Source organism: Rhinolophus sinicus, chromosome 5, assembly GCF_057876585.1.
Source record: "Rhinolophus sinicus isolate RSI-liver-muscle chromosome 5, RSI-T2T, whole genome shotgun sequence".
Taxonomy (NCBI): domain Eukaryota; kingdom Metazoa; phylum Chordata; class Mammalia; order Chiroptera; family Rhinolophidae; genus Rhinolophus; species Rhinolophus sinicus.
The window spans coordinates 71,485,856-71,556,847 of NC_142505.1; the positions used below are offsets into that span (position 1 = coordinate 71,485,856).

The following is a 70,992-nucleotide window of genomic DNA, read 5'->3' on the forward strand; positions in this document are numbered from 1 at the left end:
CCCAGGTCTTACTCACTTCTCTATCCCCAGAACCAAACACACCGTCTGGCATTTTGGAACCAGTACAAAAGAATTTGTTGAATAAATCCTCCCAAGAACCCAATGAGGTGGATATTATCATCCTCATTTTATAGATGAGCAAACTAAATTTCTGAGAGGGACAGAAATGTGCCTGAGGAACATATGAAGAGGTGGCAGAGCCAGACTAGAATCCAGCTTTTCATACTCCTAGGCCGGTGACCTCATCACCACATCACAAAGCCTTTAAAACCTAAATGTCTTAGTCGTATCTCTCATCTCTCCTCTTCTCAAAGTCCTTCCAAGGCTCCCCACTGCCTGCAGAATGAAATCTGAGACATCTTAGCTCGGGAGATGAAGACCCAGCCCCTGAGTCTCCTGCTGCCTGGAGCCAACTTCTTCATTAGTCTCCATGAGGGTCACCTGCTAAACCTTCCTGCCCCAGTCCCACAAGCCGGCTCATCCCCAGCGAGTTCTACCTCTGAGCGGCTCTGTTTATCTGTGCCATTCATCACAAGGTGCTTTCTGCTATTTGGGGTTTCAGAAACATACTTTTGTCTTCTCAACGAGGTAATCAACTTTGTTCCCCAAACAAGTATCATAGGCACTCAGAAGCTTGTATGGGTGAGCAAAGTTTTAGGATTCTGTGCCGTTTGCTTTCTACAAACACACCAGAAACTGTTGATTACTTCAATTTAGAACGGGCCTGACTAAATAAAATCCCAATGCATCCAAAGAGGACTGAGTTTAAGATTAGGGACAAAAACACAGCATCAAAAACAAAGTTCTCACAAGTTCCATTTTCTCACAGATCTTTTAGGGGGGGAACGTGTTACATGTGGTGCAGGCATACTCATAGAACCTACCTCTTTGCTCTTTGTGACACCTTCTTCTGTCCATTCCACTGAAACACAGGCTGTCTCCAAGTTCACAGTCCTCACACTGGCACTGTGAATTAAGCCTATAGTATGAAAAGTCCAGAATTACTGTGGGGACAGAGCCCCAGAAAGTAGTTTACAGGCTCTCGGCCTCACGTGGAGGAGTGCTGGCTCGGGTAGTAGATGGCCGTCAGCTGTGGCTGATTGGCCGTCAGCTGTAGCCAGTTAGCCAATTAGCCGCTAATATAACTGCTGCGGCTACGGAGGAGAGTGGAGGAGAGTGAAAGAGAGTCGTCGGTGGGTTGCAGACAAAAGGGACAGCAGGTCGCACGTCCAGTGAACCCAGCCTCCAGTGAGACCGTAGTGGTATGACTCCCCTACCTATGGCTCCGTGGGTGTTCCTTTTTGGCCTCACCATATCCTGCGTTCTTGTATGGGGAGCGGGAGCAGAGACCCCGCAGGCCGCCCCGCACGACAAATGGCGCAGCGAGCAGGGTATGGTACCGGCTGAAACTCACCGAAGGATGGTTGAGCAGTTTATGCATACAAAAGTCGAGCTTCGGGAGGCCCGCAAAGAGCTACGCCGGGAGCGGGAGGCATGGTCTGCCTGGGAGACTCGAGCCTCCAGATGGCACAGCTTCCTCTTGGCCATGGAGGGCGTTGTCCTCCTTTTCTTGATCTGCTTCGGCTGTTGGGTCCGAGGATTGTGGATATTATACACGGAGGCCTCCACCCACTCAGACACCTGGCACGGTGAGCAAGATTCCGACCAGGTAGGAATGGAGTCTGACTCTGGGCAGGAGGATGTATGGCCCCCACACAGTGTATGGTGTTTGGTGGCCACTGTTCTCAAGGGTTGGACCCCCAAGGAGGGGTGGGAGGACATGGACGGCTCTCTGGCCAGCATGGAGAGGGCCCTGCAGGCTCTGGCTGAGCAGTTGCCGGAGGAGGAGAAGGCTACAGCCGGCCGTGTGGGCTGGATGTTCCTCAAGGCCTTGAGTCTCAACACGGAAAATGTGCTTAATGAAGTGGCCCGGGTGCCTGACCAGGTGTCCCGGTTGGAAGCGCTGGAAGCCCGGGTCCGCCTGTTAGAACAGGGGCTCCACAGTGGAGACTCTGAGGCAGAGGCGGAGGAAGCAAGTGGAGACAATGTAGCTCCCAACACCCAAGCCCGGCCAATCTTGAAGCAAAAGGTAAAACGTGAGCAACCTTTGGGCCCCGGGGGCGTTGCTGCCGGCAACCCAGCTGTGACTGAGTTCACTACCTACACCCCATACACTCCCACTGAGTTGCAGGAGCTGGGAAGGTGGTACAGACAGCGCCCTGGAGAGTCAGTCTCAGCTTGGCTACTACGTTTATGGGATGAGGGAGCAGACAACATTCTCTGCTCCCCAGGCGAGATGGAAAAGCTAGCCTTCGTGACAGTGCATCCATCCCTGCGACAAAGGTTACAAAACTGCCATAGGTTGGCCAACAACAAGGGCAACCATTCTCTAATGGCGTGGCTCACGGCTGCGGTACGCACTGTATGGGAACAGGCTGGCGAGCTGCCAGACACTGTGAGTCAATGGCAGTCATATACGGAACTTACGCAAATAATCTGTGAAATGGGTATGAGACATGCTATTTTTAACCTCAACATGCAGGGCCCAGATGACGAGCTTTTTACTGCCAGCATGAGAGATCTGGTTTTGGATACTGCACCTGCGAGTGCTTTTGGATCCTTGGTTGCTATTCTTACACCGTATGTAGGGCGACGGATCCATGAAGTTACAACTGCCATGGCCACCCTAGGGGATGTTGAAAGCCGGAGGTGAAGGAAGTTAAGACAGGAGGTCCGCACCGTTGAGACCTGGAAGCCCAAACCAAAGGTAAAGGGGCAAGGTCGCGGGCCTCAGAGTAACACGCGCACAGATGTGGCGTGATCTCGTGGCAGCAGGGGTCGATAGGAAGAAAATAGACCAGCAACCCAACGCACTCCTGCTGGAACTTTGGAAACAGTTGCGTCCGGAACAACAATTCCGGAGAAGCATAAAGGAGTCTGGGAAAGCGCGACCTGTGTCCCTCCAGGACTTCATGCAGCCGCTTGAGGCTGACTCCTTTCAGCTTGATTAGGGGTGGGGCCAAGGTACCCGGTCAGAGGGGTCGAGCAGGGACCGGAGGCCCCACGTGGAACTGTCCATACATTGGTCCCCTTCGAATGTACAGAGGGTTTTGGCTCTAGTTGACACTGGTGCTGACTGCAGTCTCGTTTACGGGAACCCAGAACTGTTCCCTGGACCAGCAATCTGCATTGATGGCTACGGGGGAAAAACTGTGACTGCGAAAGCCGTTTCCTTACCACTGGGTATAGGAAGGCTTCCTCCTCGTACCTACAAGGTTTATGTCTCCCCCGTTCCGGAGTACATTCTAGGGGTGGACGTGCTACATGGCCTCAGCTTACAGACGTCGGTAGGAGAGTTCCGTCTCCGGATCCGGGTGGTGAAAGCGGTGACACGCGGGCATGCTCACCACCCTCCTCAAGTGTTGCCACAGCCCTGGCGTGTGGTTACAGTGCGACAGTACCGCCTGCCAGGAGGACAGGAGGAGATTGGTCGTACAATATTGGAATTGGAGAAGGCACATATTGTGAGGCCAACGCACAGTCCCTTTAACTCCCCAGTGTGGCCTGTCAAGAAGCCAGATGGGACCTGGCGAATGACTGTGGACTATAGGGAGTTAAATAAGGTGACGCCACCCTTGCACACTGCAGTGCCTTCAATTCATGATTTAATGGATCGTCTGACTGTCCGCCTGGGGACATATCACTATGTAGTGGACTTGGCCAATGCTTTTTTCTCCATTGACATTGCACCCGAGTGTCAAGAGCAGTTTGCTTTTACGTGGAATGGGACGTCCTGAGAGTCCTGAATGAGAGACCACGGAAGGGAGGGCCCGCACCAGTAGAAGCTCTGCTACATCGAACGGCCGCTCCCATTCAATTACAAGCCAGGCTACGGCAGAAATGGGAACATTTTGCTGCCAGCACCCACATGCTTGAAAGCAGGGGAACGGCAGCAATGGACTTGGCCCTGGCAGGTCAAAAGCCCCCACTGTTGGTGGTTGGGTCTGATAGCCCCATCGGGGGCCGGTTTGACTCATGATTTGCAAGTGACGCCAGGGGTGGTGGCTGAGTGGCCACCACAAGTGACTGTAGTATACAGAGGTCCCGATACCGGGATGATTTTGCGAGGGAACTATGTGCTCTCACTATGGCCTATTATGGGGTCCCCTGTTCTGTTACATGTTGAAACTATGCAAGGGACCCCAGGTACTGCCATAAAGGTCTGGTACCACAAACCGGGAAAGGTGCCAGTGGCAGCAACCCTCCTTTCCCAGGACAAGAAGCTAGCATGTATCCTCCCAGATGGGAGGGATTTGCCATTGTTGGTTCCTAAGACTACCATTTCTTTTCGTCCGTAGGTGTCAGTAGGCTAATATGGCACAGGGACCCTCGCGGAAGACGCTTGTCACCTAGATTGTGAGGCGAGAACCTGTAGGGGTGGAGTGTGGGGACAGAGCCCCAGAAAGTAGTTTACAGGCTCTCGGCCTCACGTGGAGGAGTGCTGGCTCGGGTAGTAGATGGCCGTCAGCTGTGGCTGATTGGCCGTCAGCTGTAGTCAGTTAGCCAATTAGCCGCTAATATAACTGCTGCGGCTACGGAGGAGAGTGGAGGAGAGTGAAAGAGAGTCGTCGGTGGGTTGCAGACAAAAGGGACAGCAGGTCGCACGTCCAGTGAACCCAGCCTCCAGTGAGACCGTAGTGGTATGACTCCCCTACCTATGGCTCCGTGGGTGTTCCTTTTTGGCCTCACCATATCCTGCGTTCTTGTATGGGGAGCGGGAGCAGAGACCCCGCAGGCCGCCCCGTGCGACCATTACCCATCTTTTTCACTTTTAGGATCCCACAGACTCTCAATGTGGAGTTGACCTGACTTTTTTTTTTCTTTTTAACACTAGGAGATAAACAACCTCCTGGTACTTCACCCTTCGGACATCCTGTAGTGAGGTAGGCAGGGAACAAGTCTTAAAACTGAGTTGCAGGGGATAAGGATTCAGCCCCACAGAAAAGAGAGTCTACAGTGGGGTGAAGGTATATTTGGGAAGGGGAGTGTCATGCGGGAGACCCTGCTCGCTGCACCATTTGTCAGGCGGGACGGCCTGCGGGGTCTCTGCTCCCACTCCCCATACAAGAACGCAGGATATGGTGAGGCCAAAAAGGAACACCCACGGAGCCATAGGTAGGGGAGTCATACCACTATATTCTCTCTAGCGGCGGCACTATACTCTCACTGGAGGCTGGATCCACACTGTCCGCAAACCGCCATCCACGCTTGCCAGCCCAGCCGCCATATTCTTGCTAGCCCCATTCTCTTTTCCCCTTCTTTCCTCTCTCTCCTCCGCAGCTGCAGCAGCTACACTAGCAGCCAATTGGCTAACTGGCCACAGCCGACGGCCAATCAGCCACAGCTGACGGCCATCTACTACCCGAGCCAGCACTCCTCCACGTGAGGCCGAGAGCCTGTAAACCACCTTCTGGGGCTCTGCCCCCACACTCCACTCCTACAGGCTCTCGCCGCACAATCTACGCGACAAGCGTCTTCCGCGAGGGGCCCTGTGCGAGGAGCCTGGAGGTGAATGCAATATCCTGGACACAGCCAGGCTCTCTGGGCACAGCCAGGGTTTCTCAGGGCACCACCAGTACTTCTGGGCACGGCCAGACTTCCTGGACTTCTTAGGGTACCATCTGTCTTCCCGGACACAGCCAGGGTTTCTCAGGGCACCACCAGTGCTTCTGGGCACGGCCAGACTTCCTGGACTTCTTAGGGTACCACCTGTCTTCCCGGACACAGCCAGGGTTTCTCAGGGCACCACCAGTACTTCTGGGCACGGCCAGACTTCCTGGACTTCTTAGGGTACCACTAGTTTCCCCGGGCACAGCTAGGATTTCTCAGGGCACTGCCACTCTCTGTGGGCACAGCCACACTTCCTGGACACAGCCAGGGCTCTCAGGGCACTGCCACTCTCTGTGGGCACAGCCACACTTCCTGGACTCAGCCAGGGCTCTCAGGGCACTGCCACTCTCTCTGGGAACAGCCCGACTTCCTGGGCACAGCCAGGGTATCTTCAGGGCTCAGCCAGACTTCCTGGACTCAGCCAGGGCTCTCAGGGCACTGCCACTCTCTCTGTGCCTCTCAGGGTACCCTGCTGGAACAACAGCGACTCACAATCAAGGTGCTTACATATTCTCAATGGCGGCCAGTTAAGAGACAAAAGCAAATATCCCCCAGTTCCACTAACAACAGTTCCCAAACAAACAGTCAAGCGGTCCATTAAATTAGGGATGGAAGGCAATTCCCCATAGTCCACAGTCATTCACCAGGGCTGTCCTGGGGGTGAGGGATGACCTTGACTTCACCCTCATCTCCCACGGAGGACTCAGCAAGCGTTACCTCCTGGGACTACAAGTCCTGCATCCGGGCTGCCTGAGCAGGAACTTCCCAGCCCACAGGGCCGCAACGACCTTCGCTTTCTCCGGCCTGTGCTGGTTGGGGAACCGTCCACATCTTTCCACCTCTCCGCGGGGCTCCATCTCTCCAGCAGCTGCATGGCTTTTCCTGTGCTGGTGGGAGAAACGTCCACGTCCTCCCACCCCTCCACGGGGGTCCAGCTCTCCAGCAGCTGCTTCTCCTGGTCTTCCTGACACTGAGTGTTCATATACACAAACTGCTCCACCGTCCTTTGGAGAGCTTTGGCCGGCACCATACCCTGCTCGCTTGTCGGAGCCTGCCGACGAGACGAACGGTTCCTGAAGTGGGGAGTGAGGATTGAGAAAAAAATAGACAAGAGACAAAGATGGGATCGGGAGGGCGAGCAGTTCTAATTAGACTGCAGCGCCTACTTTATTTTTCAGCTTTCTTTTATACACACAGAAACAAGAAGGTTACATAAAGCGGCTGAGGCAGCAAGTACAGATTAGTTATGTTTTCTCAAAGTTTGGCCCTGACTGTTCTTAGACCTTCTGATATTTTCCCATTCCCAGGGCAGCAGGTGTCTGTTTGTTCTTTATGCTTATCGGAGTTCCCCTTAGCGATCCTCCCAAACTCTGCTTGAAGTTACATTTTCTTAACCCTTAATGCTCCGGCTCCCTACACTCGCTGCGCCATTTGTCATGCGGGAGACCCTGCTCGCTGCACCATTTGTCAGGCGGGACGGCCTGCGGGGTCTCTGCTCCCACTCCCCATACAAGAACGCAGGATATGGTGAGGCCAAAAAGGAACACCCACGGAGCCATAGGTAGGGGAGTCATACCACTATATTCTCTCTAGCGGCGGCACTATACTCTCACTGGAGGCTGGATCCACACTGTCCGCAAACCGCCATCCACGCTTGCCAGCCCAGCCGCCATATTCTTGCTAGCCCTATTCTCTTTTCCCCTTCTTTCCTCTCTCTCCTCCGCAGCTGCAGCAGCTACACTAGCGGCCAATTGGCTAACTGGCCACAGCCGACGGCCAATCAGCCACAGCTGACGGCCATCTACTACCCGAGCCAGCACTCCTCCACGTGAGGCCGAGAGCCTGGAAACCACCTTCTGGGGCTCTGCCCCCACAGGGAGTCACTCTAGTCCTTAGGTGAACTGTCCCTCAACGCAGCACTGAGGCTATAGCGCCCTAGGGTTTCCCTACTTCACTCTGCATGGTTATGTCTGACCATTCTCCTAATGACACTGGTATTAGACCTGAGAGAGCTACGGTGGCTATTAACCATGAAAGAGACATTGTAGCTTCTGAAGAGCAGGGATCTGGTGTTGGAAAGGGAGTCACGCAGGGTCTCTGGTCCCGCTCCCGCATAAGAACACAGGAGGCCAAAAAAGAACACCCACGGAGCCATAGAAGGGGGAGTCTTACCACTATATTCTCGCTGGCAGCATCTGCCTCTCTGCAATCCGCTCTTGCTAGCTCAGCCACCATCTTCTTGCTAGCCCCCATTGTTTGCTAGCATAGCCACAGCAGTTATATTAGTGCCCAATGGCTCACTGGTTACAGCTGATGGCCATCCAGTCACAGTTGATGACCATTTACTAGCTGAGCCAGCACCTTTCCACGTGAGGCCGAGAGCCTGGAAACTGCACTCCTGGCTCTGTCCCCACATCTGGTCTGTTTCATTACCCTGAATCCCGGTGCCTGAAATACTGCAGGTGCGCAGTATTTATGAAAGTAGAGGAGCCAGAAGCCGACATTTCTGCAAAAGCAGGGCAGTTTCAGGGGAGAACTTTTTGGGGGTTAAGCTAATCTAGGAACCGTAACTTCCCTGGAAGGTCCATGACGTGGAGGAGCCCCGCCTAATCCCGGAGGACAGAGAGGGGACCCACCGCCAGTACAGAGACCCCTGGCCTTGCACAGGGACGACCGATCGCCGGTGCAGAGACTCAGACCTGGAATGTGGGGGAAATACCCCAAAGTGTCAGGGTTCTGATGTCGCAGAGGGGCAGCAATTTCAGTCGTCTCACAGCCCACGGGTTCCCCTGGCCTCAGCACTCCTTGCTGAAACTGAGGAGTAGCTAAAGTGCCTTTTACTACTTATCATTTCCAGATCTTGATGTCATGTATGCTTTGTCTGCCATAGTCCTTTTCTCCCAAATGGCAGTTCTAATGTTTAAAAAAGCCTGCTGACCCTGCTACCTGCGTGCCAAGAACTGGGAGAAGTCTGGGTCCTATCAATTAATCGCTGATGTTAAGACTACATTTAATAAGCTTCCGGCTAGGTGAGGCTGTTCTTTCACTGAACACTTCTGAACACCTTGCCAGGCACTGGCTGTAGGGCCTAAGTGAGGCTGGAATGGCATGTCTGGATGTGACCGGTTTCCCTGAGTCTAGACCAGTGGTTCTCAACGCTCCCTCCCCTGACATCTGACAGGTCTGGAGACATTTGTTGTCACAACTGGTGGGTGCTACTTCGATCTAGTGGGTGGAGACCAGGGATGCTGCTAAGTACCTGTCATTCAGGGTGTCATGCGGGGTCTCAGCTCCCGCTCCCCACACAAGGAGGCCAAAAAGGAACACCCACAGAGTCATAGATAGGGTAGCCACACCACTACACTCTCGCTGGCGGCTGGGTTAGAGACACAGGAAGCAGGAGCCACACTATCCGCAACCTGCCGGCCACTTCTCTGTCACCAACCTCACTTGCTAACTAAAGCGTGAGGTCCAGGCTCAGTGGGAGAGGAAGGAAGACTAACAAGTATCTGACCAATTGGGAAGGAAAACAATTAGGAGTTGACGGAACAGTGACCTCCATACAGCTAAAGGGCAGGTACAAGTGGAGTGTGCTTAACTGCATCAGGGGCTAAGAGCGCAGGTCATAGTGCAGTTGGAGTTGAGGATTTCAGGTATGTAGCAAGTCTGTGTGAAGATGAGGTCCCAGGTACAGCCAGCCACAGAATAGAGAGGAGCAAGGTTAAGTTTAAACAGCCTGACTTATAGTAAAGATAGGCTAGAAAGACACAGGTGAGACAGCCTATGCTCTCAGTTACGCTTGTGATTCCACCCTGATATGAGAGCTTCCACCCCTCGAAGGGGTGACCACCCTCAAGGGAGCACATAATCTTGTTAACTATCCTGTTCCTTGCTTTCTCCCACCTTCGTGTAATCTTCCATATGGCCCCTCCTTAATTCAAATGTGTCATTCTCCAGAGCATCTGAGATCTTGCTTTTCTGTAATGTCATCAGTTTGGCTCAAATAAATTCTTATAAAAATTCTCTACAGGTTGGACATTCTTACTTTGTTTTAGTAAGTCAGGTAGTCAGGTGGGCAGAGAAGGCACTGAGGCACTTCTCAGCAGGAGAAGGCACTGAGGTGCAAAAGACAAGGGTTTGCTGATAGATATCCAGGACACATGTAGGCAGGATGATCCTCACCCTCAGGCAGTTCCTAAACCAAGTAGCCAATGAGGCCACTTGGAAGAGTGAAGTGACTCTACATTTGGTGGTAGGTGAGCGGGGCCCTGCTGCTGTCCTGTAGGGGCCACGGTGGCACTGTACCAGTCCATGGCCTAGTGGCCCTTTTCCCTCATCTGGAGAGATGGTCCTATAATCCTGCAGCCCTAGAGGTAAATATTCAGGGCCCCGGACATGGAGAAGTGCAGATCTGGACAGGAGCTTCCAGCCCATTCTGCCCAGGGCTCACCCTTACAGAGCCAGCCGGTCTGCTGACTCCCTGAGCTTATAAGCCCCTGCATTGAAGCCATGCAAGACGCCGGTCTAAGTTCTGTGCTTGCCTGGGCAGGACCAAAGCTGGGGGATGGGTCTGGGGGTCCGTGGAGAAACCCGAAGTCTTGGGTGGATGGGGGACAGAAAGGCAACACGGCTGTACCAATTCAAAGTGACACTGGTTGGCCAGGAGCCTCCTCCAGTCTGCTCCCCAAGCACACTCGGCCCCCACCCTTCCCCAGGGAAGAAGGTTCAACCTCAGCTTGGGAGGCACTAAATGCATCTGGGGCTGAGGGAGCCCTGAGGGCCCACCCAGGCACTTGCACCTCCATCGGTGGAGGTCGGATGCACCTCGCACCCCAACTCATCCTACCATGCAGCCAGACAACTGTAAAGAAAATACATATGTTTCTTACCATAAAACTTTATTAACACAGGTCCACTATCCCTTACGCAAAACCCTTGGGGCCAGATGTTTCAGAATTTAGTATTCTTTGGACTTTAGAAAGGGACCCAGGTGGGGATGCTGAATGAATATTGCATAACACTCTCACGGGTCTGGGGTGATAACTTATAATCAAATACATCAGCATTTATATGGACAATTGTGAAAAGGCACACTAGAGGAAGTAAATAGAGTACAAACGCCAAAGTAGAAAGAAACTTCTAGCTTGTGGAGGTGTTTTGGTTTTCAAAATTGCAGGTAAGAGATTGCAGACCTGTACTTACTTGCCCCTTTACAGAATGGCATGGTTGTCACTGAGGTGCAGTGTCATTTGGGTGCAGTGGAGAAGTGTCCACACTGCCTGGCTTCATGTCCCGGCTCTGGCATGAACCAGCTGTGGACCCTGGACCTCAGTTTCCTCACCTGGACACAGGCGTGTCATGAGGATTAAATAGCTTAGTACACGTAAAGCGCTTAGAACCCTGCTTTGTACAGGATCCCATGTATGGAACGTGATGGCATCCCTGAGACAGACATACATTTAGGACACAGCGTCAGCACAATGTGGTAGTTACGAGCTCAGTACTGAGGCGTTGCAGGCCACACGGCTGGTGGGATCTTTTTTTAGCATCACGTCTTCCACACCCTGGACTTGGCTTCCCAGGGCTGCAGAAATGGAGGTTTCAGAAGTCCCCACATGATGCTCTGTCGGGCCTTGCGGTCAGCTGAAGGAGAGGCACAGGGTGACCTGGTGAATTGAGGGCAACCAAGTCCAGTGCTCATGCTGCCTGCGCCATTCAGCCAATAGACCAACACAGGAGTTGTGCTATAGGATAAGGATTTATTGTCAGAGCACCAGTGGTCTGAGAAGGTAGCAGGACAACACCTTTAAAAACTGCCTAATATTCTCAGACCAGCTTAGCGTTATATAAGGGAAAATCTGGGTATTTCCCCAGAGCCTATGTGACGGTTCTGCATGCAGCCTTCCCTCTGTCAATGCGGTTCTCTGGTGGAGTCAACAACCCAGGCACAATGATGGGAGCAGCCTGGAAAGAATGCCGGACCGTAGAGATCATGATCAATAAGCCTAAGGGTACTAACCATAAGTTTCAGGGTAATTTTCTAAAACCGGGAACTGGGCCAGGAGACATTCTGGACTCAAGATGCAGGGGATGATCTATTGTTAAGCTATAGGTCAGGACGGGTGAGACTGGGGATGGTGTGAGGCCTCTGCTGCAGGGGTCCCAACCGGGCCCTGCTCCAATGCTCTCCTGTCTTTTATTTGTTTTATTTCTATAAAATTAGTGTGGTTGCAAGGGCAGGGACGGTGTCCGTTCTTAGCTGCTTCCTGCGGAGACTGGGCATCGTCCCTGCCTATGGCACTGGAGTTTCTTGCTAATCTATCATAGTGGGGAGGGGGCTGTTTATGGCATATCCAGCGGTCAGAGAGGCCTTTGCCCCGGCTCTTACGTTAGACCCCAGGTGGGGCACAAGTAAAGAAGAAAACTAGATCCAAAGTAAGGCCCAAGAGAAAGGCAATAACGAGCAGCTCCAGCAGTTATCAGTCTGTTTGAAGAGGAGCTTAAGGTCTTCCATTGGCTCATTGGAACGGGACTGACAGTCTTCCTTCTGGGGGAGTCCTGTGGAGACTTAAATGAAACAGGTTTCATTCAAGGGAAGTGGACCCAGCCACTGAATCTCTGAAGCCTGACAACAGTTGGGGGTATCTGGAAGAACTGCACAGGGTCCCTTCCGTTTAGGAGCTAACTGGTCTGTCAGGGACGCCTCCCTCTAGGCTTCCAATACTTAGTCCCCTGACTCTACGGGGCTGCAATGTGTACGGGGGTCAGCCTGGGGGAGTTGCCAGTCCCCATATTTCCTGAGTGCCTGCTGAACCTCTCCCAAGTTAATAACATAGGAAATAACAGAATTGAGATCAGAATTTACAAGCATAAAGCAATGGGCAGCAATTAGAGCCTGGGCTTGGGGTTCTGACAAAGCTTCTCCCGTGTCCTTTTAAAAAGTCTAGTGCCCTTTTAGTTTGCCCAGAGGGCACAGCTGCTTTGCAGGATTAGGACACTCCTCACTTCAATGGTGTGGGCTTCCACATCCAAAGCAGACTCCTGTAACTGGTGTTCCTGTTCTGGGGTTGCCAGGGTGGTTCTGAGGTGGCTCTGGCATTGACCTGTCTATAACTGCAGCCAACAGTCTGGCTTGTCTCTGGTCTTGCTGTTCCTTGCTTTCTTCATTTTCCCTGTCTTGGTTGTTAAAGATGAGGTAACAAATTCCCTGGCCTTCTCTAGGGTCTGAGCCTTCTTATCAGGATGTAACAGTAAGTCTGAATTACTATAATGTCTTGATAGGTTAGGGAAAACGTCAGGCCAAGCTTCCTTACACTGGTCTATGTCTGACACCAAGGAGGGCAGATGAACTCTAGCAGTCCCAAAATACAGAAGTTCATATAATTACTGTGGCACCTCGGTTTTTGAATGTAATCCGTTCCAGAAGACTGTTCGAGTTCGGAAATGTTCGAAAACCAAGGTGCAGTTTCCCCATAGAAAGTAATGCAAAATGGATTAATCCATTCCAGACATTTAAAATCAACCCCTAAAACAGCAATTTAGCATGAATTTTACTATCTAATGATACTATAGATCCATAAAATTTATGGCGTTCGTAAACCGAAATGTTCGTCTATGGAGACGTTCGAAAACCAAGGTGCTACTGTTTTAGCAAAGGTACTTCTTAGATTCAGTTTTCTTGAGTAACTAAAAACCTAATCAAGATAATATAAAATATAGAAATTATTCTGATGACACATATAATCTTTGCTTTATATGCAAATAGCAGAAAACTTTTTTATAATATCAGTCTCAGACTAATAGTCTAAGAAACTTTGTCTTACACTGCAGATAGAAGAAACTTAAGTCTAATTTTGCATCAGATTTTGATATGTAAATTTACTTAATTAATCACATTTAGCTTAACCATACATAAAATTCTCTTAAGATTTTTTTCTTTACAAACCTTCTACAAATTTCCAGTCCCTCTTAGTTTTTCTCCTCTCACTTATTCAGAAATAACCAACCTTAGGACAAACTATTTTCTTGCAGTTCCTTCCAAAAAGGAATTTCCATACCTTATACCTTCCTTGAAAACACATCATTTCCTTTCATGTTAATTAGAATCCATGACCTTCAGAACCTTAATTTTTATGGAAAACTAAAAGCAAGTAACTAGCACTTCCATTGGCAAATCTAGGAACATATTTTGCAAACTTCAAAAGCATAGGCTTTTGTAATAAAATATAAGATATATTTATTCACAGACCTTAATTTATATTTTAACGTTCTGGTGACAAGAAGCCAGAAATAGATGAACTCAGACCTATCTAATAATTAATATTTCAGCATTTCCCTATTTTGAAATACCTAGATATTCAATCATTTTTATTATTTAACACAACTTAGTAACACTGAAATCTTAAGTTACCAACAGATGCTGGGAAACCACGTCCAAGCATCCACTTCATATAATTATTACTGAATAGTTTCATCTAAAACCTTATTTTAGTCACTTCTTATTAGTTCTTAACTCCATAAGACTTTAAAGTTAATCATTGCCCAAGCTATTTTCTTGACAAATTTTGTAACAGAGATAACATGAATGTTCTTTTGTAAACTCTGGTAAAACAAAAGATACCATATTTAATGTTAATAACCTTAAAAGACATGTCTATTTAACCACACGTTAAACCATCCTTAGTATCAAATATATTTTTAGATCACGTGATCCTGAAAGATACTTGGGTCAGTTTTTATTTTTTATTTCTAATTTATATAAGCACTTAATCTTTTTTCTTTAAGCCAATCAAATAGTACAATCTGATAATACCATCTGGAGGCAAAGACATAACATTACATATAAAACATAAATAAACACAGATATCAGAGATCATATATATAAACAGAACTACCAACAATTGCATAGGGGACAGTTCAAGGAGGCTGAAAAAAGGTTGAGGTCTGGCTTGAGAGACTAGTCACTTGTTTTTTAAAAACGCCTTTTTTCCCTTCAGTTACCTTAGCCTCAGGCAGTAGTGGCTGTGTTTACACTTTAGGTATCTGCAAGAGCTTGAAAGTTGCTGAGAGTTGGAAAAAATCTTTCAAGACTTTTCTTTTTCCAAGTTTTTTAATATAGAGTTGGTGTCCAATTATAAGTGGATTAGGAGACAGGTGGATTCCCCTTTTCTCTGAACTATCAGTTTAGTTCCCTTCTTTTTAGAGTCTATTATAAAGGCTTATACATAAGAAATTTCATCCTATTTTCTAGATCTCTGACAGAACAGTGCCAGTTGCAAAATAGTATAATAATTCAACGAACTATTGAATAAGACGATGTCGCACTCTCCAGCACTCGCCAGAATCTAATATATACATTAGCCAAGAGGTATTGCAATAGAACTTTAATTACTTGTCAACAGCTCGTAGCCATAGTTCTGCCAATGGTCTAATATTTTCCCCAGCGGGCTCCCAGCTGGGATTGAACCTTAGATCCCATGATTGAGATGGAACAAATGTGGCCACACGCACCGCAGACTTAAACAGAAAGACACAGCCACGTATTTCCTGGATCAGACAGAAACACCAGATTGGATTCAATCAACAGATACAGACACCAGACCTAGCTAGACAGATTTGGATGCGACATCGTCTTACTCCATACACGTGGTCCCTCAACCATCAGAAAATCAGCCAGTGGGCTAAAACCAAACACCAGATGTGGCCCTAAGACCACCAGATGCACAACGGCCAAAATCAGGCATGGTGGCTTTTACAGTGTGGCAGATGGGCCCCCCCTCCCTGGGAAAAATGTAGCTAACCACAAGGGCGCTTCCAGAATAAGAGCAACCTTGCAACCAGAGCCCCTTTTTGGTGGGCTATCATGCCTTCCCAGATATTGCAGCCTCACCTATTGGCATCAATGGGTCAGAATGACCCCCAGATGACCCTCCAGGAGGAACCCCAGATAGTGAGTGCAAAATGCTCTGGCTGCACACGCCACAGTGACCCCACTTTCCGAACCAGTAAGTAGGGGCAAGAAAACAGCAAACGCTCATTCTATCCCAATTGAGCAGAATGGCATCCATGACAGGTGGGCCTTGGTGCAGATCCCACGTCAGCGAGCAAAATCTCTCAGCAGCTGCTTCCACAGGTCAGTCCTGCACCAAGGAATCCGCCCGGTCCCAGGCAGCCCCAAAGACACTCCACAAAACGAAAGCCTTACCAGAGGAACCCCGAGGCCATCCCACCACAGAGTCTCCAGAAGCTGAAACCAGAGGGCAATCACATCTGGGGCTTGTGCTGGGCTGAACAGCCAATAGACTGACACAGGAGGTGGGCTATTTAGAATAAGCGTTTAATCAAAGAAGTACTGACGCTGCAGATTAACTTTCAAAAACTGCCTTGACATTCTCAGTCTGGCTTGGGGTAATTAGGGGTAAATCTGGGTATTCCTCCAGAAGCTAGTGATGGTTGGGGTCTGCGTGGAGCCTTTCCTCTGGCAACGTGGTGCTCCAATGACATCAGCAACCCGGGCATGATGGGAGTAGCCTGGAAAGATTGCAAGACCACAGAGATTGTGATCAATAAGCCTAAGGGTATTAATCATAACTTTCAGGGCAATTTTCTAAAACAGGGACCTGGGACCAGGACATTCCGAACTCAAGCCTCAGGGGATGATCTGTTGTTAAGCTATTGGTCAAGGGAAAGTGAAGCCAGGGAGGTTGGGAGGACTCACTACGAGATCCCAACCCGGCCCTGCTTCACTGGGAGGGGCCCGGCCTTGTGTCCTTTGACAGTGGAGGCTCCCTGACCCTGTCCCAGCCCCTGGCACATCACGGCCATGGGATTGGAACTGTTTGCTGAGTAAACAAAGACAGGTGGTCCCAGGAAGATTCTTGTTCACAAGGGTTTCTGCTCTGTTGACGTTGTGAGGTGAGGCTGGGCCTTCCCAGACACACCCTTGACCAGCATTCCCACAGAGAAAATGGTCTTTCCTTTATAGTAAAAGTAACTTGTGCTTACTGTAATAATTCAAACCATTCAAAAGGACAGGAAGGAAAATATGGACCGTTGTTTCCCATTTATAGCTGCCCAGGGCTAACTAACAGGTCCCTGAGCCCGAGTCCCTCTGAGCTCCTCCTGAGACACAAGAACACCCACACTTTTCTCACTCACACCACACCCACCCACACACCCACTCTCACCCTCATACCACACCCACCCACACAATAAACACACCTCCACCTTCACACCACACCCTCACACACACACCCTCACACAACCACCCAAAGCTACACCACACACACCAATTTCAACCACACCCACTCTCATCCTCACACCACATGCCCACACACCACACACCTACATCTTCACACCTCACCCTCACACCACCACCCAGTATCTACTCTCACCCTCACACTAAACCCTCATATTTTCACACCACACTGCACACCTGCACCCATACACACTCACAACACATACCCGCTCTCACCCTCACACGCACCCACACACCCCCTGGCACTCACCCATAGTCACACCACACTCCCCCACATACCACACACCCCTTCGCTGTCACACATCCTCACACCACACACACCCACAACCACACTCACAATTACCTCACACTTCTCCAACACTCTCATCTTCTTTACAAAAGGGTCACGTACATATAAGAACATACTCGTACAGAGAGGTAGGCATTCAGCCATTTCTCCCCGATGCTAGCAGATGGATGCAGGATGCTGCCCCCATAACTCCTGCACTGTTGTCCTGGTTCTCCCACTGCCTGGAGCCTCGGATCCCATGTTGGGAAAGTGGGGGTGAGAATTACATTGCCAAACTCACAGAGTGCCTGAGAGGCTCAGGTGGGATTTACAGTGAACATGAAACCATTCTGCTAACTGTTAAGTGTGAACGATCTGAGGAATTATTACTGACCCCTCCCCACCCGCCAAACAGGAAAGAATTACATTTTTTAAAGGACTTCAGGAAGATGACAAAACCATCTTAGTGGCACAGACCACTTGTGACGAGGCTGGTGGGGGTGAAAGGGCTCAGTTTGGGTGTGGGATGGCCCATCACGGTCAGGCCACACCTGCCAGCCAGCTAGTGCAGGGAGCTGGCAGCCCCCCAAAACCCCACAGAACACCTCCTTGGTCTCTGAAGGTGAACTTCTGTCGCAGAGGAGCTGAGCAGCCCCTGCTTTTGCTGAGCGTTGGGAATTTTGGGGGCTCCTCTCCACCTATAGGCAGAAAGGTGGAAGGTGACCCCTGTCCACTCCTGGCCCCCACAGAACCTGGTGTGGTTCCCAGGTAAGTACCCCACCCCTACCCCCAGTACCCCATCCACCTGGCTTCAGGACTGAGGGATGGGGCAGAGGCGGAAGTCAGGCTGAGACAGGGAAAGCACCGGGCCCAGTACCCCGCCTCCATCTTCTGTTTTGGGCACCTGGGGCTTCTGCTCCCAACCCACCCATCCCTCAATCACCTGGGGCTTTTCCTTCCATGGAGAAAAGACAGAAAACAAGAGATGAGGTGGGTGTGGGCACAGGTGGGACCCTGGGTCCCACCTTCTCTTTTCTCTCCCTCTCTGGGCCTTTTTCCTTGCTCTGGGGTAGCAGGGCCCAAGGACAGTGTGCAGCTGTGAGGCAGGGCCTCAGCAGTAGCTGCTGCTCCCCAGAAGGGAACAGCTGTAATGGAGGGGATGAGAGCAGAATGTTCCTCCCTGTAGGGCTGGACCAGCCGCTGGATCTCCCACTGTTTCTTCCCCACCTACCTTGACGGAACTTTTTGGTGAAAATCACAACTCCAGTTCCAACCACCAGCAAAAGCAGGACGAGGAGGAGAACCACGGCAATGAGTACATGATGAGAGGGCGGTCCTAAGGCCGGCAGAGAAAAGAGGGCACCCCCAGACCATAGGACTCTCTGTGGGGGCCTTGGACCCCCTCCCTCTTCAACCCCTCCCCGCCAAGCCCAGCTCCTCACCCCAGGCCACGGTGAGCATGTGGTTCAGCCCAGAGTGCTGTACGTGGCAGGTGTACTGGGCCTCCTTCCCAGCAGGCACCCGTACAGCTGCCCACGTCTGGTAGGTGCCGTCCCCGCTGGGGCGAGTCTCCACGTGCTCAGTCTCCAGGACCAGCTCCTCCTCGCCCAGCCACCAGCTCAGCGAGATCTCCCGTGGGTAGAAACCCAGGGCCCAGCACCTCAGCATGACGCCCCCATCCTGGGTGGACTGCCTTGTCACCTGTACCTTGGGGGGCTCTGCAGAGAGAGGTGGAGGGAGGAAGCCTGGCAGTGGCTGTTCTCTGCCCATCCCCCACGCTTGATCCTGGGCTCCTCCAGCATCTTCCTTGGAGGTCAGGGAGGAGATGGGGACCTACCCTCTCCAGGGAGGCACTCAACCAACACTGGAGGCAGGGACCACCTTTTGTCAACTGTTCCAAAGGGTCAAGGTACTGGGAATTCCTATGGGGGAGAGGAGATGTGACTCTCCTCCCCCCACCAACTCAAAGGAGAGTCCTGGGTGGGGCTATTGGTATTATATTGAAAACCCCCCTTCACGGAGACCCTAGGGTTTTCTCAGACTGCACATACGTCCCCTGTAACTTCCTGCACACAGCAGGTGTCTAATAAGAGGCTGGTAATGAAGGCACGAACAATGTCCATTCCATCACCTTGAATGAGCATGGTGACGAGTGTGGGCTCTGGAGCTGGACAACCGGGGTTTGAAGCCCAGCCTGACTCCTCTCCCCAACCCTCTGTCTGTCTGGGCCTAATGAGGATCCATCATTCCCTCCTCTCAGAGGTGTTGTGAATGACATAATCCAGGTGTGATGGTTCATTTTATGTGCCACCTTGACTGGGCCATGGGGTGTCCAGGCATCTGGTCAGTTTCCTGTGTGTGTGTGGGGTGTGTGTGTGTGTGTGTGTGTGTGTGTGTGTGGGTGCACGCCCTTCTGGGTGAGATTCACATTTGAATCAGGGGACTGAGGAAAGCAGATTGGCCTCCCCATGGTGGGTGGGCCTCATCCAGTCAGTGGAAAATCTGAATAAGACCAACAGGCCGATAAGAGGGAACTCCTCCTGCCTCACTGCCTTGACCCGGGTCCTCAGTCTTTTCCTGTCTTCAGACTCAAACTGAAACATTGATTCTTCTTGGGTCTCAAGCCTGCCAACATTCATACTGGAACAGTTGTCAGCTCTCTTGGGGTCTCTAGCTTGCTGACTACCAGTCATGGAACTTCTAAGCCTCCATAATCACATGAGCCAAATCCTTATTCTCTCTCTCTCTCTCCATATGTATATATGTATATATATATATATATATATATATATATATATATATATATATATGTATATACATATATATGCATACATATATATATACACCCTGTTGGTTCTGTTTCTATGGAGAACCTGACTAATCTACCAGGGGAAGGAGGTAGGATAACAACACCTGGTACTGAATGAGAGTTCAATACTACTCATTTAACACGTGCCAATGTGGTGCTATAGGGAAGAATAGGCTATTATTACCAACCTCATGATACTGATGAGAAACTGAGGCACAGAGAGGGCAAGTAACTTGCCCAAGGTCACACAGCCAGCAAGTCGTGGACCCCGGATGTGGCTCTGGAGGCTGGGCTCCAGTGCCTGAGCTCTGAACCACCACTCAGCTCTCATAATCACATCTTCTCTTCCCAACATCATTTGTCCTGTCCTTTCCCTTTGAGGAATATCTCCCCATTACCTCAGCTGACACACTCCACCACTCAATTAGCAGACATCCATAGTGTGCTGGGTGCTCTGACCAGTCCCATCCCCCAGCAGCCTGTGCGGCCTCCACCCTAGGCACCCCGAAGCACCCACTTTCCTTAGTGTCCATCCCAGCCCTCGTATCTCCAGCCCTGCTGGCCAGGTTCAGCAGCTTAGGGTGCACCTGGAGTTTGGGGAGCACACTTAGCATGACGGCTGTGTGGAGCAGCAGGGCAGGGCGAAGGGCCTCAGTTTCACCAGAAGTCCCCAGGGGTCCAAGCAGTGGTGGGGGAAGCGGTCCCCTGGGGCTCGGGGTCATTTCCCAAGGAGCAGAACCACAGGTCATTAACCTCCACGAGGACTTTATGAGCCACCAAGTTTACCCCACTTGCTCTACAGATGACGAAAGTCAGACTGAGTTAGGGTTCCCGCCCAGACCACACTGGAAATGGGGGGCTCCAGGAGTCCTCTCTCCACCTCACCTGGAGTCAGGGGGTGAGGTCTGGGCTCCCTTCCTGCTCTGCTGGTTGGCCGTCATTCTGAGCCCCACAGGGCTTATCCGAGCCAGGGGTTCACAGCCTGCTGACCCCCTGCCCCTCCTGGGGATTCTCTGTCACATGGGACAGTCTTGAGAATGAGAGCATGGGGCCACTCTCTGCATTGCCACGGGCTGGGCCTTACCTCTGCGGGTGAGGTGCTGGCCTCCCAGGTCCAGATACCTGCGCAGAGAGGTGAGGCAGAGACTTTCCAGGTAGACCTTGTCGTACTCCGCGTAGCAGGGCTCCGACTCCCACCAGGGCTTGCTCCGCAGAGCCATGGGCACGGCTGACACCCAGCTCAGAGTCTCCAGGTCCAGGATCAGGTGGTCCTGCCCATCAAAGCCAAACTGCCAGAAGCTGCCGGAGCGGCCGTCCTCCTGGACATCACAGCCGAACATGCGCTGAGTGCTGTGTGTGCCTGTGCACGTGGGCAAGAGGCTATGGTTAGTGGGGTCACGGCGCTGTGAAACACACCGCCCACAGGGCCCACCAAAGGGTGGGGGGCAATGCTCCCCAAGTAATTTGTATGAGCAGCCAGGGCTGAGAAACTATTGGGCCCCTCATGTGGGAAGAACACTGGAGTTCAAATTTAGACACACAGTTACTTTCTATGCTACTGATGAAAAAATTCAGTTATTTATGGGTATAAGATGACCTCGTGGATGGTAGGCCCAATTTCACAGATGTGAACAGGTGAAATCTGGTGCAGCGGCTGTGACCACTAACACTGGGGGCTGGTCATGCTTGTCCTGGGGTCCTGGGCTGAGGCACAGCCCCCCACTCTCAGTCATTTACCTCTAGTCCCTCAGGGTCTATGAGAACCCGAGGCTTTTAGTCATTTTGGAGTCTGCGCACACAGCAGGAAGGTGCTGTAAGCAACTCTGCCCCACACATCACTTCGCTCAGTGTCAGCAGCAGCCAGGCAGTGGCGTGTGCTCGCCCTGCTGAGGTGAGGAGTTTGAGGCTGAGAGAAAGGCTCCTGTCTCCCTCGCTGACATTGGGCAGAACAGGGGTCCTCACCTGGGTTCCGTCTCCCTTCCTGAACTGTCTGCCTCGTTCAAGTTCATCAGGCCTCCCTCCCCTGCCTGGCACAGATGGTGTCTGAGGGCCTGGAGTGGAGGAGGCGTGATTTGAAGGATTTGGGGAGAGTGAGGGGTGAGGTGGGGAATGGCTTCTCCAGGTCTGCTGACGTCTGGAACCCTGGTTGGCTAGGGGAGGCATCGTGGGCCCCCATTTCCTGTGGATTCTTGTTGCACTGGCCCATGGGCTGCCTGCTGAAGCCACAACTGATTCTGAAGGCCCTTGTAGCCCCTGCTTGTGGCCATCAGGGAAGGAGCTTGGGAAGAGCCATGTCACAGGAGCGTGCCTGACGCACTGACAGGATAGGAGGAGCAGCCCCTCTCCCCTAGTGGACAGGCATGGCTGCTGGAACTCAGCGTGCAGGCAGGGGGCTTGCCAGACATACCACCGCTCTGGTTGTAGTAGCTCATCAGTCTCCACGTCTCCGTCTCATGCACCTCTACCCAGGACCTGTGCTTCTGGGTCTCCTTCTCCCAGTACTGGGTGTCCACGGGCGCCATCCACAGGGCCTGCGGCTCAGCCCTGCCCACACGACTGTCATACCGGATGAAGGGCTGGTCGTCCACATAGCCCACAGCCAGAAAATGGGGGAGGCCGGGGCCTGGCTCTGACAGGGCCAGGTAGTGGTAGTAGAGGGAGTGCGTCCCTGCGGGAAGAAGGGCAGTGTCAGGCTCACATGCACTGCTAGGACCTGCACCAGGGTCGGGTGAAAACGTACCCAGAACACTTGCTAGCTTGAGCAAGAACTGGTAATTTCAGTTACAAAAACAGGGCATCCAAATGGTTTAAATAAAGAATCCGTCAAATATCGAGGCCTAAATGTTCATGCGCTGAGGCTTGTGACTTTACTCCTACACAGTTCCTCACTCAGGGCCTATTTACTCATACTTTACACTCATCTCTAGTAAGTGTGATCATCTGCTTTCCCATCGCAATTAACAAGGGTGTGATTTAAAAACTGTTTGTTTGGAAGCTTAATTTATGTGGAATTATTCCCCAGAGAAGCCAATAAAGGCCGGTCATCATTCTCAGCTTGAAACAGGGCTGCCAGGCTGGTGGCACCTTGACTGCACTCCCCACTCCCTCCTGTCCCACAGCACACATGCGAGTTGACCTCTTTTAAGTCCAAATGCTTCCTCAAGGTTATTCTCTACCGTGTTTCCAGAAGCACCAACTCATCATTTCAACTTGGGGCTGGAGACAAAATCAATTCAGCAGCCAGTCATGACTCAAGCTAGTAAAATAAATGCTGTATCTTTAAAAACTCTGCCCACCCTTTTCAGAGATAGACATGGCACTCTCCCTTACATAACTTTTAAGAGAAGTTTTGCTCAAATGCCACCTTCTCAGCAAGGCCTTCCTAGCTCCAACCCCCCAAACCCTGCCCCCCAGCACTCCCCTTTGAGTTACTGTTCTCTAGAGCACCGCCACCTCCAAGACAATATGAACTTGACTAATTTATCTTGTCACTGGACTGTCTGCCAAGGGCAGGGATTCCTGCATGGGTTGTTCTCTTGTTTTCCCAGCTCCTAGAACAGTTTCCCTCTGGCACACACTAGGTGCTCAGTGTTTGAATATTGAAACGTGAAAGGAGTCAAACAGAGCACACACAGCTCTTGTTTATGCTAACTAGGGCCCTCAGCACCCCAGGTTCCTTCTGCCAGAGGCCCTCCTCTCCTTGCTTCTCCCCCCCAATATCTCCTCATCATCCAGCAAGCCCTCCCCATTCCACCCTGAAATCCCAGAGGCGTCTCTGCACGCCCTGTGAATGAGTCTGGGCTCCATGAGGATGGGCAATGCAGCTGGCTGTGTCACTACGATTTCCACAGGCCTTGGGGATACATCATGCTTGGCGCTTACTTCCTGTATTGTTGAAATGGACGACAAACAAGAGCATGAATGGCAGTGAAAATAATCAGATACCATTTTTGGAATGACCACTGTGTGTACTGCACTGTTCTAACTGCTTTTCATTCACTGTCTCAATTGAACTTGAAGATAAACCTAAGAAGTTGGTGTGAATGGCCCCATTTTGCAGATGAGGGAACTGAGGCCCAGGGGAGGCAAGCATAGAACCCAAAATCATTCATTAGAAATGTGGGAGCCCCACATCTCTCCCAGAGGCTGCTGGCTTCTTCTAAGCTGAGTAGAAGGGAGCAGTTGTCTCACAGCTGGAGCAACCTTATGGGGGCAAGAGAGTCAATGCTGAGTGTTTGAGTGAAGGGTTGACATCTGGCCTTGCTGGCCCCGGCCTCCTGGGAAATGACTAAATGACGGGAATCTCTGACAGGGTGTAGTTTCCTTACTAACCACCAGTTAAGATCAGTGGGGTGCTTCTGGGCTGGGAGCTGAGAACAGATACACAGGCCTTGTGAGGAACAGAGGCTGCCGCTTCTCTGTCAAGGTGCCCTCCGCTCCTTGGCTGTGACATGCAGCAGCTGTGCCTGCCCTGGGTGTGAGGGAGGGCAAAGAGCCTGTGTCCTTGGGTAGCTGCTGGGCCTCCAGGCGGTGGGGACAGTGTGCACACTGGGTTTCCTGTCCTGTCTCCTTCTCCACAGGAAGCCGGGTGTGGTGGGCTGAATAACGGCCCCTCCCATGTCCCTGGAGCATGTGCAGGTTACTTCTATGGTAACGGACTTTGCAGATGTGATGAAATAAAGGATCTGGAGATGGGCCGATTGATTATCCTGGATTGCCTGGGCAGGCCCTAAATGCGTCCTTATAAAAGGGAGGCAGAGGGAGATTCCATGACTGTCAGAGGACACGGTGATGTGAAGATGGAGCACCGAAAGACGCAGGAAGGTGCCATGAGCCAAGGAATGCAGCTCTAGAAGGCAGGGAAACGCATTCCTCCTTCCAGCCTCTGCAGGGAGCTGGCCCTGCTGACACCTTGGTTTCAGCCCGGTGAAGCCCATTTTGGAGTCTGACCTCCAGAACTGTAAGAGACTTAATGTATTTTGTCTCAAGACACCAAATTGTGGTCATCTGTTACAGCAGCTACAGGAAATGAATACACATGGTATTAGACTGAAGCCTGTTGCATCCTGAAAGTTTAGTGGCCAGTTCAAACCCGTGAACCCTGAAGGTCATGGCTGCTGCCCTGACACACAGAGGAGGATGCACAGTCTGGGAGGAAGGGCGTCCTCTGAAAGCTGCAGTGAGTCCAGAGTCTCTGAGCCACCGCCAAGACCGAGGCCCAAGTACAAGGAGTGGGGGTGCAAGGATCCTGGCATTCCCACCACGGAGCAAAGAGACTGCAAAGGTGCTTACTTGCTCTTCACCAGGTGTGGGAAGGTGACAAGGAACAGGTAATCCCAAGGCTGGGTTTGCTGGGAAAGGGAGCAACACACACCTCGTTGTTCTGTCAGGGCAGGTGCACAATCTGCTTACTAGGTAATGTTACTACAGTCATTCCCCCTTATCTGTGGCTGCACTTCCAGAGTTCCAGTTACCTTTGTCCACAATGGCCCAAAAATATTAAAGGGAAAATTCCAGAAATAAACAATTTATGAGTTTTAATTTGCACACCGTTCTGAGTAGTGCGAAAAATCTTGAGCCGTGCCACTGCATCCTGCCTAGGACGTGAATCATCCCTTTGTCCACGTTGTATAAGCTCCCGGCCTATTGGTCCCTCAGTAGCCATCTCGGGTATCAGACTGACTGTCGTGGTATCACAGCGCTTGTGTTCTAGTCACCCTTATTTTACTTAATGGCCCCAAAGCACAAGTGTAGTGATGCTGGTAGTTCGGATATGCCAAAGAGAACCTGGAAAGTGCTTCCTTTAAATGAAAAGGTGAAAGTTCTCAAGTTAATAAGGAAAGAAAAAATATCATATGCTGAAGTTGCTAATATCTACTGTAAAATCGAACCTTCCATTGTGAAATTGCCTCATTTATAAATTAAACTTTATTATAGGTAGTGTGTATAGGAAACACATAGTAAATACAGGTTTTGGTACTATGCCTGCTTTCAGGCATCCACGAGGGGTCTTGGAATGTATCCCCATGGCAAGGGGGTACTACTGAATTTATTAATGCTAGCTTCCTTAATGGGCAATTATTTTTGGTTAATAAGGAGGGGAAGGCTATCAGTGTATTATTTTTTCCATTTCTTTTTTTGTTTTTCTGGTTTTTTTCCTTCATTTTTCAGTTTTTTCTTTTTTTTTCTGTTTTTTTTTTTTTGTTTAATGTATTATTTTTTTTTTAGTTTACAAAACACTTAGGTGCTGGATCCTGTCCCAAATACTTGACAAATTTAGGCTCAGTTCACTCTCCTAACAACTTATCAGGTACATAGTATTGTACCTATCTTTGACAGATGAAGAAACTGGGCCACAGAGAAGCAAAGTCACCTACCAAGCTCACCATAGCGAAAAGCCAGGCCAGACTGTACACATAGACTCTGGAGGTGGCCCCTGGCCCACACCCTCCCTTTAGTGAACACACTTCTGGCTGAAGCTCTGCCTACCCTGGCAGCCCAGTGGGGTCGTCCCCCGCCCCACTCAACAAGGACTTTCTGATACCTACTGTTTGCCTGGCCCTCTCCAAGGCCCTGGCAATGCTGCCATAAGCAGAATAGCCCCAAATGCCTGCTGTCAGAAAGCTTACATGAATGCAGGATGAGCAAGATAAATGAATACAATGTACGATAGGCAGGAGAGCAGTAAGTATTGAGGGGAAAAAAAGTAGATATGAAATGTTAGGGGAGTGGTTTAAAATTTTAGATAGAATTATCAGGGAAGGTATTCCAAAAAAGGAAACTTGAATACAGAGCTGAAAGAGCGAGCCATGTAAAGAGCTGGGAGCAAGCATTCCAGGAGGGAAAAGCCAGTGCAAAGGTCCTGAGGCAGGGGTGTGCTTGGGGTGTTCAGAGACAGCTGCAATAACAGGGGGATAATAAAGTGGCATGACTCAGGGCAGTAGTAGTAGGGGTGAAAGAAGGGGTTGAATGCCGACTCCTTCCCAGACTTGTCCAGATGGTGTCTGGAATGGTCTGGATATAGCCTCTCATCCCCCTGACATGGCGGCTCTGGTTCTTGGCCTTGACTTCTGTTACATTCTGGGCTGCTTCACCCATGGCTTACACCCTAGCACTTCATGCCCATCCCAGGAGTCAGAGACCTGTTTTGAGGACAAGCTCATGAGTGTAGCCCTTCACTCAGCTGACTCCCGGGTACTGCCTCGCATATACCCAGTCAGAGCCTGCCATCCCTCCTGCCCTGAAAATCCCACTGCTGTCTGCTCCACCTGCCTGATGGCTCTGGTAGCCCAGCCTGCTCTCTGCACACTGCCCACACCCCTCTTCTGCCCCAGGAAGACAGTCTAAGCTGGGATTAGACTCCCTCTTGCTCAGTGGACGTAGGAGGGCTCATCATGCCTCAGGCTCCAGCCCAGAGTGGGGCCAAATCAGTGGAGGGAGCAAACATCAGGTCACCGCCCTGGCTTTACAGATGCCAGGTGCCACCCAAGCCAGGAACTGTGGGACCATTGCAGGAGGGCCACATGGCAGCTGTGCAACGGAATCTGCTCCTGCTGTGACATGGCCTTAGGAAGTGGCCACATGCCTACTGCTGCCTCAGATCTTGTCCGTGTCATCAGCCCCCCATTGTCCCTTCCTGGTTACTGAGCCTCGTGGCCAGACCCTCAATGAGTCATCCTGTCCCCCTTAAAAACAGTCTCCACCTTCCTCTGACTGTGGTAGGGGAGGGAGGTGCCTGGCCCCTTTATTGCCCCCCCCACCCCCGGCAGGAGACTTTTTTTGCCTCTGCCCCATGTCCCCACAATCCATGTGCCACTGCCACTCTCTAGCTGTGTGGCCTTGAGACAGGCCCTGCTTTCCTCCGCTGTAAGTGGGAACCTCCACAGCAGTGAGACACTGAACCTGAGGCACAGGCACAAGAGTGGAGGAAGGGCCCTGCAGAAATCATTTTCCCGGTCTCCCCGTCCTGTCCCGAGGGGAGAAGCAGGCCTGGAAAGGAGAGAGCTGGGTGTGGGAGCTGCTTGAGCCAGGGGCCAGTCCCTTGAGGTGCTAGCCTGTCTCCCACCCTGGCAGAGTCCCCACTGCTGAGGTAGCCCACCAGATTCGCCCTCCTGCAGGCTGTGGGCTCCTGACCTGTGCCACCCAGTCCCTCCAGCAGGCAGGTGGGCCTTACCTCCAGGCCATGGCTTGTTTTCTAACTTCAGGCTGGCCAGGTCTGCCATCAGAACCTTTGCTAAGGAAGCTGGGCTGTTGGAAACTGGGCTATCAGAAGCTGGGCTTTCAGGCACCAAGGGCAGCCCCCAGGGACTCTCTGCAAAGGGGAAATGGAAAAAGGAAGTCTGAATCTCCAGGCATAAATATCTTTCACATCCTCATTTGCACTAAGAGGGTATGGAATGACAATGAGGCACTTGGAAGGGAAGAAAGACGTGGGGGCCTGGCCTCAGAACTGATGGGAAACTTTCCCAGCATGCAGGTGCAAAGCCAAAAGGCAGGTTCTGGGCTTCAGTGCCAGACATGCTTCCTGTGCTTTACAAGGATTGATTCATGGCATTTTCACTGTGAAAATGTGAGGTGGGCCCTGGCGGTTCCCACTTAGAGAGGAGGGAAGCCTGGGCTGGGTGGACCCACTTCTACCAGCGGTTCTCCACCAGGCTGCCCCAGCACCACCCAGCAGCTCTGATAATCCTGCCTTGATATGGATTTAGTTGTTCTGAGGGACTGGACACTGGCAGGGGTTGGAAGCTCCCAGGTGACGCTCACGTGGTGCAAGATGGCGAGCCCACCGCTCCTGGCTCAGCACACTCACTTGCTCAGCTGTGCCAGCCCTGACCTCTCCCCTTGCAGTATTACTCATTTGACAAATGTCTACTGAGCACCTACCACCAGCCAGGCACTGAGCCAGGTTGGGGTGTGGGGTGTGGGGACAGAGAGGAACTGAGGCAGACATGGCCCAGAAGGAACTCAGGTCTGGCAGGGAGCAGGACCACTGACCAATTAAACAAGCAGGTACAGAAAGGTGAGTGGGGGCTGGTGAGTGTGGGGTGCAGGAGGTACCAGGTGCTGGGAGCACCCTGGCGCAGGAAGATGCTGGGCTCATGGGTCTTGTAGGCTGAAACCCGGCGGAAACCTCACCAGCTGTGGTTTCCAGGCAGTGGGGTAGTTGAGGAGGGAAGAACATTCTCAGCTGGGGGGGTCTTCAGGTGTAATCCCTGGACCAGCTGCATCAGTGTCACCTGGGAGCTTGTTAGAAATGCACATTCTCAGGCCCAGCCCTACTGAATCAGAAACGTGAGGGTGGGATCCGGCTTTCTGTAGTTCTACCAGTGTTCCAGGTGATTCTGAGGTGATTTTAAAGTTTGAGAACAACTGCTCTTGGCAAAAGAACTAGCAAAGCAGGAATGCCTGGAGTGAGAACTACTGTAGTGTATCCAGGAAAACCAAGGTCAAGGGCAGACTGAAATGCAAGAGATTGAAATGTGTGGGGAGCAGAGAAAGGGCTGGATGGCCTCTCCATGCCTTAGTTTCCCCATCAGAAAGTGGGGATAATAGGACTGTTGTGAGGGTTTACTAAGTTGATATTGTAAAGTGCCTAGAAAGTGCCTGACGTGAGGGGGTGCTGTTGGAAACATTTGTCAAATCAGTCCACGGGCGGGAGAAGCCAATCAGTGCAGGTCCTAAGGGCAGGAGTTCAAGGGAAAAGTCTGGGCCAGAGAAAGGACATGGCTGTGGTTGGCATGGAGGGACCCTGTCTTCCTGGGCTGAGAGGAGTGTGCCATGGAGGGCAGACCTGTGAGGAGGGGCAGAGTGAGAAAGGTCTGCAGATGTACCTGAGGAGGACAGAAGAGAGGGTAGAGGGAGACCAGAGGCCAGGGCTCACAGCCGTTGAAGTCCCACAGGAGCATGTCCTTCAGTGCCCCACATAGGTCTCTGTGGTCCCTCCCCAGCCTGCCCTTGCAATGCTCCCATCTCAGTGCCACAGCACACCCAGCTAGGTGATTCAGGTCAGAGACCCCAGTTTTCCCGTAGTAACCAGCTTTGTAATGACCGATCTTCATTCATCTGTATCTAGTGAACTTGGTCCCAAGGACTACTGATTAGTTCTGCCGTCTCGCCTCTCACCTGGTCAGGACTCCCTGCCTTGGCTCTTGCCCAAGGCAACGCGGGCTCCAGAGCCAGCCTGCTGGGGTCCACATCCTAGCCAGCTGGGGAACGTTGTGTGAACCTGGGCAGCCAGTTAACCTCTCTGAGCCTCAGTTTTCCTATGTTTACCATAGAATGCACTCGAATTATTGTCATAGCATGTTTATAAAGGCCAGCTCCTTGCTGCTGTACTCATGACATCTGTTCCCTGCAAGCCACTTCCTCACACCCTGCCTCCTGAAGGGAAGGCCAGCATCCAGGAGCATTGTGAGGGGCCTGTCGGGAAACTCTGGCTCGGTCCCCTCCATGGGCCATCTGCCTTCTACAGCTTGGCATACGCCTGGGGTTACCCCTCCCTCCCTCCCTTCCTCCTTGGCTTGGGGTCCCATCCCCCACAAGGCTACAGGGCCTGTGCCCACACTCCCATGACCATGCCTGCCATACACAACTGTAATCACTCAAGTATCACACCCGGGAAGGGCACTAACAGGGGCATGGGTTCTCACCCTGGGGCCCACAAATTCCCCCAGGGCTGCATGAATGTTAAAACTTGACTTTGGGGGCCTCAACTTAGAGGGAGAAAGTGACCTTTTTATTTTCACTACGCTCTAGGTGACATTTAGCCTTTGCTCTCAAGATGGATGGAGGCAACACAGCCCAGCAGGGTGAGCGGGACCTGACCTTTGGTCCCATACAAGCCATGCTGGTTTTTGAGTCACATGACACTTTTTGCAGACACCTGGAAACATGCTTTCCCTTCCTCACAACTTCCAAATTCTGGGCGTTGTTAGCCCTGTTGTTATGTATTATTCAGTGTAACGCAGAAGCATGTATATTACATATCAAAAACATAGTTATAATTTAAAAACATTTAATAGCTCTATAGAAACATAATTGGGTTCCTCTGTAATCCTATGTATTTCATTTTATGTATTTAAAACATTCTGAAACTGAGTCCAAGGCACAGAAAGGTTTAAGAACTCCGACTCGAGGTCCCAGTCTGCCACCTAGTGTCCTCTCTGGGCCCTATTTTAGATTTGTGGATTGTAAATCGAGGAAACTCAGACAAGCAGAAATGACTTCTTGTAAGTGAAGCACTAAGAACAGAGGCAGGCACAAAGGACGCCAGCTGTTATTACTGCCATGATGGTGGACACCTCCCTCCGCCTGTGCAAATAAACCTTCGGGCATCCGTGTGCCCAGTGGGCGGTGCCCTTGGGAGCAGTGGGGATTCAGGATGAGCTCAGGCCCAACTTGTTGTGCACGCAAAACTGAAACTGGGAAAGAATTGAAATTCCGAGACACTTTGCCCCTCCTCACCCTCCATCGACCCCCCCCCCCCCTCGGGGCCGCCCAGGCTTCCCCAGAGAGCTGCCTGAAGAGACCAGCGAGCCCTTAGCGATCGTCGGGCGCCTGGCCGAGGTAGTGAGAAGGGGGCCGGCGGCCGCCCTCAGATCCCTGCCCCGAAGGAGTTTGCCCAGGGCCTTCCTGGAGGACACGGCGAGCGGCTTCCTTCGGAGCGGCCCATGGGGACCCCAGGAAGCTGTGGCGTCGGTTATGTCCCGGACCGAGGGCTCGCCGCCAGTCCCCCGTGCTCTGTCAGCCTCCCGCTGACTGCACCCACTGCCGGCTTCTCCAATCCGAGGGCCGCTGAGGGAGGCAGCAAACAGGCACCCTGCCTAGCCCGGGGCTCAGCGCCCCTCCACCCCCAACCCCACCCCCAGATCCTGGGTCAGCTCTAACTCACCAAACCCCCAAACCTGGAGGCGGCCTCCGCAGTCTCAGCCAATCTTTCCTTCGTCTCCCCACCACCAGCTGCATACAGGTGGGGGACGACCCGCTGCCCGCCCCACGACTCCCGCCCCTCCGCTCCCACTTACCTGCCACGCTCTCTAGCACCAGCTTCAACAGCAGCAGGAGGAGCAGCGGCGGCGGGCACCGGGGCCTCCGCAGGCTCCCGGCCTCCAGTGTCAGAAGCAGCCCCAGTGCGCTGAGCAGGCTAAGACGGTCTTCGGCTGTGGGTCCCTTGGCATTGCACCTCCGCGGTGGCCACACATTAGAGGATTTCTTTGTGGGGTCAAAGGAATTTAAGGCTCAGCTACGCCAGAGGGGCGGGGCTGCTGCGAGGCCCTGCCCTCCCCGGGCCCGGCCCCGCCCAGATTCGCTCTAGGTCCGCAGGGCCCCTGGTGCCCGCCGGTCCTTGAATGGCCCCTGTGCTGGTCTTCAGAAGGCGAAAACCAAGAAAGATATAAAAGAAAACCAATCGTGTTGATAATTATGAAATATAGCTTATTTCGCTTCTTCTCTACCTCATAAAACGGGACCCGGCATTGGAACTAAATAACCTTAGTCATTTGCAAAGTAGGGCAGGTGTCTGCCACAACTGTCATGTGACTCAAAACACCCCTCGTTTCTGTTGGGGACACAGGCCCATGTCCTACTAATCCTGCTACGCTTCGCTACCCCCAGTCACCAAGGGAAGAATGGCTAAATTTCAGCTAGAGCTTAGTGAAAATCAAGGTTATTTTTCCCATCCAGGTTCACAGTCCTCCTGAATTCTGACCGGGGACCCCAATGTTCAGGACAACAGTTTTCAGCTGGGCGGTTTCTCGTATTTGAAACTTCATAAGGAGGGCTCTGGTGGTCCTTAGTGGGGTGTGTGGGTGGAGCTCCAACGTCGGAGGGCGGAGCCAGGCAGGCCGGAGGTCCAGCCCTTCCTTGTCTGGAAGTCACCCTGCAGATGGTGTCCGTCAGGCCTTCAGGAGGGGAGAGGCTGAATTGTAAGGATCCGAGTCTAGAACACATTTGTCGAGTTTTAGTGCTGTCAAAGGAACACATAGAGAGGATTGTGACGTATCTGCAGACGTTATAATTGCAAAAATCGAAGAGTTATTTTTCAAGGCAATCAGGTTTATATTTGGGGGCCAAATCAGATAGAGCGACTCAGTTCGTTTTGGTTTGTTTCAAGGTGTAAAGGAGGGAGATCAACAGGTTCCGGTTTTAGCACTGAAAGTTCCCATCCTGGGAGCCCCCTCAGTCCCTGCAAAGCAGGACAGTTGGCTGTGGGACACAATGGGCCTAGTCAGAAGGAAGCAGGCAAACATTTTTGCTTGCACAGTATACACGGCGGATGGAAGGGTGGTGGTACTTTGTGTTGTGGGGTCCTTTACCCAGAGTGACTCACCTGCAGCGCTGTGTCACCGACACAGAGGGATTGGAAGATTGGCTGGCCCATAGGCACACTCCATCTGTCCTATTTATAGGTATTTTGCATATATATGAAAATGCCTATTTAATCACTGTTTTATGATAGTCAAGCTAAACATTTACATATTGATGTGTATGGTACTATTTTACTTTATTGAATTTTAAATACTTTTTTTATGTAACTGCAGCATTATATTAATTTTAGTTTTTTATTCTATGGATATGTAGATAAAATTGATTTCCTTTCACTGGAAAGGATGTTACAAAACCTTTGTAGTACAGAGAGCTTTTCTGATGCGACTCTGACATGCACCTACACCTATGACAGGTGAAACTAGGACGCTGAGCAGAAAGAGGGACCAGGCAGAGCCTCCCCAGGTGGTGCCTGCCCTTTGCAACAACATGGGTGCACCTAGAGGGTATTAAGCTAAGTGACATAAGTCAGAGAAATACAAATACCACATGATTTCACTTATGTGTGGAATTAAAAAATCAAAACAAATGAACAAACAAAACAAAAACAGACTCACAGAAACATAGAACAAACTGGTGGTTGTCAGAAGATAGGGGTTTGGAGGGATGGGTGAAAAAGGTGGAGGGAATATAGTTAATAATAGTGTGAGAACTTTGCACGGTAACTGGTGGTTATTAGACTTTGTGTGGTGATCACATTGTAAAATATGTGAATGTCGAAACACTGTACTATAACCTGAAAATAATATTGTATTACAGCTATACTTTAATTAAAAAATCTATTATGTTTCTAAAATATCTTCATTCACTCTCAAAAATCGTCACAACCACTTTGTGACGTGAATGTAATTACAATGCACAAACTCTTTAATTCCCTCTTTCCTTGTTTTCAAATAGAAAATGATGAAGAGTAAAGAAGGGAACAGATCCAGTAACCCCTGAGAGGCAGGTGGGCAAATGAATGTCTATAATCCACAAGTTTTACAAGTTAGCAATTACAATTTAGATCAAGTTTTTAACACCCACCCCCACCCCTATAGAGAAAAGAATTAACTCATCAAATCTGGATTGTCCATTCCAAAGAAGGATTTGGACCTTGCCCTGCTCCTGGGAGGTAACCTCAGCCCTTGGAGATAAGAATGATGCTGTTTACTCAGGGACCTTGAGTCACATCGGACAGGCTAGGCTAGCATGTGATTTATAATGGGACTTGAACTACCGTGTTTCCCTGAAAATAAGACCTAGCCGGACAATTAGCTCTAATGCGTCTTTTGGAGCAAAAATTAATATAAGATCCAGTCTTATTTTACTATAATATATGACCGGGTCTTTAATATAATATAATATAATATAATATAATATAATATAATATAATATAATATATACTGGGTCTTGTATTAATTTTTGCTCCAAAAGACACATTAGAGCTGATTGTCTGGCTAGGTCTTATTTTTGGGGAAACAGGGTAGGAGGTATCACCTTGACGACCAGAGAGGCAGGAGACCAAAAGTTAGTCACATGGGTGGCAAGCTAGACCTATGTGATCAATGTCCAAATGAAATCCCTGGACACTAAGTCTCAGGTGAGTATCTCTGGTTGGCAGTGCACGTTGTCACACATCATTGCTGGAGAATGAAGCACTGTCTATACAACAACACTAAGGAAAGACATCTGGAAGTTTGTACCTGGCGTCTCTGGCACAGTGCCCAATGGGTCTTTTTCCATTGCTGATGTTAATCTGTATCCCGTTGCTATAATAAACTGTTACAATAAATATCATGGCTACTCAGTTCTGTGAGTCCTTCTAGTGAATCGTTGAACGTGAGGGTGGTGCTGGGGACCTCTAGGCACCTGCTGCACCCTCAGTCATATCTCATCTCCACAAGCTGTATTTAGGACTCTTCCATTCTTATTTAGGAACAAGACAGACAGAAACGAGATGTGTGCATAGATGGGTGGCTGACAGGCCCAATTACAAATCATATTCCCCCACAACTCCACCAAGAGTGTGGAAAATTAGCTTCCAGAATGATTTAAATGCTGTGACTGTAGGGAGGAAGGGGAACTTCAAGACATCAAAGATAGAAACTTCAAGGGAACAAACCCTTCACTTCCTATTCAGTAAGGACTAAAGTCATGTTCTCTTTTTGGAGACATTACCAGCTACCAAAGTTTGTTATAATGGTGAAAAGCTTGATGAGAACCAGATATAGTAAAACAAACAAATGTCAAAAACGGTACCATGAAAAGTTCCAGATTGTGTGAAAAGGCAACCAATGAGGGGAAGCTTACATTTCTGATTTAACTATATTTTAGGGTGGCCAATGAAAAGTAGAGATTGACAATATGAGATGTGCATATACAGAATTCTAACCTGTACATGAAACTTTATTAATTTCCATTATGTAACAAAATCAGACTGGAGTTAATTGGATTGCCAGTTACAAGGCAGTTTGGAGAATTTCTTCTCAAAGCAGATGGCTGTGATCCATATTACCCCCATTGTGTCTCCTGAGGCTTCCCAGCAGCTGTGTACTGCAAGGAGAGGGCTTTAGCCCTGGTGGCCACTCCACTTGCCAAAGAGGAAATATAGTCTGGAGCCCTGTGTGGGGACAGAGCCAGGAGTGCAGTTTCCAGGCTCTCGCCCTCACATGGAAAGGTGCTCACTTGGGTAGTAAATGGCGATCAACTGTGATTGGATGGCCATCTCATTGGTGGCTGGGTTGGAGACACAGCTGTGGCTAGTTGGCCGTCAGCTGTAACCAGTGAGGCACTGGCCACTAATATAACTGCCATGGCTATCCTAGCAGCAAATCGGGGCTAGCAAGAAGATGGTGGATGAGCTAGCAAGAGCAATTGCAGAGAGGCAGATAGCAGTTAGCAAGTGAGATTGGTTGGCAGAGAAGAGGATGGCGGGTTGTGGATAGTGTGGCTCCTGCTTCCTGTGTCTCCAACCCAACCGCCAGTGAGAATATAGTGGTATGACTCCCCTATCTATGGTTCCGTGGGTGTTCCTTTTTGTCCTCGCCATATCCTGCATTCTTATGTGGGAAGCGGGACCAGAGACCCCGCATGACACCCTGCATGACACCCTGCATGACACCCTGCATGACACCCTGGATTGGGGGCCCTTAGCTCACTGGGCCTTGCCTTCCACAGGAGGGGCCTCTTCAGCACCCCTCTCCCTCAGCACCTTGGACCTGAGGTCAGTAACATTGGACTCCCAAGGTTGGAGTAGGGGGAAGCCCAGTCTGGGGGAGTGGAGATCTAGGAGTGAGAGAGAGGGGTGTGGGCCCAGGGCTACACCAGGAGTTGGTAGCTGCTGGGAATCCTGGCACTTTGGAGCATCACCATACTGTCTCAAGGCCCAGGAAGCAGCTCCATACACTTCTGGGGAGAAGAGTGGGGTAAGGCTACCACCTGGAGACTGGTCCTCACTATGTCCCACTGAGGACTAGGCAGCGAGGATTAGCCATGTGGTGTCCAGTGCCACTCTCAGGACACGTGGCCTGGTGGTGGTCATGACTCACTGAGGATGCCAAGCAGTGACCAACTCTCATAGTCCCCAAGAAGGCCAGCCAGTTGGGATGGAGTGGAAAAGGTGAGGTGCGTACCTGGGTCCCTTTCATGTGATCCACCCCACCCAACAAGTTATGGGGTAGACACACCACAGGTGGCCTGCAGTCCCTCCTTTCTGCCCCACCCCCAGATCTAGAAGCAAGGAAGGCTTTCTGAGATCTGAACACAGGGAGTAAATCCCTTACCATAGGCAGCTGCCTCCAGGAGTAGGAGGGGCAACCTAACCGGGGCCAAGTCCCCTCTCCAGGCCCAGTGAGGCGGTTCCCAGTCCCTAGGGACAGGGAGTCGGGGCACTGCCTTCATTCCCCTGCTGGACCAGATGTCTCAGGCCCAATGTCTGCTCAAGGACTACTTTCCTCCTTTCATGGCATCACTGCCTACTTCCCAAGATACTCTGTACCCAAGGGGAATGGGTCCCAGAAAGAGACAAGGTAATATGAAGGAGGAACAGAGGGAGGCAAAGGCGATTTACAGCCACCCCACACTCCTGCCTGGTTTAGGACTTGTGGCTACTAAGCAGGACTGAGCCAAGGTCAAGCAAGGTTAAAGCATAAATGTGGGAGAGAACAGGGAGGGGGCAGAGTGAACCTGGGGAAAAGGAGGGAGAAGGACAAGTGCAGAAAACAATGAGGATGCAAGGAGAGACGCCCTCTCACAGGCCTGAGGTTAGGAGGCCAAGGTGGATGGACACGCCACAAGTCTTTGGAGTACGTTCTGCCAACTGCCAGAGGCAGCAGTCACTTATCTTCTCGAGGGAAAATAAAGATTTGCCTTGGGCACCTAACCAGCAAAGTGGGGTACTTAGGCACACATCTGGGCTCGGGTCTGTACAGATACCCGGACTGTGCCGAGAGCCCAGGGTAACGGGCACAGTCAAAAAACGCAGGATCTGCTCTTCCTGCAGCTTCGTCCCCCACAGGGCACGGGGCTTCCCTGAACAGGGTGTTGGAGGTATGAGGGGGCCCCCACACTCCACTTTTCACAGAGCAGCAGTTACCCGCACCCATGCCCCTGCCCTGGGTCAACGGGATCTCCGCAGCAAGTGTCCACGGAGATTAGGCGCAGTCCCCCGCAGGGAAAGCAGGACGTGATTTCCACCTCCCAGGCACTGGGGTCCGGTGACGGGTGGCTTGGTCTTCCGGAGTCCCGGCAGGATTGCGAAGACCTCCGCTTACCTAGATGTGGACTCCATGGGTGCTGCATCGCCCTGCCAAATGGAGCATGGATCCCTGTCTGTAGCCTCTCAGTCCTTAGGGACGATGCCCAAGTGCCTGCGGGGGCTCGGAGAGGAGGTGGTTAGGGAAGGGAGTGCCCCTGGGCTTGCAGTCGGCCCTGGGGCAAATTTGCATTTTTGGACACTGAGTTCCTGACCGGAGAGGAATTTCGCAAGAAACTTTTCTGTTTTATTTGGTTTGCTTTGGTTAATGAGGTAAGGGGTGCTTAACAGGAAACATACAGATCAACCAAGCCACTTTCTCCTTCCGGACTGGACATGGTTGGGTCGCGCCCCTCGCAGACCCTCAGGAACCTGGCCAGCCGCACCACCACCCCCTTCCCGGTGCTGGACCTCTGTCGTGCAGGAGACCCTGCTCGCTTCGCCTTTTGTCGTGCAGGAGACCCTGCTTGCTCCGCCATTTGTCGTGCAGGGCGGCCTGCGGGGTCTCTGGTCCCGCTCCCCACATAAGAATGCAGGATATGGTGAGGCCAAAAAGGAACACCCACGGAGCCATAGGTAGGGGAGTCATACCACTATGATCTCACTGGAGGCTGGGCCCACCGGACGCACGACCTGCCGTCAGCCTTTCCGCCAACCGACCGATGACTCTCCTCCACTCTCCTCGGCTCTGTTCCTCTCCTCTCTTCCGCTCTCCTCGGCTCTCCTCTTCTGCTCTCCTCAGCTCTGTGCGGCTCCTCGGCTCTCCTTGGCAGTCCTCGGCTCTCCTCCGTAGCCGCAGCAGTTATACCAGCGGCCAATCGGCTAACAGGCCACAGCCGACGGCCAATCAGTCACAGCCGATGGCCATCCACCACCCGAGCCAGCACCCTTCCACGTGAGGCTGAGAGCCTGTAAACTACTCTCTGGGGCTCTGTCCCCACACTCCACCCCTACAGGGTCTCGCCTCACAATCTACGCGACAAGCATCTTCCGCGAGGGTCCTTGTGCCGTATTAGCCTACTGACACATGCAGACGAAAAGAAACAGTAGTCTTAGGAACCAACAATGGCAAATCCCTTCCATCTGGGAGGATACATGCTAGCTTTTTGTCCTGGGAAAGGAGGGTCGCTGCCACTGGCACCTTTCCCGGTTTGTGGTACCAGACCTTTATGGCAGTACCTGGGGTCCCTTGCATAGTTTCAACATGTAACAGAACAGTGCACCCCATAATAGGCCATAGTGAGAGCACATAGTTTCCTCGCAAAATCATCCCGGTATCGGGGCCTCTGTATACTACAGTCACTTGTGGTGGCCACTCAGCCACCACCCCTGGCGTCACTTGCAAATCATGAGTCAAATCGGCCCCCCCATGGGGCTATCAGACCCAACCACCAACAGTGGGGGCTTTTGACCTGCCAGGGCCAAGTCCATTGCTGCCGTTCCCCTGCTTTCAAGCATGTGGGTGCTGGCAGCAAAATGTTCCCATTTCTGCCGTAGCCTGGCTTTAACAGAGTCTCACTGGTGGTAACTTGTAATTGAATGGGAGCGGCCGTTCGATGTAGCAGAGCTTCTACTGGTGCGGGCCCTCCCTTCCATGGTCTCTCATTCAGGACTCTCAGGACGTCCCATAGACACGAGGCCCAGTCACGCATCGTGGGAGGGTGTTTTGACACCCGGAGACCTTGCTTCAAAAGGCCATTATAGCGTTCAATCATGCCAGCTGCTTGTGGATTGTACGGGGTGTGAAACAACCATTGCACGTCCACCCTGGCAGCCCAGCGCTGCACTTCTTGCCCCGTAAAATGGGTACCCCTGTCACTTTCAATGACTTGGGGGCGCTCATAGAGGGCGCACAGCCATGTAAGGGCGACCACTGTATGCCGCTGATCCGCAGCCGGACAGGGCCAAGCAAACATCAACCCTGTAGCAGTGTCCACTGCTGTAAACGCATATATCGCATTGTGGGCCTTAGGCAGGGGTCCAATGTAATCCACTTGCCAGCGAGTGAGGGGCACCCTCCCTCGCGTAATCTGCTGTGTCTCCCAGGGGAGCCTCCGCCTTTGGGGGCTGTCCTGGGCACAGACGGCACAGTCATAGCAGGCATCTGCTATCTCCTGCCATTTTAAAGGCAGGCCCCAGCATCTGCTCACCTGCCACATGGTTCGGCTTCCGGTGTGCTGCAATTTCCTATGCAGCCAATGGGCCACATCAGTGGCAGGAGCCAATTCTAACCATCGTACCCGTGCTAGGGCATCTGCTTCATCATTACCTGGGGACACTAAGGGGGAGTGACCTGTGACATGCATTAAGGTCACCTCCTTTCTCTGCCCTAGGTCCCAGAGGTCCTGCCACATGGCTTGACCCCACAGTGGACGGTGTCCCACCAACCAGTTTTGGTGTTTCCATGTAGGGAGCCACAACGTTAGGCCCCGGAACACCGCCCAGCTGTCAGTGCAAATAACTAGGGGCCCAGGCTCGTGGCTGATTACCATCCACACAGCCCGTAATTCAGCCCACTGGCTACTCTGGCCCGTCCCTGTATCAAACCAAATGGTGTCTGCTTTGGGCTGCACACCAATAGCCGTCCAAACAGCTGCAGCCCCTCGGCTAGAACCATCAGTAAACCAGGCATCCTCAGGTACTGGGGACTGTGCTTCTTTGTAGGGCGAGGGCTCCAAGTCCTCCCCTCTAGGCAGAGCACTTGATTCAGCCTGGGCTACAAGCTCCACAGGCCCCAGGACCTGTTGTAGCTCTGTGCTCAAAGGGCTTGAACTAAGGGTGCTATGTTGCTCCAAGTAGGCACCCCACTTGGCGAGGGTGGTGGTCTGTGCCACCCCCGTTTTGGGTCCCTGGGTCCATGTACGGACCCACCCCTGGACAGGATACGTTGTTCGAACCAACACGCATGCCAATCCTGTGATGGCTTCTGTGGCCAATAGGGCTGCGTACACAGCAGCCAGCTGTTTCTCTATTAGAGAGTAGCGGACCTCCGCTCCTTTCCATAATTGGGACCAAAATCCCACTGGCAACCGGAGACGCTCCTGACGTTGCCAGAGGCCCCATCCGCACCCTTCTTGGGTTACGTGAACATCAAGTTCAAATGGACAGCCGGGGTCCACTACTTGCAGAGCCTGTGCCTGCTGCACTGCCCATTTCATGGCAACGAAGGCTTGCTCTATAGCCTCAGTCCAATCCCATGAGGCCCCCTTTTTTATCATATTGTACAAGGGCCTTGCCATTTGTGCTAAATGGGGTACAAACACCCGCCAATATCCTAGCAGACCCAAATACATCTGCAGTTGAGAGACCTTGGTCTGCCGGGGAAAGGCTTGTATCTTATCAATGATTGCCTCAGGCATAACCTTTGTCTTACCCGACCACACAACACCCAAAAACTTGACAGATAAGCCAGGGCCTTGGACCTTTTCCTCATTCACCGCCCAGCCGTGTGACTTCAGGTGGCGGAGAAGAGAGGGAGCTGCTTGCTCTAAATCAGAAAGAGAATCTGAGGTTAACAGAATGTCATCAACATAATGAAACAAGGCCACAGAGGATGGGTGATCCCACTGTGCCAAATCCTGGGCCACGAGCCCATGGCAGATAGTGGGGCTGTGCAAGTATCCTTGCGGAAGGACTTGAAAAGTCCACTGCCGCCCGTCCCACATAAAAGCAAACTGCTCTTGACACTCGGGTGCAATGTCAATGGAGAAAAAAGCATTGGCCAAGTCCACTACATAGTGATATGTCCCCAGGCGGACAGTCAGACGATCCATTAAATCATGAATTGAAGGCACTGCAGTGTGCAAGGGTGGCGTCACCTTATTTAACTCCCTATAGTCCACAGTCATTCGCCAGGTCCCATCTGGCTTCTTGACAGGCCATACTGGGGAGTTAAAGGGACTGTGCGTTGGCCTCACAATATGTGCCTTTTCCAATTCCAATATTGTACGACCAATCTCCTCCTGTCCTCCTGGCAGGCGGTACTGTCGCACTGTAATCACGCGCCAGGGCTGTGGCAACACTTGAGGAGGGTGGTGAGCATGCCCGCGTGTCACCGCTTTCACCACCCGGATCCGGAGACGGAACTCTCCTACCGACGTCTGTAAGCTGAGGCCATGTAGCACGTCCACCCCTAGAATGTACTCCGGAACGGGGGAGACATAAACCTTGTAGGTACGAGGAGGAAGCCTTCCTATACCCAGTGGTAAGGAAACAGCTTTTACAGTCACAGTTTTTCCCCCGTAGCCATCAATGCAGACTGCTGGTCCAGGGAACAGTTCTGGATTCCCATAAACGAGACTGCAGTCGGCGCCAGTGTCAACTAGAGCCAAATCCCTCTGTACATTCGAAGGGGACCAATGTATGGACAGTTCCACGTGGGGTCTCCGGTCCCTGCTTGTCCCCTCTGACCGGGTACCTTGGCCCCACCCCTAATCAAGCTGCAAGGGTCAGCCTCAAGTGGCTGCATGAAGTCCTGGAGGGACATGGGTCACGCTTTGCCAGACTCCTCCTTTATGCTTCTCCAGAATTGTTGTTCCGGACACAACTGTTTCCAAAGTTCCAGCAGGAGTGCGTTGGGTTGCTGGTCTATTTTCTTCCTATCGACCCCTGCTGCCACGAGATCACGCCACATCTGTGCGCGTGTTACTCTCTGAGGCCCGCGACCTCGCCCCTTTACCTTTGGTTTGGGCTTCCAGGTCTCAACGGTGCGGACCTCCTGTCTTAACTTCCTTTGCCTCCGGCTTTCAACATCCCCTAGGGTGGCCATGGCAGTTTTAACTTCGTGGATCCGTCGCCCTACATACGGTGTAAGAATAGCAACCAAGGATCCAAAAGCACTCGCAGGTGCAGTATCCAAAACCAGATCTCTCATGCTGGCAGTAAAAAGCTCGTCATCTGGGCCCTGCATGTTGAGGTTAAAAACAGCATGTCTCATACCCATTTCACGGATTATTTGCGTAAGTTCTGTATATGACTGCCATTGACTCACAGTGTCTGGCAGCTCGCCAGCCTGTTCCCATACAGTGCGTACTGCAGCCGTGAGCCACGCCATTAGAGAATGGTTGCCCTGGTTGTTGGCCAACCTATGGCAGTTTTGTAACCTTTGTCGCAGGGATGGATGCACTGTCACGAAGGCTAGCTTTTCCATCTCACCTGGGGAGCAGAGAATGCTGTCTGCTCCCTCATCCCATAAACGTAATAGCCAAGCCAAGATTGGCTCTCCAGGGCGCTGTCTGTACCGCCTCCCTAGCTCCTGCAACTCAGTGGGAGTGTATGGGGTGTAGGTCGTGAACTCAGTCACACCTGGGTTGCTGGCAGCAACGCCCCCGGGGCCCAAAGGTTGCTCATGTTTTACCCTTTGCTTCAAGATTGGCCGGGCTTGGGGGTTGGGAGCTACATTGTCTCCACTCGCTTCCTCCGCCTCTGCCTCAGAGTCTCCACCTTGGGGCCCCTGTTCTAATAGGCGGACCCGGGCTTCCAGCGCTTCCAACCAGGACACCTGGTCAGGCAGCAGGTGTCCTTTCATTAAGCGCATTTTCCGTGTTGAGACTCAAGGCCGTGAGGAACATCCAGCCCACGCCGCCGGCTGTAGCCTTCTCCTCCTCCGGCAACCGCTCAGCCAGAGCATGCAGGGCCCTCTCCACACTGGCCGGAGAGCCGTCCATGTCCTCCCACCTTTCCTTGGGGGTCCAACTCCTGAGAACAGTGGCCACCGGACACCATACACTGTGTGGGGGCCACATGTCCTCCTGCCCAGAGTCAAACGCCATTCCTACCTGGTCAGAATCTTGCTCACCGTGCCAGTTGTCTGAGTGGGTGGAGGCCTCCTTGTAAGATGTCCACCACCCTAGGAGCTTAAGGCCGCAGCAGATCACCAAAAGGAGGACAACACCTTCTATGGCCAAGAAGGTGGTGTGCCAGCTGGAGGCTTGCGTCTCCCAGGCAGAACGCGCCTCCCGTTCCCGGTGTCGCTCCTCATGGGCGTTCCGAAGCTGGGCTCTCACATGAACAAACCGCTCCACCATGCTTTGGTAGGTTTTGGCCGGCACCGTATCCTGCTTGCTGCGCCATTTGTCGTGCGGGAGACCCTGCTCACTCTGCCATTTGTCGTGCGGGGCGGCCTGCGGGGTCTCTGGTCCCGCTCCCCACACAAGAACGCAGGATATGGATATGGTGAGGCCAAAAAGGAACACCCACGGAGCCATAGGTAGGGGAGTCATACCACTATGGTCTCACTGGAGGCTGGGCCCACCGGACGCGCGACCTGCCTTCAGCCTTTCCGCCAACTGACCGATGACTCTCCTCCACTCTCCTCGGCTCTGTTCCTCTCCTCTCTTCCGCTCTCCTCGGCCCTCCTCTTCCACTCTCCTCGAGTCTGCTCGGCTCCTTGGCAATCCTCAGCAGTCCTCGGCAGTCCTTGGCTCTCCTCCGTAGCCACAACAGTTATACCAGCGGCCAATCGGCTAACCGGCCACAGCCGACAGCCATCCACCACCCGAGCCAGCACCCATCCACGTGAGGCCCAGAGCCTGTAAACTACTCTCTGGGGCTCTGTCCCCACAAGCCTCCCCTGCGCAAAGACTTCTTATTTCCAACGGGGTCCCTGGAGGTCAGGAAGGGGTGCCTGGGACCCCCTGCACGGCCTCCAAGGAAGCAGCAGCGGGGAGGCTCCTTGAATGATAGACTTGCGGAGGCGGGACTGCTGGTGGCGCCCAGAGCCCCACAGCCCACTGCCGAGGAGGTGCTGCTGCCCAGTAGCTTCTCACGCGCGTCCCCTGCTGACACCACCTGCCACGGGGTTGGGCTAGTGAGGCGGGCACGGGGCACTAGGTGAGCCAGGAAGATGCCTGGGAAGCCCGCGAAGATTAGGTCTTCAGAGTCGCCACCGGGGGAGATGAGCACGCGACGGTCCCCGCCCAGGCGGCAGGTGTACACCCAGAGGTTCCGGTCCAGAGTGGCTGAGTTCCAAGGGCTTTGGCGACAGGCTTCTGAGGGTGCCTGTCCTGAGCTGGGGTCGCCGCGACTCTCACGTTCTTTCCTCTCCTCAGCTCCCTCCACTCCCTCTGCCCCCTCCACCCCAAAAACCAGGGACAGTGCCTGCGGGTGCGCTGAGAAGTTCAGGACAGCGGGAACAAGGTTTCTGAAGTGTGTGTGTGGGGGGGTGAGGGGTGAGAATCCCCTCTCAGCCTTCTTTCCTTCCTCTGTCTGTCAGAGGCTGGCTTCACATGGTCCTCCTTTCCTGGTATGTCCCAGGGCCTGGCAGGAATTTCTTGGATTCAAGATGAATCTCCGGCCTCTCCCACCTTGGCATTATGTAGGTGGCCAATAAATGTCTGCACAGAATTCTAGCTTCCATATCTGAGGAGTCTAACAAGAAAGCAGAAGTGTTTTAACAGTGGAAGGGGAAATGGGAGCGGGCGTCCTGGGGACTGAGCAGTTTGCCCTTCCCCCAGCTGCTGGGGCAGGTGGCTTAGTCAGGGGTCAGTTCTATTCTCTGGAGATGGGCAAGAGGACCTGACTTCTTCATTATCTCTGTGCCCAGCAATCCTGTATGGTGGAGAGGCAACTGTCTACATCCCTGCTACCCCCTCACTTGGGCCCCATACGCGATTTCCTGAGGGGTTTGTGTCCTCCTCACCCTGGGGCACATGAGTCCATCTCACCCTAGAAAATGCCAGCATCTCGATAGGTGTTCTAGCTGCTAGTTGAGACACCCTACATCAGCTCCCCAGGTCCCATTTGCTGGTACAGGAATGCCAGGGCTCACATGGACCCACGAGTCCTGTAATCAAATTGATGGGGCACACAGTTTGAGTACCTGGAGCCCCAAAGCCTTCCCCATGTGGCTTCCCAGGCCTATGCAGACACTATAGCCCCAACACACACACACACACACACACACACACACAGTGAATTACCTGTGGGGCTGACCACTACCCCATCCAGCCTTGGGCTTCTTAGTTGGGTGCCAGGAGAGCAGTAAGGGACCCCTAGGCATTTAGTGTTGGGGGGAGAGAATCTGAGGGCAGGTCCGAGAGAGTGGAGGAGCGACCTCAGTGGAGCAAGAACTTGGAAAACACTGAAGCTAATTGCCCAAATTCAAGAGGCAGTGTCTCAAAGTTCCTGTTCAGCTTTGGCTTCTAGCTGGGAAGAGAGTGGACATTTTACTTCCCGGGGAATTTACTAAAACCTGGAAAATAGCAGGAGGATTGGTTGGGATGAGCCCCTGCAGAGAAAACCCTCCTAGTAAACTCTTTGAGCCTGGCACAGAGACCCTGCTCCGGCCCAGCGCTTTCAGAAGCCTCTCTAGTCCTCTTCCAGCAGTGCCCATGTCCACCAGGTGCGACGTTCTCAGGGTCCAGCGTACTTACCACTCAGAGCCCTGGCCCCTTCTTCAGCTTAGGTCTCAGACCTAGGCCCCCATACCATTAGATAGCACAGTATTTTGCAGATGCAGCTGTAAAAAGGATGAGCTTGACAAAACCCAACTGATAAGAGTAGTCAGTTACAAAAGAAGAAATCAATAGGAAATTAACCAAATAGTGTGTATAAGCAATGACTAATCCTCCCTTCCAGGAGACAGAGTTTTGGATGTGAATTCCATTTACTTTACTTGCTGCAAGTAAATGAAACTACCTAAGGACAACTACTACCCCTTTTTGAATACAAGACCTCCAGCGGGGAACCCCTTGACTTTGGTCACAATCCTCTGCTGGAATGGCACTGATACCAGTTCCACCCTCAAAGGGCAGGCTGAGCCTGAGTCCACAAGGAGCCAGGGGAGGGTGCCTGGCTTTAGAGTCCTTTACTCGCAGAAACAGAAACTGGAGCAATCTCTCTATAGAGGAAGTAGGGACTGGGTAGAAATGCCAGGCAAGCTTGGTCCTGGGTGTTCACGTGTCCTCTTGTCAATCTCTGGAATAAGGAGCCCTGGCTCTAAAGGAAAAACCAAAGATTGGCAGGGAAGGACTCTTCTAAGACCCAGAGTTCAGGCGCAATGCGTAGTCCAGATTGCAGGATGGGGAGCTCAGACTCTGGAGAGCTCCTCCCGCGAAGGAGAAGGTCCCTTTGCATCCTGAAGGTGCAGTTAGCACTGGGCAGACAGCCCACGGGCTGGGCCGGAGATGACGAGAACTGTCCGAAGCACTACAGTCCAATTCCCAGGAAAGTGAGGATGGTAGAACCAGAAGCACCCCCATCTCGAGTCCCCAGGTGTTCCGGAGGAGGCCCTGCGGGTTCCAACAGGTCCCTTCATAGAATGTTTCCAGCAATCCAGATTTCTCACAGAAACTGAGTGTTTTAAAACCTCAGCTTTTTAAGGCATGGTGCTATATTTTGTCCCTCAAGGTGATGGCCCAGGCCTACGTTTTGCAGAAACTCAGCTGCAGCCAGTAGGGCCCATGCTGGTCCGCGCATACACGCCCCACGTGCTCCTGGACTGGACCACAAGGGTCCCACCACCACTCCTCCCTACCCTCCCTTGGAGCCCGTTGACTCTGCGGTCCAGCCCCTGGGTCTTCAGTAGTGACCGACCCCCCTACTTCACTCCATCACCGAGAGCCAGGCCACCCCAGGGATCCTGCCCACTACATCCCACACACCCATTTTGGGCTCCAAATCTTCATTTTCTGAACTCGGATTTGGATCCTCCCAGGAAAGGATCTTCCTGAAAGACCAGGGATTTTGATTTCCCAATGCAAAGACAATTCATGACTTCTTTACCCTCACGTGGCTGCATTTCCCCTTTGGTTGGTGGGGATGAGAAGGATGTCACAGTTTGAAGGACAGTTCTTTTTCTTTTTGAAATCCCAGTTGGAGCAAAGACTCCAACCCCTGACAGTTTTATCTCTGAGAGTATCTCTACTCCCCAGAAGTAAGAACAGGGGAACCTATATGAATTTAATTTATGATATACGATAAAGATAGCAACTGGATTCGATGTGAGAAAGGTAGTTAGTTCATTTAACATTTGACTGTTGATCTAGAAGAATCTGAGTCTCCCGATTGTCAGCATATACAAAAATAGGTTCCATATTCATTACAGATTTTTAGAAAGTGAAAACCATTCAAGAAATATTAGAGGGAAGTTTCTCTAGTCTTAAACTAAAAAACAAAACAAAACAAACAAACAAACAAATAAAACAGGACTTCATCCTAAACTACACATTTTGGTAAATGAATCAGGCAGTACCGCTCACAATTTTAAATGCACATAACCCTTAATACAGCAGCCCTAACCTTGGAACAGCTATCCTACAGAAGTAAAAGCACCTGAACAGGAAGAAACTAGGGGACAAAATGTCATTCAGTGAAAATCATGCATTGTTTGGGCCCCTCCATTCCAGGTTTTTGACTTTGATTCTAGGTAGGCTGAGGCTTTCTTTGCGTTGGAGCTAATTTACAATTTCGTAAATTGTAGATAACTGATAGTAGTGCAACTACATTCTTATGTATAGCCGTGTACATAAATCTTGACCCCTGGAGGGTCAATTGATTTCCCTCCCCAACAGTGAAGGAAGCCAATTTTGCCTCCATGTATACATTTGTTTCACTATTCCTTACCCATAAATGTGTCTGTTCTTTAATGGTCCTTTGAAGTGGTTTTGACATCTTTATCGTTGCCTCATTAACAATGAGTTAAATGAAATCTTTAGGACATGGTTATACTTCAGAAGTCACGGTTTTATCTTTTTATTTTTTATTTTTTTAAGAATTATTCTTTTACAAAACAACTACAGTGGCCTTTGTGGTGGCAAAGCCAAGTACCAAACAACAACTCTGACTCTTGAATGATAAGGGAACGGTTGAGTGGCACATGAAACTGCCACTTAATGAAAACAGTAAAAGCTATATGATCCACTTGAAAAGTGTTCATAGGTTATTAATTCTAAAAAGGCATTAAGAAATATTTATGAGAAGAAAAAAAAATTGTGTAATGACGTCACAGAAATGGTCGAACGAGCAGTGATTCTTGAAATCACCCTTCGAAGTACCACCTGAGACTCGCATTGTAAGTCAGGTGAAGATGGGCATATCAGGTGAGTGGGGAGGAGGGGTGGAGGAAATGTAAAGATGTGGGCCTCGGGCCTCAGGGTCTCAAGACGCAGAAGGGTGCCATCTGCGGCTTGGGAGCGGGAAGAATTCAGGCTCCAGGCACACTCCTGAGACACACAGTCCTGCCTGAGGGATCGGCATACAAAGTGGCTGAATCCAGCTTTAGAGACAGAGAGCTCAGGTGAGAAGTGATTTAAGCCCTCAAGGCCGGACAGAAATCAGAAAACAAAGACATAGAGCCTGGCTGCTTTCCTCCACCCTCACAGAGCTCATCTCACCCCCACCCTTCCCAGAGTTAGAAGTGGGCTTCAGAGGAAACAGGTAGCAGAGTCAGATTAAAGAACAAAATATCAACAAGCTTGAGAACTGTACCAACAGTCCCATGCACTCCTGCTGACAGGGAAACAGCTGAGGCTGGGGGTGGGGGTGGGGAACAAGGAAGCTCTGGGCTGGTCGGAGCCACAAGCACAAGCTGCCTTCCCACAGCCCACCCCACCCCCACCTTTCTGGGTGGATCTCTGTCGGGTAATCAGAGCGGGATAGCATCAGGCTGCAGAAGAAGCTTTGAGATTTCAGAAGCTCTGGCTGTGGTGTTCTCAGAGGGTTTTCCCTGCTGGGGCAGAAACTGCACTGACTCTGTAGAAACAACTGACCACACCCCACAGCACACTGGAAGCCTGCCCTGCCCACCCAGAGCTGCACTGCCCAGGGTACTCTGGACTCCTGGTGGCCGCCCTCTCTCTGCAAGCTGTGCAAAGGAGGTTTTTTACTGAGCAGGACAGCCAGCAACATCCTGGGGAGACTGCTAGAGGGCGTTAATTCAAGACCTGCTCTACAACATAGACAGGTGGTGATTGGATTTAGTGAACTCTTCTTTTCTTTCTCTTTCTCTTCTTCTCTTTCTTTCTCTTTCCTTATCTTATTTTTTTTCTATTCTTTTTGTTGTTCTTTTCTTTTGTTTTTTTGGGGGGTGTTTTTTAGTTTTTACTCCTTTTTGTTTGCTTGTTTGTTTTGCTTTTGTTTTCCTGTTTTGTTTGTTTTGTTTTTTTGTATTTTTGTTTCTTTTAATTGTTGTGTGTGGTTTTTGAGTGTGCGCATATTTGTTTTTTTGTTGTTGTTGTTTTGTTTTGTTGGATGGTCTCGGGCCCAGTACCAGTCCAGGAGCCGAGACTACACCAAATTTGTAGAAACCACTGACCACACCCTGTAGTCCCTGTAACCCTACACTGCCCACCTACAGCTGCTTTGCCAAGGGCACACTGGGCACCTGGGTGACTGTCCCTGCCCCCACAAAATGAAGAGGAGGTTTTTTTAGAGCAGCAAAAAATCCACAACTGCCTGGAGAGATTTTGGTGGTGAACAGTGACCCAAAAACTGCACTGCAACCACTCGGGAGCAGCTCTCGGAATTTGTGAGCATGTAGTGGAGGTTGGCAGTGTCCTCGGAGCGCGATACAAGGTGGTCACAGGCCAGGTACAGGTGTAAGATCTGAATCTGAATTAACGTTATAAAAACCACCAGTCACATTTTGAACTCCACCCCCACCCGCCACCCCAGCTAATGCTGCATTGCTGAGGGCACTCTCAACATCAGGTCAACCAGCCAGACACATGCTCCTAAGGTGTCTCTTTCAACAGTTGGGCTTTACGGGCAACTGACAGGTGGCAACAGGCATAGGGAGCTCTGGGCCTTTTGCTAAGCTGCCTCAAGCCCAATATTGGGGGCAGCCAGCCTCAGTTCGCCGAGAGGCCACCCCCACATGACTCCAGGTCCAGCAGGGGCAGCAGCCAACCACATACAGCTTTGAGGCACCTACCAGGTAGCCATGGGCCTGTAACAGGCAGGGCTCAAAATGTCCTGCATAAGAGCCCTGCCCAAGAGACACCAGAAACAACATGCCCAGAAGCCAGCTTCAGACCACACCAGAACACTACCTGGTTAGATTCACAAATGGCATACCAAAACGGTGTTCTCAACAGGCACAAGAGCCCGCATGGATGAAACCTCTGCTGAGGTGTTAGCTCCCACACAGCAGCTCATGCACTGCGGGCATTGCCAATCCTCATACCTAGTTGGCCTGGGAGTCAATCCCACCCACTGACACACCAAAAGCAATCAAGGCTCAACTACAATAGGAGAACAGTCACAACACAAGGGACACCTCTGGAACACATGCACAGGAGGTTAGGGAGATTGAGCCATTCAATTACAAAGGATACCTACTACATAAGGTCACCCAGCAAAGACTGAGAGACATAAGTGATCTACCTAATACATAGAAGCAAACAAAGAGTGACAACCAGAATGAGGAAACAAACAAGCATACCCCAGATAAGAGAACAGAAGAAACCTCCAGAAATGGAAATAAATGAAATGGAGGCATTCAACCTACCAAATACAGAGATTAAAATACTGATGATAAAAATAGTGAAGGAACCTAGTGAGAATGTCAACAAAGACAAAGCAAGCATAAAGAAGGATATAGAAACCATGAAAAAGAACAAATCAGAAGTAAAAAATACAATAACTGAGTAAAGAATACACTAGTAGGAATCACCAGCAGATTAGATGAAGCAGAGGATCAAATCAGTGATTTAGAAGACAAAGTAGTAGAATTCACCCAATCAGAACTACAAAAAGAAAAAAGAATAAAAACCAATGAAATAGTTTAAGAAACCTGTGGGACAACATCAAGTGCAACAGCATTCGCATCATAGAAATACCAGAAGGAGAAGAGAGGGAAGAATGGATAGAGAAGATACTTGAAGAAACAATGGAGATTATGTCACAAAAATGGCGGCATGACCTGAGCCCCTGGAAATCTCCCCTGGAATTTACAACAAATTGAACAATTATAATTCCACAAAGGACTCCCTGCGTAGCAGACAGGCAAGACTAAGAGGTGCACAACTGAAATCATCTAAAGGTGGGCAAGTTGGGCAGGTGTCAGGGAGGCAGGAAGGGGGAAGTGCAGAGACCCAGGCCACACAGGCGCAGGACCAGACAAGAGCTCAGAGCTCCAAGCTCCCTGCATCTGGAGCTACCACAGTCGCGAGAGAGAAAATAATTTGGACTGCTACTGTTCTGTTTATGGCCCACAGTCCCGCCTGAAGGACCAGCATATAACACAGCTGAACCCAACGCTCACGGCAGAGACCTTGAAGCAAAGACTGAGGGAAGAAGGGTGAAAACAGCTGTTTAAGCCCTCACTGCTAAGCAGAGGATGGAAGCCTTAGGCACGGAGTCTAGCCAGCCCTTCCCCACACTCACAGAGCTCGCCTCACCCACACCCTCCCAGTGCTAGAAGCAGAAAGGTAGCAGTGTCAGATCCAAAGAACAGAATATTTGCAGTTCACAGAACTGTGGCCTGCGCCACGGACTTGCAGCCCAACTAGTTCTGGTGAAGGGAAGAAAGTCTTGGGTGCAGGACTGACTGTGCTGGTGGTCGCTGCTATTGCTCTGGGCCATGTCTCACAACCCATCCTGCCCCTGTCCCCACCTATCTGGGCAGATCCCTGCAGGAGTAAACAGAGCCACTGAAACACACAGGCTCTGAAACTGCTGCAGGAAGAGCTTTGGAACCTCAGAAGCTCTCCACAGCCCCCCATGGAGGCAGTGGCCTGTGACCCAGGCAACCTGTTCACAGAGAAGAAACCCGCCTTCCAGGGAACCTCCCCCCCCCCCCCCATTGTGTAAGAAGCCGGAATAGTTCAGAGAAAATATTACACTACAGTGTGAGAGAGAATAAAAGGCTACAGTCAGAGAGAAAATAAAACATTCTACCAACACCTACTGGAAAACAAAAGAAAGACCTCTTCCTATCAACCTGTTGCAGAACCCACTCTTGTAGATGCCTAGGAAGAGAAATAATAATTCATTAATTACCATGACTAACCAAAGTAACAAGACAGCTCAGAAAGAAAATGTAAAGTCTCCAGAAAATGAACTTAAAGACATGGAAATATGTGACTTAAATGACAGAGAATTCAAGATTGCAGTTCTGAAAAAACTCAACGAGATGCAAGAAAACACAGAAAGGCAGTTTAATGAACTCAGAAACACAATCAGAGAACAAAATGAACATTTTACCAAAGAGATTGAAATTTTTAAAAAGAACCAAATAGAATTTCTGGATATTAAGAACTCAATAAAAGAAATGAAGAATGAAATAACTAGCTTAGGTAATGGAGTTGACCAGATGGAGGAAAGAATCGGTGACATCAAAGACAGAAATCTGGAAATGACACAGATGGAAGAAGAGAGAGACTTGAGACTTAAAAGAAATGAAAGAACTCTACAAGAACTTTCTGACTCCATCAGAAATAGCAATATATGAATAATGAGCATACCAGAAGCAGAAGAAAGGGAGAAAGCAATAGAGAGTATATTCAAACAAATAGTTGATGAGAACTTCCAGAATTTGTGGACAGAACTCGATCCTCGAATCCAAGAAGCAAATAGAACACCTAACTACCTCAATCCCGACAGGCTTTCTCCAAGGTACACTGTATTGAAGCTGTCAAAAATTAATGACAAAGAAAGAATCCTCAAGGCAGCCAGGGAAAAGAAGATGGTAACCTACAAAGGAAAGCCCATTAGATTATCATCAGATTTTTCAGCAGAAACTCTACAAGCCAAGAGGGAGTGGAATTAAACATTCAAACTATTGAAAGAGAGAAATTATGAGCCAAGAATACTATATCCAGCAAAGATATCCTTTAGATATGAAGGAGGAATAAAGACCTTTCTAGACATACAGAAGTGGAGGGAATTTTCTAACACAAGACCTGTACTACATGAAATACTGAAGGGTGCTATTCGACCTGAAACAAAAAAGCAAAAGAATGCAAAACCATGAGTAGTATTAAAAACAGACAGAAGCAGGAAATGACAACACCTACACCAAATAGGACATTATACAATTAAACATAACATACAGGGTAAAGTAGAAAAAAAAAAACACACTTAAAAAAGAGGAAAGACAACTTACTACTGAAGTGCAGAAATCAACTCACAGCAAAAATAAGGATAATTCGTGACAACAAAAACATAAGAGGCGGAGGGTATAGGTCTGAACCGGCACAAGGGAATGGAGAAAGTAAGCATACTGAAGAAAATGAAATACTCTAAACATGAACATTTCTTTTAAATAAATTTAATGGTAACCACTCAAAAAAATCCAGAACTAAAATATATAACATAAAAAAAGAAGAAACAGTGGGAAAAATCATAGAATACCATCACATTGAAATAATGTACAGCAGCAAAAAGTCAAAGAAACAAGGAAGACACCATCCTACCAGAAAACCAGAGATAGAATGATAGGAAATTCTCAGATATTAATAATCACCCTAAATGTAAATGGACTGAACTCACCAATAAAAAGGCACAGAGTAGCAGATTGGATTAAAAAAACCCTAAACCCAACCATATGCTGCCTCCAAGAAAAACATCTCAGCTACAATAACAAATATAGACTCAAAGTGAAAGGGTGTAAACTGACCTTCAAGCAAATGGTTTTCAGAGAAAAGCAGGTATAGTCATACTGATATCAGATGAAATAGACTTCAGGTAAAAAACGTTACAAGAGACAAAGATGGACATTTCATAATGCTAATGGGGACTATACAACAAGAAGACATAGCAGTCATCAGTATTTATGCCCCCAATCAGGGAGCACCGAAATATTCTAAGCAGCTACTAACAGAACTAAAGGGAGAAATGGACCAAAAGACAATTATAGTAAGGGACTAAATACATCGTTGACAGCTATGGATAGATCATCCAAACAGAAAATAAATAATGAAATAGCAGCCCTAAATGACACATTAGATGAAATGGATATAATTGACATTTATGGAGCACTTCATCCTAGAACATCAGACTGTACATTCTTTCCTAGTGTACATAGAACATTCTCAAGGATAGACCATATATTGGGACATAAAACTAGCCTCAGCAAATTTAAGAAGATTGAAATCATACAAGCATATTCTACGATCACAAGGCTTTGAAATTGGATATCAACTGCAAAAAGAAAGCAGGAAAAAACACAAATATGTGGAGATTAAACAACGTACTTTTAAAGAACGACTGGGTCAAAGAACAAATAAGGGGAGAGAGCAAAAGATACATAGAAAAAAATGAGAATGAAAATACATTCTACCAAAATTTTGGGGATGCAGTGAAAGCAGTTTTAAGAGGGAAATGTATATCATTACAGGTCTATCTCAAGAAAAAAGAAAAATCCCAGATAAATAACCTCATGTTACACCTTAAAGACTAGAAAAAGAAGAACAAATGAAACTCAAAGTCAGCAGAAGGAAGGAAATAATAAAAATCAGAGCAGAACTAAATGAAATAGAGAACAAAAAGATAAAAGAAAAAAATTAATGCCACAAAGAGCTGGTTCTTTGAAAATATTAATAAAATTGACAAACCCTTGGCTAGACTCACTAAGATAAAAAAAGAAAAGATATAAATAAACAAAATCAGAAATGAAAGAGGGGAAGTTGCCACGGATGCCACAGAAATACAAAGGATCATCCAAGTATAATATGAAGAATTATATGCCACCAAATTCAACAACCTAGAAGAAATGGACATGTTCTTAGAAACATATAGCCTTCCTAGGCTGAACTACAAAGAACTGGAAAATCAAAATAGACCGATCAACGGTAACGAAATTGAATCAGTCATCCGAAACCTCCCCAAAGCAAAAGTCCAGGACCAGATGGCTTCAACAGTGAATTCTACCAAACCTTCAAAGAGGATCTAATACCTGTCCTACTCAAACTCTTCCAAAAAATTGAAGAAGAGACAATACTCCCTAACTCATTTTGTGAGGCCAACATTACCCTGATACCAAAACCTGGTAAGTATAACACAAAAAAAGAAAATTATAGACTAACGTCTTTAATGAACACAGATGCAAAAATCCTGAACAAAAGTCTAGCAAATCGAATGCAAAAACTCATTAAAAAGATTATTCATCATGACCAAGTGGGGTTCATCCCAGGGGTGCAAGGATGGTTTAACATACACAAATCCATCAATGTGATATATCACATAAACAAATTAAAGGACAAAAATCATATGATTATATCAATTGATGCAGGAAAAGCATTTGACAAGATACAACATCCATTTATGATTAAAACACTTACTAAAATGGGTATACAAAAAAAAATACCTGAACATAATAGAGGCCATATATCTCAAACCCTCAGCTATTATCATAATTAATGCTGAAAAACTGAAGCCCTTTGCTCTATATTCAGGAACATGACAGGGCTGTCCCCATCACCTCTGCTTTTCAACATAGCAGTGGAAGTCCTAGCCAGAGCAATCAGGCAAGAGAAAGAAATACAAGGCATCCACATTGGGAATGAAGTTAAATTATCACTTTTTGCAGACAACATGATTCTATATATAGAAAACCCTAAAGACTCCACCAAAACCTATTAAAAGCAATAAATGAATATAGTAAAGTTGCTGGCTACAAAACAAATGTATAAAAGTCCATTGCATTCCTATACACTAACAATGAAATCTCAGAAAAATAAATTAAAAAACAATTCCTTTTGCAATTGCAAAAAAAGAATAAAATACTTAGGGATAAACTTAACCAAGGATGTAAAAGACCTTTATGCTGAAAACTATAAGACCTTTTAAAAAGAAATTGAAGAAGACACAGAGAAATGGAAAGACATTCCATGCTCGTGGATTAGAAGAATGGCCGTATTATCCAAAGCAATATACATATTCAATGCAATCCCCATCAAAATCCAAATGGCATTTTTTAAAGAAATAGAACAAAAAATCATCAGGTTTGTATGGAACCACAAAAGACCCTGAATAGCCAAAGCAATCCTAAGAAAAATAACAATGCTGGAGGTATCAAAGTCCCTGACTTCAGCTTGTACTACAGGGCTACAATAAATCAAAACAGTATGGTATTAGCAGAAAAACAAGCACACAGACCAATGGAATAGAATTGAGAACCCAGAAATAAACCCACATAAATATGGACACATAATTTTCGACAAAGAAGCCAAAAACATACAATGGAGAAAAGAATGCCTCTTCAATAAATGGTGCTGGGAGAATTTGAAAGCAACGTGCAAAAGAATGAAAATTGACTGCTGTGTGTCACCGTATACCAAAATTAACTCAAAATGGATCAAAGACCTAAACATAAGACCTGAAACAATAAAATGCATAGAAGAAAACACAGGTACTAAACTTATGGACCTTGGGTTCAAAGAACATTTTATGAATTTCACCCCAAAGTCAAGGAAAGTAAAAGCTAAAATAAATGAATGTGACTATATCAAACTAAAAAGCTTCTGCACGGCAAAAGAAATCATAGACAAAACAAAGAGGCTACCAACTGAAAGGGAGAATATTTTTGCAAAAACGCCTCTGATAAGGGGCTAATATCCAATATATGTAAGGAACCCATGCAACTCAACAATAACAACAACAACAAATCCCATTAAAAAATGGGCAGAGGACCTGAATGGACATTTCTCCAAAGAGGACATACAAATGACAATAGGCATATGAAAAAATGTTGAACATCACTAATCATCAGAGAAATGCAAATGAAAACCACAATGAGATATATCCCCTCACGGCAGTTAGAATGGCTATCATCAACAAGACAAATAGTAACAATTGTTGGAGAGGCTGTGGAGAAAACAGAACCCTCATACACTGTTGGTGGGAATGCAGACTGGTGCAGCCACTATAGAAGGCAGTGTGGAGGTTCCTCAAAAAATTACAAATAGAATTACCATATGACCCAGCAATCCCTCTGCTGGGTATCTATCCAAAAAATCTGAAAACATTTATCCATAAAGATATATGTGCTCCAATGTTCATTGCAGCTTTATTTATGGTGACCAAGACATGGAAACAACCAAAGTGTCCTTCAATAGATGATTGGATAAAGAAGTGGTGGTATATATATACACGGTGGAATACTATTCTGCCATAAGAATAGATGAAATAGTACCATTTGCAACAACATGGATGGATCTTGAGATTATTATGCTGAGTGAAATAAGTCAGACAGAAAAAGTAGAGAACAATATAATTTCACTGATATGTGGTATATACATCTGAAAACAACAAAATTACAAGACAAACATGAAAACACAAAAACTGATAGACACAGACAATAATTTACTGGTTACCAGAGGGTAAAGGGGGAGGAGGGTGGTAGATGAGGGTAAAGGGGATCCAATATATGGTGATTGAAAGAGAACTGACTCTAGGTAGTGCACACACAATATGATATATAGATGATGTATTACAGAATTGTATACCTGAAATCTATGTAACTTTACTAACAATTGTCACCCCAATAAACTTTAATTAAAAAAAAATGACTGGAAACTTCCCTAACCTGGTGAAGGAAAATGACATACAAGCCCAGGAAACACAGAGAGTTCCAAACAAGATGAACACAAATAGGCCCACACCAAGACACATCATAGTTAAAATGGCAAAGATTAAAGACAAAGAGAAAATCCTAAAAGCAGCAAGAGAAAGACAGCAGGTTACTTATCAGGGAGCTCCCATAAGATGAGCAGCAGACTTTTCTACAGAGAGTTTGCAGGCCAGAAGGGAAATATTCAAAGTGGTAAAAAAAAAAAAAAAAAAAAAAAAAAAAAAAAAAAAAAAAAGCCTACAACCAAAATTGCTCTACCCAAGAAGGCTATCCTTTAAAATTGAAGGAGCAATACAGAGCTTCCCAGAAAAGAATAAACTAAAGGAATTCATTACCACCAAGCAAGTATTGCAGGAAATGTTAAAAGGGCTTCTGTAAGCTGAAGAAAAGTGAAAAGAAACTGACCAGCAAAGACCAGAAATGCAAATAATAAAATGGCAATAACTATATAGACCTATCAATACTCACTTTAAATGTGAGTGGGTTAAATGCTCCAATCATAAGACACAGGGTAGCTGAGTAGATAAGAAAACAAGACCCATGCATATGCTCTTTACAGGAGACCCATCTCAGATCAAAAGACACACACAGCCTGAAAGTAAAGGGATGTAATAAGATATTTTATGCAAATGGAAATGAGAAAAAAGCTGGCATAGCAATACTTATATTGGACAAAGTAGACTTTAAAATGAAGACTGTAATAAATGACAAAGAAGGGCACTACATAATAATAAAGGGATCAATCCAACAAGAGGACATAGCCCTAGTAAACATCTATGCACCCAATATAGGAACATCTAAATATATAAACTAGACATTGACCAACATAAAGACAGAGATCAGGGGCTGACAGTTAGCTCAGTTGGTTAGAGCGTGAGCTATGGGCGGCGGAGCTGCCAGTTCGATTCCCACATGGGCCAGCGGGCTGTGCCCTCTGGAACTAGAATGAAGTCAATGAGCTGCCGCTCTGCTCCCGGGTGGCCAGGTGGCTCAGTTGGTGGAGCGCGGGCTCTTAACCACAAGGTTGCTGGTTGGACTCCTCGACATCTGCAAGGGATTGTGGGCTCACCCCCCCCCAGCCCCGCAATTAAGATTGCACAGGGCACCTTGAGCTGAGCTGCCACTGAACTTCTGGATGGCTCAGTTGGTTGGAGCACAGGCTCTCAACCACAGGGTTGCCGGTTCAAATCCTCAATTCCCGCAAGGGATGGTGGGCTGCTCCCCCAGACTGAAAGGACAACAACTTGACTTGGAAAAAGTCCCACAAGTACACATTGTTCCCCAATAAAGTCCTGTTCCCCTTCCCCAATAATTTTTTTTTTTAAAGAAAGAGATCAACAGTAACACTATCATAGTAGGGGACTTCAACTCCCCACTGACAACAATGGACAGATCTTCCAGACAGAAAAACAATACAGAAACAGTGGCCTTAAATGACACATCAGACCAGTTGGATTTAATCGATATATGTAGAGCACGTCCCCCCAAAACAGCAGAATACACATTATTCTCTTGTGCACATGGAACATTTTCCAAGATAAACCACATGGTAGGCCACAAAACAAGTCTCAATAAATTTAAGAAGATTGAAATCATATTAAGTGTCTTCTCTGACCACAGTGCTATGAAACTAGAAATCAATGACAAGAAGAAAACTGGAAATCCCACAAACACATGGAGGCTGAATAACATGTTACTAAATAATGAATGGGTCAACAATGAAATCAAGGAAGAAATCAAAAGATACCTTGAGACAAACGAAAATGAGAAGACAGTGACCCAAAATCTATGGGATGTAGTGAAGGCAGTTCTAAGAGGGAAATTCATAGCAATTCCCTAAGAGGGAAATTCATAGCAGGCCTACCTAAAGAAACAAGAAAATAAGAAGCAAGAAAAATCTCAAATCAACAGTCTATCTTTACACCGAAGGGAAATGGAAAAAGAACAGCAAAATAAGCCCAAAGGGGTACAAGGAAGGAAATAATAAAGATTAGAGCAGAAAGAAATGAAATAGAGACCAAAGAAACAATACAGAAGATCAATGAAACCAAGAGCTGGTTCTTTGAAAAGATAAACAAAATTGACAAACCTTTAGCTAGACTCATCAAGAAAAAGAAAGAGGGGACCCAAAATACCAAAATCAAAAATGAAAGAGGAGAACTGACAACAGACACCACAGAAATACAAAACATTTTAAGAAAATACTACGAGCAACTATACGCCAACAACTTAGGCAATCTGGAAGAAATACATACTTCTAGAAGCCTACATACTTCCAAAGCTGAATCAATAAGAAACAAAATCTGAACACGCCAATTACTACCAACACAACTGAATCACTAATGAACAAGCTCCCAACTAACAAAAGCTTTGGATCAGATGGCTTCACAGGTGAATTTTACCAAACATTCAAAAAAGAATTATCACCTATTCTCCTCAAACTATTCCAAACAATCCAGAAGGAGGAAGGCTCCCAAGCTCATTTTACAAGGCCACTATTACCCTGATCCCCAAACCATATAAAGACACTACAAAAAAAGAAAACTATAGGGCAATATCCCTAATGAACGTAGATGCAAAAATCCTCAACAAAGTATTAGCAAACCAAATTCAGCAATACATTAAAAAGATCATAGCGCACCACCAAGTGGGATTCATTCCTGGTGTGCAAGGTTGGTTCAATATCCACAAATTAATTAATGTAACGCACCACATTAACAAAATGAAAAATATTATAAAAATCATATGGTTATATCAATAGATGCAGAAAAAGCATTGACAAAATGTCTCTTCCTGTCCTCTACCCATTTTTAATTGGATTATTTGTTTTTTTGGTGTTGAGTTGTATGACTTTTTTATAAATATCAACCCCTTATCAGATGTATCATTGACAAATATCTTCTCCCAGTCAGTAGGATGCCTTTTTGTTTTATTGAATGTTTCCTTGCTGTGAAAAAATGTTTTAGTTTGATGTAATCTCACAAGTTTATTTTTTCTTTTGCTTCCCTTGCCCGAGGGGACATATCAGTAAAAATATTACTAAGGGTAATGGCTGCAAATTTACTTCCTGTATTTTCTTCTAGGAGTTTTCTGGTTTCTGGTCTTCTTTTTAAAAGACTTTCAGGATTATCCTCAGTTTCTCCGTGGCACCAACCTCCACATCCTGCCTATGTCCCACTTGTTTACAACCTGTAGATTGGTGTGTCCATTTAATCCAAGAAAATGGAAACTGAACAGCCAGAGGAAATGTTCTCCAACACCAAAACCAGTGGTGAATTTGGTAAATGCCCTGCAGAGATATGGAAGAGGAATAAGCTTTTAAAAGATCTCGAAACACTGGTGAGATGGTAGAATTATGCATTCTGCTCAGAGCAAGAATGCTGGGGCAGTGATTGGAAAAGGAGGCAAGCATATTCAGGCTCTGCGTACAGAGGACGGTGCCAGTGTTTCAGGCCCAGACAGCAGTAGCCCGAGCACATGTTGACTATCAGTGCTGATGATGAAACAATTGGAGAAATTCTGAAGAAAATCATCCCTACCTTGGAAGAGTTGTCATCACCCACTGCCACCAGCCAGCTCCTGCTAGAATCCGATGCTGTGGAAGGCTTAAATTACCAACACTATAAAGGAAGCGACTTTGACTGCTAGGTGAGACTGTTGATTTATCAGTCTGGCAGGAGGAATTATTGGAGTCAAATGTGTTAAAATCAAAGAACATTGAGAGAACACTCCAACAACAATCAATCTTTTTCCAGGAGTGCTGTCCTTATTCCCCTGACAGAGCCGTTCTCACTGGAGGAAAACCTGATAGGGTTGCAGAGTGCATCCAGATCATCCTTGATCTTACATCAGAGTCTCCCATCAAGGGATGTGCACAGCCTTACGATCCCAATTTGGTGGACCTATTATTACTTACCAAGTTACTAACTATTCCCAAGGATTTGGCTGGATCTATTATTGGTAAAGGTGGTCAGCAGATTCAACAAATTCATCATGAGTGTAGAACTTCGATCAAAACTGATGAGCCTGTAGAAGGTTCGGAAGATCAGAACATTACCGTTACAGGACCACAGGACCAGATCCAGAATGCACAGTATTCACTGCAGAACGATGTGAAGCAGTATGCAGATGTCTAAGGATTCTACCGCAAGACATTCTTTTTTTGTTTTTTATAGTGTGAAGCCATATTCCGGAAAGTTTTTCTAAGACTAGTGAAGAACTGAAGGAGTCCTGCATCTTTTTTTTTTCTTTAATCTGCTTCTGTTTAAAAAAACCTACATCTTCTGCTTCCTAGGTATTCTGCATTTGAGGTGTAGTGAAATCTTTTCTGTTCACCAGATGTAATATTTTAGTTCTTTACAAACAGGGTTCGGGGGGAGAGTGTGCAAACACTTACATTGAAATTTTGAAACAGCAGCATAGTGAGTGAATTTGAATTTTTGTTCCTTGTTAGTTAAATGGGAAAATTCCCCTTATGTAATTATTGTGAACACTTTTCTTTGTGGTACTGTAACATTTGGGGGCGGGGAAAACATGAAAGAAAAGGAACAATAGTCCATATGTCCCTGGCAACTATTCAGAGCAGTGTGCAGAATGTAATGCTCTTTTTTAAGAAACGTTTTATGATTTAAAAAATAAATTTAGTGAGCCTAAAATAAAATAAAATAAAAAAAGACTTTCAGCCATGGAAGTTACCATTTTTTGTTTACTGTATATTGACTATATATATATATATATATATATATATATATATATATATATATATACACACACACACACACACACACACACACATTAAGGAATATATATATGTGATCCCATTTTTATTTTTTAAAAGGAAGAATGTTAGTGTGTGTATGCATATTTTTGTATGAGTATAAATAGTGTGGACAGATACACACTATTAATGTTGTTTATCGCATGATGTCCAGTTGGATAGGGAATGGACAAGATCATTAATTTACATAATTATTATGAAATATTTCAGATATTCCAAAAAGTCTTAGGACTAACTAATGTAACGAATGCAAATGTGCCCTAGAAGAATTGGATATCCTGGATCACACTGTGCTTTTTCCCTCCTGAAATTGTACATCCTCAAAGTTTAGTTATATATATGTCTCCTAATATATAATATGCAAAAGTACACATATTTAAATTTTTGGTCACTTTTAACATTATTTTGCATATTTAAAACTTTATATAAATGGAATGATATATTGAAGGTATTTCTTTGAAAATATTTTTTTTGCCCAACATGAGGCTTTTGTGCTTAAGATTAATCCAGGTTAATATATATATCATATATGTGTACATATATGCTATATATGTATGTGTGTGTGTGTGTGTGTGTATATATATACACACACACATATATGAACTTTTTCTTTTGCATTGCCTTATTACAAAGAGCATTGGATAAGAAACCTTAACACTTTCAAGGTATCAATAATCCTTAAATGTTTGGTAATTGAAACAGTATGGTACTGGTGTCAGAATAGAGATGTTAATTGATGGGAAAGAATTAGGAGTTTACAAATGACCTGTGTATATATGAGAACTTAGTATATGAAAAAATATGATTTTACAAATCAATATTTGGCTATTAAATAAATTATATTGAAAAACCAGCTGATTGAGGGGAAATTACATGTCTATTTTACTGTACATACTAAAATAAATTTCAGATGATTCAAGGCATAATATTTTGATCCAAATGCAGAAAATATGGGTGAAACCAGTAAAAACAGGGGAGGTTTTTCACCAGAGGTTCCTCATCTGAACCACAGAACACAGAAAAATGAATTGATCGACTATTTCTCAATTCTACCAATTCTACATAAGTGGTACCATTCGAGATGCTAATAACAGAAGTTAATTCATTACATACAGTAGGTACCCACAGCATTCGGATTTAATTCTTTTAGGAAACCCTTGTTTAAAAAGGCTCAGATACAAATAGGAAAAGGTGAAAAATAGTTGCAACATATATGAACAGGCATCTATATCCCCACTACACAAAGAGCTCTCAAACACTATTAAAAGATAACTATATCAATATACAAATAACTCAGAGAAGCAATGCAGAAAAGAAAATACAGATATTGCCAATAAACATGAAACTATTTTAAGTCTCCCTAGCAATTGATTGAGTGAAAACTTAAAAATAAGCAACAAGGAGACATCATTCTCAATTAACAAATTGTCAAAAATGATAAAGGTTGACAAGGACGTACTGAAACCAACACTCAGGTACTTTTGGAGGCATACAAACTGGTACGTATAATCTTTCTGGAAGGCAGTCTGGCCCAAGGCCGTAATTACATGGGAGTGAAAATGTGTAATATAGAAATTTTGATTCCAGAATTTTTTAATAATGCGAGTATATATAAGAAACTACAAACAACATGCATATTCATCTCTAGAGACTTGTTTACTCAGAATTCTTCAACAGACCTGCCAATAAGTGAGGCAGGCCTATACATAAATAAGTAATGAGCAAAACAAGTACCTTATAAGCAAGATGGATATACCAAATGGTGCCACCCACTAGGCCACATGATGTTTCTGTTGGGAGGGCTCAGATCAAGGCCCTTCACAGCAGGTTCTTTCCTGCGAAGGAGTTCTTAAGATCCTCAAGACTCTTAGTTTGCTCTTGGGAAAGTTTGCTCAAATGAAACTTCTCTATCAGAAACCACATATGTTAAAACATGAATGTTGAAGACTCTTACAGGCCAAGTGAATCAGATGTTATTTATTTTTTATAAGACATTGAAGAGACATTCTTTGATGATTGGATTTGCAAGGCCTGTTGGAAGTGGGAAAGACTGGAGCTAAGGGAAACAACGAAGATAATTAGAAAATAGGGCCCAGAAAAAGTGAAGTGTCTGCTGGAATGGAAATGAGAAGAATAAATTCGAGAGATATTTCTAGGATAGAATGAACAAAAGTTAATGACTTTTGTTCTTGAAATCAGCTAGAAACAGCTGGGATGAAGACCTTCAATCATGATGTCAATGAATGAAGCCCTGCAAGTTCTATGTCCTTCAACCATTTCCATCCACCAGCAGAAACAATTGCTTCCATCAGTACCACTCTTCTCCAGTCACCTCCACGGAGGTGTACGTATATCTTCCAGTAGGTTCACCTCCCTAAATTCTCTCATTTAATCACCCCAATGAGTCTTCATCATGATCTCCCTTCTTAAATTCCCAATCTCTGAGCTGCCCCTCAACAGTATTTCTACTTTAGCCTTAGGAGGAAAGGAAGCCACCTAGTTTTCTCTGTGTTTCGCGAGGGCCACAGTCTGGGAATTACCTTATCAGCACCTATTTGACCTTAGTTCCAGGACTTTGGTGGCTCAAGGTTGAGGGGAAGCATGGATGGAGGTGGGGGACAGGGCAGATGACCAGCAGGGTTTGGGTGCAAGGTGGGATACCAATCTTCAGACTGGTGGGGTCGAGCAAAAGAACCACCTATAGAGGGCTGAGAGGGAAGGGCATGATTGTAAGGGTGAGGAAAGCAGGTCACCGGTGGAGATGGTGTTGAGTAGGAGTGGGGGCAAGCAGGGGACTCGGGCACAAAACCAGAGAAGGTGGCAGGCGATAGATGGGCCAGTGGCTGGAGCAGTGACCGCTCTTGCTTCCTCTGCTTAGCTCTGCGGTTCTGGAACCAGACCTGAGGAGTAAGGAGAATAGCCACATCAGAGCCCCGCTCTTAAATAGGGGGCACTGTCACATGCAGCCCCGCTCTCCAATGACAGAAGGTACAGGTACAAGGCATAAGTCTCTCCCACATCGTCAGAGGAAGTAAAGCTCTCCAGAACGCGTGTCTGAGCCAGGCCCACTGACCAAGTGAGACCCGTACCAACACCCTCAACTTGGGTGCTGGAATTCACATCACTATTAAGGTTGGGGGGAGGTGTTGAAATTCAAGCCACATTAGGTTAGAGCTAGGCTTAAACTCAAGTGGCAGTCCCGGGGTAGATGAGGTTATGTTGACTGATGGATGAGGCTATGTTCTGATGAGTGTCAGGTTGGGGTTATAATGCCTATGAGAATTTGTGTCTCAATAGTTCCTGAGCCCCCAAACCGCACTTCTTTTCAGAGGAAGGGGGGATCCTGGGGCATCACCTGGATTCTGGCCTCACTGAGACCTGTGTCCCGGGCCAGGCACTCTCGGGCCCAAATGTCGGGATACTGGTTCCTCCCAAAGGCTGACTCCAGCTGTTCCAACTGTGCTGGACTGAAGGTGGTGCGGTGGCGGCGCCGGGAATGCGGGTGACCCGTCTGTCCTCCTTGAGGGGAAAGCCTTGGTCTCCCCACTCCTACACCAGAGAGGTTTCTGTAGGGCTGAGTGCTCATGTCTGAGGATGGAGGGGAAGGGAGAGGTTGCTGCCGAGTGGATCTATCCATCCACCCCTGGCCACATGTGCTGGTTTCCCCCAGATTCTACTCAGTGCCCCTATGCTGCTCATACACTTTGCTCCGACCGGCAATCCTTCAGCTTTCACAACTCGCTGAAGACAGCTCAAGTTTGGCCCTGCTTCCCTTCTGAGCCTTCTAACCCAGGCTGTGCTCTCCACACAGGGTACACCTCTCAGACACCTCACCTCGTGGGCACTCACGCTCTGTCAGCCTCACATCCCCAGTGCACGCCCATCCCTCTTCTATTTCCTCAGATATATCCCCATGTAACATGCCCTCCATGTGCCTTTCACCTCTTTGAGCACACATACTACCCTCCTGGTGGATCTTCCATTTGCTCTGACATCCTAACAAACTGTCTAGTTCTCTAAGACTCATCCCTGCTCCCAAATTCACATTCATGTTAAACCTTCTTTATATCACTCCCATCCTCCTACACCCCTCACCTGGGAGGATGAAATATTTCCCCCTCTTCCGCTCAGACACACCCTACCCTCTTGTACATTTCATCTTCTCTCTTATTCCGGCCCAGCCTGGCCTCTAGGCTGCAGGAACCTGAGCTCGTGGGAAAGGCTTGCCTGTCCTTCCCACAGGCTCCCTAAGCCGCCACACTAATTAGTCTGAGAGCCAGCCGGGGAAGAGAGAACAGGGAGCAAAAAGAAACACCTGGAAGTCACACACTGAGAAAAGGAGATGTCTGCAGATGAGGCCCCCATCCCCCTGGGGACCTGGGGTGTGGCCCCACCCAGTGCTCACTGTCTACCTTGGGAACACACATGCCTTGAGCCACTGGTCCCCTGCTTTCCTCACATTGGCCCCTCCAGCTCCCTCCTCAGAGAAGGCAGCCACACCAGGGCCTCAGTCTCCCAGTCTGTAAAGCGAAGGGGTTGCCCCAGGCTTTCCAAGGTTCCCATGGTTTTAACATTCTAGGATTCTGGCTTTTATTTCTCGTTTTCACCTTCCTTGTGGCAAACCAGTGCCCTACAGAAGCCCAGGCATGGAGCCCCCACACCTGCGGCCTCCTTAGGATCACCCCAGAGATGCACTCACCCACCGTGGAGGTCCGAGTCCCAGCGGCTGGGCAGCTCTCAGGCCAGAGGCTGCTGCAAACTTGCCCCTTCTTTTGCTGACCCTGCTCAGCCCTCCCCTCTGCTTCCATGTCTAACAACAAATACAGTCCAGTGTCCGGTGCCCCTGAGTCTCTAATTCTGGGTCGGTTCTCTGTTCCTGCTCTTCCCGTCTATGCCTGCTGTCTCGCTCCTTCTCCCTCTGTTTACGCCTCTCTCTGAGTAGAAATAGATATGGATATCTTTGTCTTTTTCAGTCTCTCCTTTTTTCTAATTCCCCGTTCCTTCATTTGAGTATCATCTCTTTCTCTCTGTCTTGCCCTCTCCTTGTTTCTCTGTTTTTGTCTCTACTTTCCTCACCCTGTCCTTCACTCTGGTATGCCGGTATGCCGTGCTCCCCCTTTGCTCTCAGCTGCCTACTTTCCCAGCTTGCAATCCCACACCACCTCTTTCTCCCTGAGTCTTGAAGGAGTGACCTCCTCCTCGCCCTGTGGGCCTATCCAATCACTGCCTGGTCACCAGAGCCCCATCATCAGGGGAGGATCACAAGCCGGATGAGGGAAGGTGCTCTGTTGGAGGGTCCAGGGACTGGGGCCAAGAGCTCGGATTCCCAGAGGACCAAATTCTTTTGTCCTGTTAAATCTTCTCCTGGGAGCGGGTAGGGGAAGGAAGAGAAAATGCATTCCTCCTAAGACCCCTCCTCAGAACCCCACCACGGGGGAGGGGAAGCAAATGGGAGCCAGGAGCAGGGCCCGCCTGGCATTTCAGCCTGTGGGGGACACTCAAGGGCCTGTTGCTAGAAAAATAAAAAAACTGAAAGACGCAAGTGCGTTCTGGCCCCTCCTGGATACTCTGATTCTCAGAATACACTAGACTCCTCCTGAGATCAACCTGAACCATAAGATGAGTCTCTAGGACACCATGGTTCTCATGGACTCACTGCTTTCCTCCCCCAAATGTCACCTCCTCATTCACCAGCACCCCTAGGTCTTCATGACCTTCCAAGGTCACCCAGACATTCAGAAAATCCTGATCCTCAAGAGCATCTGAATTTCTGGTACATCCTGACCCCCTCGGACTTCAGGACTCTGCAGGAGACTGATTCCCATGACATCCTGACATTCTGATTATTCAAAGAAACCATGACACACCTAGAATCCCTGAGCAGTCAGGACACCCTGACACCCACATCACTCTGCTTCTTACATAGACCCAGGAAGTATATTCTGACATCCCTAGGACAGTGTGACACTTTAAAGACAACCTGATACCCCAGGACTCGGATCCTCTAGGACACACTGAAACCCAGAATATTTCACCTCTACTAAAAAATCCCCTTGCCCCTACCATGAAGTTCTAAGCTCTCAGGACACACTGACCCAATGAGGACACCCTAACTCCCTTGGAACACATGATACCCATAGAACAGTCTGACCTCCCAAGGTCATGCTAACCCTTTCCACATATCCTTTAAAAGCACCCTGACAATTCAAAACTGAAAATCATCACAATCCTCTAGGATCTTGACACTTACAATACAGTCCATGGATCAAAAGCATCAGCAACATATTGGAGCTTGCCAGAAATGTAGAATCTTGGCCCTACCTCAGTCCTACTGAATCGAAATCTACATTGCAACAAGATCCCCAGAAGAATTGAATCTACATTTGTACATTTGCAGCTCAGGCTGCCATAAAAAAATACCAAAGGCTGGGTGGCTTAAACAATAGATATTTATTTCTCACAGTTCTGGAGGCTGGGAAGTCCAAGATCAAGGTGCCAACTGATTCAGTTTCTGGTGAGAGCTCTTTTCCTGGGCTGCAGACAGCCATCTCCTGTGTCTTCCTTTACAAGGCAGAGAGTGAACCAGCTCTGGTGACCCTTACTCTTAGATGAGACCCATCCTCATGATCTCATCTAACCCTAATCCCCTCCCAAAGGCCCCACCTCCAAATGCCATCACATTGGGGTTAGGGTTTCCACTTATGAACTGGGAGAAGACACATTCAGTCCATAACAACATCAAAGTTGAGAAGCACTGATCCAAGACACCAATCCCTCCCCCTTACCTCAAGATATACAGTCTGTGACCTCCTAGAGCAACCTGAACCCCATGACAGCTATGACTTCCTGAGACCATCACATGTAGTCAACTTGGACCCACAAGCAAACATCGAATTCCAGTACACCTTGCTACCTCAAGCTACCCTAACCTTTTAAGGGAACTCTGACCAGCCATCCAGGACAGCCTAATTTCCTAGGACACTTTGATATATTACAAAGAAACTCTGACTCACTACCCTGCTCCCTGAGGACATTGAGATATTATACCTTCGACTTGACATTCCAGAATATCATGATCCCTTAGGAGGCTGGGAGATTTAGAGGCATTTGTTTTTCCAGGGCAGCCTGATTCCCACCCCAACCCTGACCTTCAAGGAAGCCTGACACCCAGGAATCTCTCATTCTGTAAGAAGCAGAATCCTGTGGTGGGGAAGAGCATAGGTTCTGGAGCTAGACTGCCAGTGGGTCAAATCCTAGCTCTTCTACATACTAGTTATGTGATCCTGAGCTTATTACTTAATATCTCTGTGCCTCAGCTTTATGTCCTGGGGAAATTAATACAGTTGATTCTGTTTATTTGAGGTGGTTAGTTATGTTGCATAATGTCACTGCAAGCACTGAATTAGTGAATATTGAACCATTGCTCCTGGGGGAAGTAGGTTCCTGTTAGCCTCTGGACACATTTTTGTTAACTGGTCAATACATAACCTTATTGAATGTGTGTTTCTGTTTAAAGATACCTTGTTTAATATATATTGTTAATTCATTAACATAGAACTCACAGCCAACAGCACTATATCTCATGCCTGAACAAAGCTCATCTAACACATATATTTTCTCCATAAGGCACATCATGGGCTT

General features: G+C 48.5%; 3 protein-coding genes and 1 pseudogene across 5 annotated transcripts in view; 1 reads left to right on the plus strand and 3 right to left on the minus strand.

Annotated features, from left to right (window-relative positions):
* The window catches only part of LOC148758267 (kinesin-like protein KIF2C), a 7,321-nt gene extending 6,347 nt beyond the window's left edge, over positions 1–974 (minus strand). The window contains exon 1 of the mRNA XM_088798572.1: positions 885–974. Within this exon, the coding sequence (XP_088654698.1) occupies positions 885–918 (34 nt within the window). The 5' untranslated portion in view covers positions 919–974. The remainder of the gene's footprint in view (positions 1–884) is intronic.
* A 9,604-nt stretch (positions 975–10,578) lies between these two features.
* LOC148758268 (H-2 class I histocompatibility antigen, Q10 alpha chain-like) lies at positions 10,579–32,233 on the minus strand. 3 transcript variants are annotated; one of them, XM_088798566.1, is made up of 7 exons: positions 32,028–32,187; positions 28,178–28,315; positions 22,412–22,672; positions 21,089–21,364; positions 18,638–18,913; positions 18,427–18,531; positions 10,579–12,237 (listed from the first exon to the last, which is right to left on the minus strand). In XM_088798566.1, exons 2-7 carry the CDS (start codon positions 28,224–28,226, stop codon positions 12,095–12,097), a joined length of 1,110 nt encoding a protein of 369 aa, XP_088654692.1. In that variant the 5' UTR covers positions 28,227–28,315; positions 32,028–32,187; the 3' UTR covers positions 10,579–12,094. The 3 variants fall into 3 exon arrangements, with proteins under 3 accessions (XP_088654692.1, XP_088654693.1, XP_088654694.1); XM_088798567.1 differs by lacking the exon at positions 10,579–12,237 and adding an exon at positions 15,986–16,200 and having other exon boundaries at positions 32,028–32,217; XM_088798568.1 differs by lacking the exon at positions 10,579–12,237 and adding an exon at positions 16,871–17,893 and having other exon boundaries at positions 32,028–32,233.
* A 29,563-nt stretch (positions 32,234–61,796) lies between these two features.
* On the plus strand, positions 61,797–62,710 carry LOC109435674 (heterogeneous nuclear ribonucleoprotein K pseudogene; annotated as a pseudogene).
* Positions 62,711–65,408: 2,698 nt separating this feature from the next.
* On the minus strand, positions 65,409–68,387 carry PROP1 (PROP paired-like homeobox 1). Its single transcript, XM_019713706.3, has 3 exons — positions 68,051–68,387; positions 66,707–66,939; positions 65,409–66,251 (listed from the first exon to the last, which is right to left on the minus strand). The coding sequence occupies exons 1-3, from the start codon at positions 68,157–68,159 to the stop codon at positions 65,913–65,915; spliced, it is 681 nt and encodes a 226-aa protein (XP_019569265.2). The 5' UTR covers positions 68,160–68,387; the 3' UTR covers positions 65,409–65,912.
* Positions 68,388–70,992: the final 2,605 nt, after the last annotated feature.

What these genes read in the sequence shown, in the direction of transcription:
- LOC148758268 (XM_088798568.1), bottom strand. Translation starts at nt 28,226, where the DNA reads ATGGCAGACCTGGCCAGCCTGAAGTTAGAAAACAAGCCATGGCCTGGA. An exon ending in CCAGCACCTCACCCGCAGAG is followed by an intron (nt 18,914 to 21,088) that starts GTAAGGCCCAGC and finishes CTCTCTCTGCAG; the next exon opens with AGCCCCCCAAGGTACAGGTG. An exon ending in CACCAAAAAGTTCCGTCAAG is followed by an intron (nt 17,894 to 18,426) that starts GTAGGTGGGGAA and finishes TTCTGCCTATAG; the next exon opens with GTGGAGAGGAGCCCCCAAAA.
- PROP1 (XM_019713706.3), bottom strand. Translation starts at nt 68,159, where the DNA reads ATGGAAGCAGAGGGGAGGGCTGAGCAGGGTCAGCAAAAGAAGGGGCAA. An exon ending in GACTCGGACCTCCACGGTGG is followed by an intron (nt 66,940 to 68,050) that starts GTGAGTGCATCT and finishes CTCCATCCTCAG; the next exon opens with ACATGAGCACTCAGCCCTAC. An exon ending in TCAGTGAGGCCAGAATCCAG is followed by an intron (nt 66,252 to 66,706) that starts GTGATGCCCCAG and finishes CTTACTCCTCAG; the next exon opens with GTCTGGTTCCAGAACCGCAG.